Below are 72089 nucleotides of genomic sequence, written 5' to 3' on the forward strand. Positions count from 1 at the left end.
CCAGTTTTATAAAAAGTTAAATGATTAAAGGCAAACAGTGTCGAGGCCATCTACAGCACAAATGGTTGCTAAGACTCTCGTCAAAGTCAGATTTTACGGCTGCCTTCTCTCTTCCCTGCTCCCATGGTGGGCCCTCCTTACAATATGGTATACATCAGAAGTGAAATCGTTTTGCCATTTAAAATCTATCTTTTAATTAGTAGATCCATATTTATTTCTGGCTCTGGATAATGTGGTGGATAAGCATGAAAAGAAGAACTAACTGGGTACATGTTAAGACATCTTTGTCCATCCTGTGTGGCAAAGGAGCAAGGATCCTCTGGGAAAAGATATCGGGTGATTGGGTAATTAAAAATTATCATAAGCCATAGGCAGTAGGAAGGCAAATGAAGCCTGCAAAGGCAGCATGCGTTCTGAGAGCTCCTCAGCTACTGAGTGCTCAATATTGCAACTTTAACACTCATTTTAAGTTTGTTCGTAACCTAGATTTGTAATCAGTCAGATTTTATCCGAGATACTGTTTTTTCCGTATATTACCAAAAAAAGAAACTTGAGAGGGAAAACTAAAGAGCGGTTTGCTCACATGGAACAAAAAGTGGTTGGGCCCTTTGGGGGCTCACTCACTGGCTAACCTTAGATGTGCTCAGTCCATGCGAGGGAGTTAAGTCAAGTCAGGCATGTTCTAGGGAAAAAAAGTCCCTTTCCCATTCAACGGCCTTGGGCCAGAGCAGGCGCTGTGCAGACCGTGCCTTCAGAGAAATGAAGCAGCCAAATTTCAACAAACCTCTAAAGAACGTGCACACTACTGATAACTTGGCCAAACATGGGTGGATTTCAAGAAGGGCATGAAAAGCACTTTGTTCACAGGCAGCATATGGCCAATTTCCTTTCTACTCCCAAGTGTGATGATAAAAGCTCAGCAAATGGCTCTGAGATTTTTTTCTTTTTACAAGCAAATTTTATTCCAAGAAATCGTCATTGTTTTCTTTGAAATGTCCATTGTCAGCAGCAGGAGGAAAATGAGTGTGACGCAACGATCCAACCCACACAAGCCTGAACGGCTGGCAGGAAAATAACATTGGTCTTCTAGTAGGACACATTAAAGATGCCCTGCTATAGACTGAACTGGCAGGTCTACCTACACCCAGAGCGATTCTGATTTCAAACACATTTGTATTTGCTGGGATTGATGGCCTTAACTATTTAATAGCAACCATTCTGGGTCAGGCAACTGACAGTCAGACCGACTTTGGCCACTATTTAGAACAAGAAGAGAATAAATATGTAATTGTGCTTCCGGAGCATAAGCCTCCAGCCTCTGGCAATCTGTGCCTTTGGGATTTATGGGCATACTGTCCGTAAACAAATAGGACTGAAGGGGACTGACCCCTTGTGAGGCATAAATGTGTCTAGAGCATCCCTGGGAGATGCTGCACAGAACCTCTGGTGAAAGAGGAATCCATGAGCCTTTGGGGGTGGCTCAGGGTTTCAACACCTTCACAAGCAGAAAGTATTTCCCAATATCATCTTTAAGAAACTCCCATTTTAGAGGATGCAGATTGCCCACAAAATTCCCTTTTTGGTTTTGCCCTCAGTTTCCCAACTGTCCCCACGCCGGTGAGTAGCTGGGCCCTGATGCTGCAGCCTGGTGGTGCACGTCTCCTCTCCATGGTGTGTGAGCACACACTCCCCACTGCCAGCCCCGAAACTCCCCCCTCGTTAAGGCAGGCCGGGAGGAACACAAAGCCCTCTGTTTTGCTTGAGTCTCTCCTGTGAATAGGCGGAACAAACGATAAGCACAGAAAGCAAGAAGAACAGTTGTCCAAACGGGGCATCAGTTTCCCTCATGGGAAAGGCTTTCCAAGCCTTCCCTTTCCCCTCTGCCCTGCTCAGATGGGAGTGAGCCTTCTGCTGAGCAACCTGGACATCGGCTCCCTCCATCTCTCCACTCGCGTCAGCTTTCTTTCCCCCTTCCATTACACGTATGTCCTCCCTTGCAGCCTTGCAACACGCGCAGGCTGTGTCAGGCCACGAGCAATGACAAGGCGGTTGGGCTGGCTTCCAAAACTCCTCCGTTAGCAGATCAGTGGCAGAAGCGTTCCTTGGAAGAAAAGCACCGGCAGGAGATCCTCAGATTCTTTTCTGAGAAATGCTCGTGAGTTGTGATGTCTTTTCTGTGCTAGAAACCACCCTTTCAAAACAGCAGAGCAGGGAAGAAAAGGAGGGCAGTATCTGCCACCAAGCTGCTGGCTGTGCTGGAGAACAAGTTCCAGTTGCAGGTCGAGGGAGTAAAAGACTTCCTTTGCTGGAAATGAGGTGGCAAAATGGATCCCCTGCAATGAAATGACTTTGCTGTCCTCCCTTAGGGAAGTGAATCACCTGGTGCTGCTGCTGGTTTCCAGTGACAGTTGGCTGCATTTGCCGTCAGTAACACATGGAAGATCACTCCTAAGGACACTCAAAGCTTCGGGGTGCAAAGGGGTCCCTGACACAAGAGCGGAGCTGATGCTAAATGCAAAGTGGGGCAGAGGCTGTCTGATCCTGCAGTGGCTGCCAACAACGCGTCCCTTGGCTGAGCTGTGTGCTTGGGGTGTGGAGCATCCTTTTTGTTCCCAAGAGCGTACTTATTTGTTAACGTGCAGGGGAAAAATACCTTTGTACAGGTTCTCGGAGAGGGTTTCACCATTTCAGAGATACGTTCAACCCCGAGTTTTCATTGCATACAGACAGCAGCGCCATTTCAAAGGTCAGTTCCACTTTGTTCAAGTCTTCAGTGCGCTGCAACTGCATCTACTTGAGCATCTGCTGGTTTTACAGGTATGCTGAGAACTGCTCAAACCAAGCCCACGGGTACAGAGGAGTTCCTCCTGAGTCCTCCTCTTCGACAAACCTATTAACAACCAAGCAGCATCTGGAAACTGAATGCTTACACAGTGCTCACTGGTCCAGAAGGTCTGCTCAGGTAGTAGTAGTATAATGTGTGATTTAAGTGCCCAGCATTGACTGATGCATTATTTCTTCTACTGATGGCTGTGTGTGCAACAGACTGATTTTACAGGTATCTATCTAAAGAACAGGGAAACCAGTTCAGAAAGAAATCTTTCAGGCTCAGGGTATATATGTGTCTGTATATAGTACACTGTAGGATATAAGCCTCTGGGAAAGCCCAGAGTCTTTTGGAAGCAAAAGATCTGCAAGATCCTGCAAGTGAGTGGCTTAGGAGGAGCTAAGAAGCTGACAGGCATAGGAAAAAAGAACGAGTATCTTCCTACAAGCCTGCAGCAGAAAATGAGCATCACGCAGGGGGGGATCTTTTTGAGTTATCAAATCCGAACTCCTGTTTGCAGTCATGTCATATTGTCCCTTATTCAAACCAAGTGCCAAGATGCCAGTTTGTATTACAGAAAGTAGAACAGGCAGCCATTGGACTGGCTACTTCAAATACAAGATTTGAAATGCTGGAAGTGCTAAAATGGTCTTTTGCAATGTATGTGACGTTACATTAGACACCACAGTTCAAGGAAGGGGCCCAAATGAATGATTGCCAGTTTCGTGTCTGTCAAGGATAGGAAAGCAGCGCAGACCACCGAGAGGTCAAGATAGAACATTTGATTATACCAAAACCACAGGCTTTCATCTCACAAGCAGAGTATGACAACACTTGCAGGGCACACACCTCAGCCAGGGCGCACACACTTCATCCATGTTTGCCAGAATACGCTAAAAGCCTGAAAAGTGGTGCAAATTGCCATGGTCATCAAAACATGACAGCAGCTCCAGGACTTTCTGGGAAGCACCTCCAGCACCAAACAGGAAACTAAAACGTCCTAAAACCCATTTGAGGACAAGAAGGGCCCCCTTTAATCACCAAGTCCTTCCCGTCACATTCCCCGGCAACCAAGTCATACAATCCCATTTCACAGGCTGAACAAGCATCAGCTTCAAATGAGCTGGAGCATTTGCCCCAAGGCCATTCCCAAATCTCTGTTGTCTGAGAGTCTCAAACTCTCTTCTAATATCCAGCCTGAATATATTCTTCATCAGTTCATGCCTCTCTGTATTTGCAGCAGCACGGTCCATTAAAGCTAGGCAGCCTCACCCCTCTCACAGTCAGTCTATGCACAACCAGCAGCCACATCCCCTTCAGCACGCATCAAGCCAGCATAAATCATCCTGGCTGTGCCCATCTCCTCTCTTCATTCCTGCCCTAAGTTCAAAACAGTCCCCTCTTTCTGTTCCCATCTAATGTCCCCAGTCTCAAACCCAGACAGTGCACCAAAGGAGCTCATTGAAAGATCTATCTCAAAAAGCAGAGTGCGCTGCAAAAAGGAGATTGTGTCTTTCACTGCAGAGATGAAGTTGGGGTGGACAGATGTCCGCAAAGCCTCCAGACGTTGGGACAGTTATACCAGCCGAATGCAACCTTGAAGATGTTCATTCTTTGCAGAATGTTTCTGCTTCACACAGTGCTAGTAATTTTGGGAAACTCTCTCAAGCTGGGCCAGGTGATTGCTGCTCTCATTGCAAATGTTTTGGAAATGAGTTTCACAAGCAGTCTGGATCTGGGTTGCTCGCCTGGTAATTGGGGCACACATTTTTTTTCCGTTTGGTACAAAGCCCCAAATACACCAGCTGTGCAGGTCAGCAGGAATTCGTGTTTCTTCTTTTTTTTTTTTTTTCCTCCTCCTCTTTTGTTGTAGTATTGGAGGCACTGGTTAAAAATAACTATGCAAACCCACGGCACGAAGTGAATGTCTCTCACTCAGCACTTCCAGGCAAGCCTCTAGCATGCTCCATCCAAAAGCGTTCACCAAGGCTGCATGTACTTTGGGGTCAGGCTGCTGGCCGGGCCACCCCGTGGCACCATTCAGCACTGGGTGTAGCTAGGGCAGCACACAGGCAGGCAGAGCAGTGCTGTGCACCCCTCGGTGGCTTAGGAGCGAGGCACCCCTGGGACTAGGGGACTCGAGGTGGGAACCTGCCATCAGGACCCATGTCTCTCCCACCCAGCAATCCCATTCCTCACTGTCCTTTGACTAACAGCAGTCCTAGGGTAATTAGTCGCCTTAGGTAGATGCTAATCCTCGTGAACACCCTGAGCCCCCCAGATGAGTTCCCAAGGTTGGAGAGGAATTTGGGATAGAGTGTAGAAATCAAGATGGGCTTTCCAAGACCTAGAAGGCTACCCAAGCACCTTCCTCCTCTGTGACAGATGTGCCAGTGGTCAATTAGCCAAACATCTCAGCAGGAGGGAGCTGGTCCTCAGGACTTCATCCTTGGGACAATTCACACAGGAGAAAAACAGGACCCCTAGAAATGCAGGGCTTCAATTTAAGAAGGTGACCAAGAATCACCAAATTCCTTCCTAGCCATTGGCTTTATTTCACTGCTGCTTGAAGCACATTTTGGTGGAATTTCAAACCCATTTCAGTATTCGTGTCAGTTTTCGATCACACTCGTTGCAATCCGTATTTGTTTGAATTTGAACTAAGATTGTTGTGAATGGTGGTAAGGAAAGATCGCATCTACCGGTTGTCATCTTGCTCAGAGAAAAATAAGTTTAAAAAAACTACAATCAGCATCAAGTGGATTGCTTGGGAAATAATTTTCATTCCAAAATGTAATCATCTATATTGGATATGACGTGTATTTGTTAAAAAGAAAATAAAAATGGAGTTTGGGAGCTCTCATGTCTATAAAAAGACTACTTTTCCTTGCATTTATAAATATTAATACGGAATGCTAGTGAAGAACAATACATAACAATAATGAGAATCACCAAATCCCATCATTTTTGACATTGTCATATCAACAGCTTAAGGATTAGCAGGTGAACTTTAAACATATTGCTTCCAAATAATAATAATAACAGTAACGATAATAACATCAGAATGAGAAAAAAACCTTATTGCATTATATATTCTTGATGGCTTTCTTCTTCTAATAGCGTTTACAGGATCATTGCTTTGAACGTTTGGATGACATGCTTAAAAAATTAACCTGAAGAAGGGGGAGGTCTTATCTCTTTCCATTCTTGCAAAGCTTTGCTTAGCCTCGTCTTTGTTTCCCACTAACCCCTGACATTGACAGAGTCAAAGGCCTATCAATTAATACCCTAATTTCAGGAGGATTTTATATATACATATATCTATGTGTGTCTGCAAATGTTTTGTGCACGTGTGTACGTATATGCATAAAATGAAGCAGTATTTTAAAAGATAAAGTTGCACCAGGTGTCAATTTTCACACCTCTTTCTTACTAAATACGCATGGTAAAAAACGATGCCACAATTTCATTGAAAATCCAAGCTATTGAGATCTAATCGCTGCTTAAGCTGTGGCTTTATTCAAATCTGGATCACCAGTAGGGCTCAGGATGTAAATGAAGTGCAAAGAGAAATAAAGGAAAGGGAAAAAAAAAAAAAAAAATCTATGATAGCCCTTTCCTTCAGCCATTTGATTCCCAAGTCCTTATCAGTCAATTAATGCATACTAAAACTTTAGTGGCAGCCTCAGTTTAACAGACCTAATAGCTACAGCAAGTCCCAAGCATTAGCCAAACAAAACACACTTTCAGCAGCCTTAATATGAGACTGAAAAAAGGTCAAAATAGACAGGCTTTACAGAATAAATCCTGAAGATCCATTCTAATTTCCACTCAAGGATCTTTTAAGCAGTTCTTGGATGCTCTTTATGGTACTTTGATCCAGGCATAGTTTCATTAAAACTTTGTGGCTTGGTATTTTTAAACCTGATAGCTTCACTAAACTAGTTCTCAAAATGTTAGCTAAGCCGCTATGCATAAAACTACTTTACTGTCATGGTGTCTTCTAATATCACCTAAGTACAGGCTGTTGCAATTTTAAAAATGAACCTTTTCTACATTCACTAGATCTCAGCTTGGGAATTTTTGCTTTTGCACTTGAAGGCTGTCTCGCAGTATAAAGGGAAGGTGCTGCCTTACCCCCTGCCTCTCCCCCTCCTTGAAACCTAAAACTAAAATTAGCTGCTGTACCTTATTTGTTCTGGAAGCAAGTTACACAATACTTTTATCCACTCTGGTTTCCAATTGCAGGATTAACACTGGATGCTAAAAAAAACACCCTAGAAAAATAACAAAACATTAAATGGTGGTTTAAAATCCAGTTTAATGATGGCAGGATAAATTCCCTAAAGACCCAGGAAAACAAATGTTACTTCCCACCTTCATAATGTGGCATGTTAATAAATCTGATTTAACTGCCACAGATAAAAACCCTGTGTCTCCAGAGATTGTCCTTTGCTCCCCCGAAAATGAGGATGGCTGAAAGGTTAGGCGACAATTTTCTTCCTTTCGCCTGGTGGTCACAAAAGCCTTGATTTCTCGAGGAGCTTTTGTGGTGAGTTTGCATTACAGTAGTTAAGAGAATTACAGAAAGATGGCTTCAGAAGAGGCTGGGCTGAGTTTTCGAGAGAAAATATAAACAAAGGATTATTTTTAAAAGTAATAATAAAACCGAGGAGATGGGATTCACACAGGCACCCTGTCCAGCCCTGCTCCGATCTAAGCCAAGGGCCAAACTCCCACTGACTTTCATGGGAGCAATTTGGCCAGTGTTGGGAAAAAAAACTAGCAAAACTTGCAAGAGAGCCCAAAAAACTTCTCTGGGCTGTCAGGTGGGAGACTATTTCCATGCATGGTGGACATTTAAGGCCAAGATGGACATTTAAGTCCAAAACAGGAGTTTATTTGTATAATCATACATGGAAGTGCAACTTCTGTTATCTGCATAGTCACTCCCTGTCCTGCACGGGTACAAAACATCATGCTGAAATGGGCCTGATGTTGGTTTTAACCACAACCCAGTGGCTCTCTAGGGCTGCCCCATCCAGAGTCTGAGCCCAGAATCCCATCCTCCAACCTCACCTCTGGCCCCAACACCACCAACAAAGGAGGCAGAAGTGAGCATGAAACCCTTTGGCATCCAAAAACTCATGAGATATTCATGGGTTTGGGAAAAAAACTGTCCCATTGACCACTTCTTGGTTGCTTTTGACTATGTTATGGGAAAGGCCACCAAATCTTTGCTCTTTAATTCCCTCAGATGCTCTCTCAAAAAAACCCCCTGTGAATTACCAACTTTGCGAGCAGCCGCTGCCCGGTGGGTTGGGATGAGACTGTCCCACTCGTCCCTGGGTCCCCATCACCTGGCAGAAACGGTTTGGTTGTTTTCACTGCTTCACACACCTCCGACGGGTCAGCAGAAAATCCTGTCAACTGAACGTCTGACAAAAGCGCCCTGATGTCAGGTATAAAGAATGCCACCTACAGCTTAATGTCTGCAAAAAAACCCCTCCGACTTTGGGCAAACAATGAACGTTTTTGTCTTCTTAATGCCCAGTATGCAATCGAGTGGAAATGCTACTTCCATCCTTAATCTACAAATGAAATTAAAGTTGTTGAAAGACACATGATAAACCAGGATCCTTTGTTTCTTACAGAAGAGGGGAAAAAATTGAAACCACTAAATATTTTAGCAGATTTACTAAATTTCCAATTAAATCTGGAATTATGGCAGAGCCTGTATCTCCCTCTCACTCCACCACACACATTTTCTATTTGAATAACGTAGGTTAGACGCAGCGCTCCCTCCACCCACCCACCAGAGCAGGAATATTAATGAAGCAGATCCTTTGCCGGCGCGCTGGGCTAGCGGGGATGCTCGGGCATCCCTGGGCCCGAGTGTGCGGGAAGGGCTGGTTTATAGGGGAACAGCCTCGGCTATCCGGAGGGAGAGGGATATGCTAGGCAAGAGCACCCTCTGCCCGCTGGCAGTAGGGTCTGGCTTTATTAACATGCCCCCCATCCCTCCCCCTTCTTCCCTTTGCCGAGGAAAGGTCACGGGAAGCAGCTTACACAAGCCAGATGAGGTGGAGACCAAATCAGGACCAAGATTATATGTCAGGGACTTAAAGGCAGGAGCGGAAGAACAGTGCGCAGTGCTGATGCATGCTTTCTGCCCGTTTCCAGCCCTTCCTGTCATCCTGCAGAGTGTTGGTCATGTCCAAGTAAGGATAACAGGCGTCCCCTCGCTCCAGGGTTTCCAGTGCTTGTGGCCAAGTTGGCTCGGACTTGGCCAAAAAGGTTTAAGAGACATAAATGTGCTTACGGCTCTTCCAATCTGGTCCAGTCCCGTTTGAAATTGAAGGGAAAAGGGATGCGGTGGTTGGCCCTCGTGGGAGACGCAACCTCACTGTCCCCTCGTCTGCTTGGGGGAAAGGTGGGGATTTCTCCCCTGCCACGGGTCAAACAACAAGGGACAGGCAGACCTGCAGGGAATCGCTGACCCTGAAGCCTAGGCCAAAAAAAGGTAATGCCGGCTGTAAGAACAGGGTCGGGTCTGTACTGGGTCAGGTCTTGGGGCCAGCTGGTGTGTCATCCCACCTCCAACACCAGCCACACTTCAGAAATGAGGTAAGGGAAGAAGCAGAGAGCAATCTTCCCCAGCCACGTCCCTCAGCTTCCAGCAAGTAGTGCTTTAGAGATGCCTTGAGCCGGGCTTTTGCATTTAAGACCATCCCCTCTACCTTTTGGCTCCATGTCGTTTCTGACATCTGTGGGGATGTCAACTCAGAGACTACGAACACGGAAGAGGCCAGGGAGACTCTCACCACGAGCGCTGCCTGCAGTGAGTGAGACCAGCCACAGGAGCGTGCTGTACGGGCGGCTGCACGAGCAATGCGTGGGCAAGGATGCCCACCTGCACAAAGGCAAAGTGCAGCTTATCCTTGCACACCTATCCTCACCCATGGGTGACACCTACTGCATGGGTACCACTCGCAGGCACAAAGCTCTGCTCCATCCCTGCATCCTTGGACATGCCTTCGCATCTGCAGGGATAGCTGATGAATTTCCTCCGGGCTAATGCTACGGCAACATGCCTCAGTGGAAAGCAACATGAGATTTTGGAAAATGTTTCCTGTCACCTGGTGAAACCTGAGCTCCAGAGGAGACCAGAGGAGCATTTACACACCCACTCCTGAGTTTCTCCTCTGTTTCTCAGCCACCAGGATGAGTCAGGACACGCCACTCCCTTCTCCCAGATATTCTGAGCTGGGCTGTGCAGCTGCCTGCTCAGCGCACACCTTCACCGTAACCCTGGGCAGCTCTCAGCACACCCAGCCTTCCTCAGAGGGACTGGGAGGCAGTCGTGTGGGACAGGAGGGACTCACAAAAATTGCCTTTGCCTCATCACTGACCACAGATCACTTACTTTTCTTATGCATTAGCTAAGACTTTCCCTCCCTGGATTCTCTGTGCATCGCTCCCTCCCGCTCGGTCTCTGCTCTGGCTGCTTGTCACAGCGCGCAGGGCAGGCACTCTCCACTTTCTTCTACTCTTGGGCACCATCTTGCACAGGAGAAGGTAGTTTCTTGGTGCCACTAAAACAAAATAACAGAGAGGAAGATTCTTTTTTTGCCTTGCGTAGCAGCTAAGCCCATGCAAATTTAGTACAAGGCTTTGCCATGGCACAGAGCAGTTGAGAATGAGGCCAAAGAAATCAGGAATTGCGCTTATTTTCTCAGCTTAAATACAGCTCAGTTGGTCCACTGCAACTTATTCCTGCTGTCTCTATTCATATCTTTTCTTCTAGGCAGCTGCCAATTGATGCTGCACGTTTGCTTTGAGTGGAATACACCAGCAGGCCTGAGCTCTAAAATGTTGTTTCAGTCATATTTCAATATTTAGCTTATACACATGTCGGTACAAGGCCTGGTTTTTCACAACCTTGTAAGCCAAGAGAGCTAAACAGCGTTATTTGCTTGTGGTCAGAAAATGCAAATTGCAGCTGCAGAAGGGTTTGCCACCTTGTGTGGGATTTCCCACACTGCAGATGCCCACGCCTGAGCTGGCAACCTGGGCTCCCTCCAGCGCTGACCGAGAGAAGGAGACTCCCGACTACGCGATCTCCCGCCTCGATCTCCCTGGGATCGCTGCCTTGGGATGGGATGAATAACCCCGCGCTGTGCCGGCTGGGATGCAGCCTGGTCCCCTTCCAGGAGAGGCTTCCCTGGGTGGCTGGGAAGAAAGAAGGCTGAGCTGCAAAGAGGATCCTGCGAGGGGGGAATTCGGAGAGGTGCCTTCATGCCCCGCTGCTCCCCACCCTGGAGACCCGGTCAGGAGGTGGGTCAGGATATGTCCCATTTTCCACGAGACATCAGTAAAGCTGAGGAAACAGAGGCAACCGTAGGAGATTCAAGGGAAACCTGCAGAGATGTGAAGTTACTATTGCAGGGATGTGCTGACCTTCCAGAGTCACCTTCCAACCCGAGCTGGACCTGACTGGAAACCATGGAAGGGTTTCCATCCTGTACCTCAGGGTCAGGCAGGAGTGGGAGAGCAGCGACATGGCGGGGTTCCCAGCAGACAGGAGCGGTAAGGCAGTTTGGGGGAGCGTGGGCCAGCAATGACAGCTCGGAGACAAGCCATGTTAGCAAAATCCTCATCCTCTCCACCATCTCCCAGCATGATGCTCGTGACCCTGGAGAAGACCATGAGGCAAGTAAACTCATTTTTATTCTTCCTCTATTTTTGTATTTCTCTGCTCTAGTAATAAAGGACTGGGAAATATATCTACCTGCCCCCCAAAGGACCTCTAATCTTGTTTGCAGTGGTAGGTAAAGGTACATAAGACATTTTGAATAGCCACTAGCTAAATCAAAAATAGTCCTGAGACACCAAAACCATTGCTGTATTCACGTTGATTTCAGAACATTTCAGCCACAAGAAATGCATTAGAAATGTACAAAAAAAAAGCAAGCAAACATGTAATTATTATGATTTTACATTTTCAGAATTTAGGTCTGAAAATTCAGGGGTGGGGTTTTTTTTAAACAAAATGTATGACTTCTCATTTTGAACACAGACAGTTTCCATTTTAAAATGGACCTATAAGGAAGAAGGCTGTGAAACCAAAAGGCTCAAATAATCTTCCAAATGAAGCAAACCATTTCACTGCTGGCTGAATGGAGCATCACAAGGAAATGTTTCAACAACAGAGAAAATGACCTAGTCTAATCTAAACTGACTGCCCTCCAAACTCAAAAATTTCCAGAATTTCCAGTGGGAATTCCTCCTTGCCATTGCCGTGTGAGTGGTAGAAATACTCACTACCATCAACCTGACCTGGATACCTTGGTGGGAGATGGACAGCCCCAGACACCGGGACATCCACCTTGGCTAATGCTGGAGGAAGAGCTGCAGAGGGAAGGTCTCTGATGAAGGACGTGGACAGGCTAATGGAGATGCTTTGCCAGAGCAAAGGCCCCGGTGCCATGAGCTTGTGGAGAGCAAACAGCCTCATCTTACCGAGGGAAGTGGACACAAAACCTCCTTGTAATGGGTTCAGTCAATCTCCACAGCTTTTACTCCCTCTAAGGGGAAAAGGAACTACCTGCCAGCGGGCTCACAGGGAAGGCACTGCTGCAAATTTCCAACATATTGAATGAAACTTCACCAAAGGGAAGGGCAAGAGCAGCCTTCCCTCCTCCTCGGACTCTGTACCTCCAATTTTGGGGGTCTCGGGTCAGTCACAACAGAATAGCAGCACCCATTGCTCTCCCGCCTCATTAGAGCTGTGGGTTTCCGCTTCTTGCCAGTCTCAAGCTTGGTAGAAGGTGTGGGAGGCATTTGGGGTCTGAGGGACAACCTGGCCAACCCAACAACGATTGCACAACGGCTTGGGATTGCAAGAGTTCTTGGCTGCTTTCTCCTTGTAGAGATCTACAAGTAGATCTCGGACCCTACCAGCCTGGATTGGGGGACTCAGTGATCTCTGCCCCTAAAAACAGAGTCAACAGAGGTGCAGGACAACCTGCTCCTGCAGGTCTTGTAGGCACTACCACGGGTTATGTGATTAAACAGCAGCACTGAGTTTGCAAAGCTGTCAATCCCATACCTTTCCTCAGCACTTAATTCACAAAAAAAAAAAAAAAAAAAAAGCCATACCAGCCCTTAAAAGCTTTGGAGCTGCATTTCTCATGGCTGCAATAATACTTACTTACAATATGGACTCTAGCTGCTTTTTATGTAACCGCTGCTCTTAATCAGCTCAGTATTACCAGCTCTAACCTGCTCTTGCTTGATTTATTTTATTTTATTTCTAAAACAAACATAGATTTACAATCTCTCTGATTTCCCAGCTTTTATGCCACTCCACTGAGGCGCTTTAAACATCTCATTTATCTCCCATACGTTGGGAAATTACAACCCCCTCCTCTCCAAAACAAACAAGCAAGCAAAAAAACCTCCAGCTAAAATCTACACAGTTGGAAAGTGTTGATTTAAACAATAACCCTGAAACAAGATAGGGAGAGACTAGAACATGAAAACAGACTTCTTTTTTTCCTTGCACAGATTGAGCTCTGAGGTTGTTTGCATCAAATGTTGACTTGTTCCAAGGCAGCATCTATTTATATGTTGTGAAACTGGAAGGAAGCAGCGTGAAATATATTTTTCAGTCGTTTGAGAGAGACTGCACTGTTGCATTTGTTCTAGCACAGGTTTCCCTCTCCTTCCCTTCCTGCCCACTTCATCTGTACTTGTGCAAAGGGGGCTGGAAGCAGTGGGAATAATTTGAAGTATCGGGCTTTCCGAACGAGGTTTGGGTGGGAAGCACATGTTAACATTTTTTTCTGATCTGTATCGTTTCTGACAAAAATTCCTCCCTAATCAGACAGATGATTTAAGGGTTATGTTTGTTCCTGGCTGATGCGTTTGCCGAATACAAAGGACTGTACTTAAGAAGAATATCTACCCATTTTGCACTAGCGAAAGCACTTCTGTGCCCCAACGTCCTAGTCTGTTTTGCTAATTGCATAATTCATTGAATGCAAATAATAGCGGATTTTTTTAGTTTTTTGTTGTTTTAGACTTCTCTTACATCTTTTCCCCATCTATCTCCTGCCTAATGCGATCGTAGATTCTTTATGCTATAGTATGTGAAACTAATGGGAAACTTTCTCTTCCCAATTACTATTTTGTTACATATAAATAAGAAACTCACATTTTTCCATAAATAAAAGGGACAATATTCCCCTCCTTACAATTACCTTCAACCTTATTTTTTTTTTAACTTTGTAACGACATTTTTATTTACCCACAGAAACCGCTGTAAAAATACCGCTGGAAGAACACAATACTACAAGATGCATCGCCTCTCTACGAGCAGTCAAGGTTTGAATTTTTAATTCAAGATATCATCCAAACACTGCACCAGTTCACTGTACTTTAACGAGCAAACCCAGCGATTTAACAAAACATAAAGCGGGCAAAACATGAAAGTCTCCTACGTATTGATGGGGGGGCGGGGAGGCATAGTTATAAATCTAAACCCTCCATTCCAGACCACATCCCCAAATGTAAATAAGCACGCAAGCATGTTGCTACATATTTTTACAGAAATAATTACAAACAGCCTTATCAGCGGCGGCAAATTCGGCAACGCATGCATCATTTATCCGTTGTGCCCTCTGCTGGATAGAGCACACAAGGCAAGCAATATTATTTCCAATTAATTTTTGGCATCATCACTTGGCATCTGCTTTAGGAATGCAAAGCGTGAAATTTGTAGTAGCAGGTTTAATATTTGATCCAGCCAAAAATATTTTTGCTACAAGGACTTACCTTTGGTAGTGTTTTCCTCCCCACTCCCCCCTCCTCTGCTCCGCGTTGTTTCGTTGCCACCAAGCCTTGTTTACGGTCCAAACGAAAAAATCTGCCACCGAACGCCATACGTGGCAGGAATAATTTCATGCTGTGCAAAATTTGTTTCATTTCACATCCTGTAAGAATAATTACTTAGCATAATGCCACTTAAGCTGTATTTCTAGCTGCAAACATTAAGGAAATGGTAAAAAGCTAGATCCCGGTTGGGAGAAAAAAAGGGTATTTAGGGGTCCCCGGGGTTTCTTAAAACTAGTCGCTTTTAACACCAGGGACAACAAGAAGAATTAAAATGTTATAAGTGATGTCACTGAATTTAAAAACACAATAAAACCCAATATTTTCAATGATATTTGAGGTCACCCATGTGCTGGGGATCTCGATAGGACACCGCCTTCAGAAATAGAGAACAAAACACCTGGCCCATATTGCCCACGTTTCTCATGTTTTCTGTAATTAAGTTTATTTGAAGGTGACAGTTACCCAAACGGTCCTAAATAAAACAACAAGTGAAGAAGCTGAATCCTCCTCATGTCATTTCATCGACTCTAATTTTCACGTGACGGAAAATAGGACTCAGTAGGTTTGGAGGAGAGTCCATGCGATGGGTTAGCAGGGTGTATTGGCCAAATATCAGCAGAAGTTGCGCAAAAAATACCTTAGCACTTCGGGGCAGTGTGATACACCGTGCCAAAGGAGGCTCCGACCTCCCTCCTGGGCTCCCACAACAGAGAAAAACCCTCTTTCATATCTAGTCAGAATTATTCATGGTTCACTCTTACCTTCTAGCAAAACCAAACTGCAGTCTTCAATCAAATGAGAGACTGGCACAGTCTAATTGAATTAGTTCAATTAAGTTTAAGGAGCAAAATTATGATTGTGGATTTTTAAGAAAATCCAGTTTTCTCGATGCCAAACCACAGCTTGCAATCAAGTAGCAAACCCTTACTTGTTCTTTCCCAAATGTTGGCAGGAAATAATCACTTACAGAGAACTTCTCTTGAGAAGTACCTTATCCCCCTCGTTTTTTAACCAGCAACGACAACGCTCGCGTACACCAAGTATCCAGGCTGCCCTTCATCTTCCTTGAGGCCATTGTGTCTCTTCCTCACTCACCAGCAAAACCCACTTTTGCTGTAGCTTAACCAACAAGGATTTACTGATAAAATTCACTGATAGCCAGTATTTTTGCCTTGGGTTTGTTCAACCCGACAAAAGGCAAAATCTCAGATTTGTTAGCAGCAGGCTGTGAAGGATCGCTGGATGGATGGAGGCTGTCAATCACAGCGCACCATCTCCAACCAGCCCTCCGCTGGCACAAATTCCCCCAGCTCCCCTCATCTGAATAAAGTTATTCCAATTTATACTCATTCCTTGTTTTCACTCTGTTTTGAAAAAGCCTTTATTGAAATGTCAAGTTTGAATATAACGGGAGTGTCAAGAGGCAGCAAGGGAGAAATAATAAATTTTAGGAAAAAAATGGCAACGATTTGGGCACGCAAGTCCTTCTTCTGGCCTGAAACAGGCAGCAGATCCTCCCTGGGGAGGCTTTATGAGCAGTGGAGTTCTTCAGATGCCATTTTTTTAAGTGGCTTTACTGCTAAATCAAAGGACATGACAAAAAAGGCCCCCAAAACCATACGGAATGCTCCTCTTAAGTGTTTTTCCCCCACAGTTCAGCGAACTTCTGCTGTATCTGACCAGCAGCGACGTGTTACAACTCTAAAATACCCGAGAGCACTCAAATGCTCCCGTAGAAGGGACAACGTGTGGAGGACACGGTGCCACCAGCGCCCTCCATCCTCGTTGCATGGCCCTTCGTGGCCGTGGAGTCGGGCAGCATCTCGCAGTCACCTGGCAGGGGCAACGCCACGAGCGCTCCCTCCGGCTTCGCCGGGCAGATCCAAACCGAACAGCCTTTCGGAGGGTACCGACAATGATGTCTTCATTCCCTACTGCGAGCAGTGCAGGAGCTTTAGCTGCCTGTTTGCTCACGTAGCACCGTGCCAAGCTCCCGGTCCTGGAAGTCCCTGGAAAGGTGGTGAGGGCTCCGGCATGGGTGGGCTTCACTGGGGTACACACATTGGCATCCCAGTGGGAGATGCTATCCTTAATGTGGGCGCCTTGTTTCATGAGTCCCCCAAATGCAGAGGCTGGGGAACACATCAATAGGATTTTGAGCTCTAAATTCCCCAGCTTGATGTCTTCCTGCCTGAGGTGGCCCATGACGTTGTCACTTATCATGTATAAGATGCTTTCACGACCTGGCAAAAGTTTTATTCTTTATTTAAAATATGCAATGGGGGACATGGGGAGAGAGGGCAGTAAGTATGTTCAAATTAATGCAGTGTTTACCAAAATCAACATTAAAAAACAATTCACATGAGAACACCCAAGTGCCTCCACGCTGAAATATTTCCCTTCTATAAATCCCATCACCAAAGCCAGGGATGTCTCGAGGGCAGCCAGAATTGTCCCTGGGCATACGGAAACCTCAGCACCGCTCTGCTCGACCCTTGAGTCATTGCAAACTGTCCAGAACGATGGTGCCACCTTACAGGTCATCTCCCAGGCTGCTTTTGGGAAGCCTGGCCCGCGAGCAGGTTTTGGTAACGCACGCGTACAGATGTAAGACACGTGGATTTCAACTGCATTTCAGGATGGATCACCCTGTGCCACGTCTGGCTCCGTGACTCTCTTTTAAAAAGCAAATATAAGTTGCCAACATCCTCATGAAGGACAAGCCCAACAATTTAGCAGTTGCCTCTTTTTTTTTTTTCCCCCCTAATTTTTTTTAAACACCGCATTGAATCCCAACGGGATTTGGGGGTTTTGTTTTAATGGCGAGGCAAGAATTTGCTGATCCTCCCCGTGGCGAAGTTACTTTCAAGTCAGTGAAAGTTCTTGGCCCGCGATGAAAAGTCTTTGCCAATTAGCGCTCAACAACTTCAATTCATCCCTCCTGGTTCAAGATGAGTAGGAACCTAATAAGGCTGCGATAAAAGGGCAAAAGGCACCGAGTACCCAAAGGGGATTAATGGGCTCTTCCATTTATTTGTCTTCCTAACAGCTGAACTGTTACAAGTATTGATGGTCTTCAAACGGCCCGGGCGCCGGGGTCTCCAATGGCCATCTCCAGCTCCCCCGGCCCCGAGGGGCGAGGGCTTCCCCCTGGGCGATGCCAAAACCAACAAAGCCCCGGGGATCAGGTAATGAAACTTCAGCTTTCCCCCCTCCCCTCCTCCTTCTTTGAGATTTATTTACTGGCAGCTGACAAGGGGCAAATTCAGCTGGAATTGTGTAGTCAAGGCCCTGTCAAGCCTTCAGAGGCACCCTTATGTCGAATCACCTTCCTGACTGGCATGTCGCTGAAAAGCCCTCGGCGCTGGTCCTTAACAGCTCCCGACAGCACAAAGGACACTCCAGACAGATGCCTACATGGCATCCTGCAGCATTTTAAAAGAGAATTAGTGGTTTTAATTATGGTCGTCGTATGAAAGGAAACCATGCAAGCTCGGCAGGAGACCTTTGATCAAACCCTTTTGCTAGCACAATGCCGCGGAACTGTGACTATTCCTAGCAAGGGGCCTTTTCTCGCTGAATGACTCACCAGTGATCTTTGAATGCAGACAAGTTCCTCGCCCTCCCTCTTCATTAGCGAGCATTTCTATACAGGCCCTATATAGTCAGCGGAGTCTCGGAGCTATACAATGGGGGGGAAAAAAGAATCCCTACAGATTCTGGCCTCTACTTAGGAAGTGCTGAAGGACTCTGAGTGACTTTATTCATTAAAACAGGTTGCTATTAATTAACTGTCATAATAAAATAAAGAACTATTATTTGCATTTCTTAGTGCGCTCTCTTTAGTAATATGTATAAAAGATGCTTGTAACAAAAATGAATTTATAAGGGAGAAAAAACCCTCAGAAGTCTTTTTTCCTTCCCCCCCCCCCTTTATTTTTTTTTTTAAGGTCTAGGCAGCAGGAGCCTGACTAATTATTAGGACCAGTTTTGCAAGAGAACAAATAGAGGTAAAACACAAATATGAAAGTAATTAGGAAAATGCAAAATCCTGTTTACTTGGCAACCGATTCATGCAACTGAGACTAACGAAGAGCAAATCAGCTTTGCTTGTTTGATAAACTTAAGGGTGCCACCTAAGAGGAGCTGATAAAAATTAAACTTCTGCCAGCATCCCTCAGCACCGCCTTTTAGTGAACAGGCTCAGAAACATCCACGCAACGGCTTCGTCTACAAGCACCAGCAAATCTCATCTGAACAGATTCAGAAGGAGGAATTTTGTAACTTCCATCGCTGTTAGTGTTTTTCCCTTCGCCATCGGCCATCAGGGATATCTTCGAGCTGAACACCCAGCACGGACACCCGTTATCACACGTGCACACGATTCATACGGACACGGCGCACGTGAACGGCACGGTTGCAACAGTTCTGCTTTGCTCCCTAAAAAAGCATCACGTTTCCACTCCTCTTCATACCTGGGACGGCTTTTGCCGGTGGGAAAGTTCTCCTCGTAGTTTTCATTGCTGCTTACTACAATATATGACGATACGTTACTCGACGTGGGCTGCAGGCTGGGATACCTTTGTCCAGCCCCTCTTTTCTCCCGAGTAGATAGTGGAATCCACAAAAGCTTCCAATTATTTCAAGACTATGCAGCTAAGGAGGGGCATCTAATCAAGATAAAGAAAACCCTCGGCTCAGTATATTTGCTTGAATGGATTCTCAATAATGCAGGTAACAAAAGCATTCAAAAATTGGATTCCTAATGCTTTTCTGCTAGGCTGAAGGACTGAGTTTGAGAAGGGAGAAGAAAGCCCGCCCTGAGAAAGCTGCACGGAGGAATGTATGATATTCCCCCGCTCTGTACAAACACTTCTGCGGGGATTGAGAAAAAGGAAGAGATTTAAGTGAGGCACGGTCGACCTGAAATGTAGTCAATTACAACACAAAGGGTTAAAATGACACCCCTGAACCGCTCCTCTTCCTTCTCTCCCCTCTGCTTTGTGGCTTTGCAACCCATAAGCTGTAGTTTTCCTTCTTTTTATTGCTCATTTCCCATCTGCTGTTTCTACGGGAATCATTTATAGAAGTAACAGGGGGGAATTGCTATGGAAATCATACTATGAAAATAAACCAGAATGAGAGGGAGAAAAATAAAGGATGGTATTTTGCAACCGGAGTTAGAGATTCCTAGACGGCAGCTTGATTTTTATACAGGCAGCATTCAATGAAAGTCAACCTGGGAAAATCAGCACTTGGAGAGAACAGCAGAAGTACTCTACTTTTAAAAGGATCTATTAGGATTAGTAGCCACGCGAGCCTAAATCTGCACCTACACGCACCTCAAACTGGTCTGTACCAACCGAGCATCCACGCGCAACACCCCTCGCTCCTGCACGCATCCTGATCTGCTCTTCCAAGCCTCTGGGAAGCTTCCAGAGGTGCCGCTTGATAACATGACCTTTACAGAAGTACTTCTTTCCTCTCTGAAAATTTTACTAGTCCAAACGAAATCCTGGCCTGGCAGCAATTTGTCTCCTATAAAACACTGGGCTGAGATCTCACAGAACCACCGAACGAAGTACGAAAATTTAGACGAACACAACTTTCCAGTAACAATACCAGAGTTTTGGGTCTGTTTTAAGCATTTGAAGTACATGTTAACTGACAACATTTTGAAAAACATGCTATTTTATGTCTTTTTTTTTGAAAACAAGTAGCTGAGCTCTTGTTAACCAACTTGCTTGGCTTTTGGGGTAGACTGAAAAGCAGGATGGATTCACACTCTTATTCTTTCGGTTAAAGCCCCCGACATCTCTAAAATGGCAGTTCCGGCATCCCCGAGTCCCTGCGAGGATGTGGCAGAGTAGGAGAGCGTTACGGGCTCGCGCAGAAAGAGGCCACAGCACAGATGCCACGAGCCACGGGGAGAGCAGTGTCCCAGGGGAGCTGCTCTCGGGTCCCTGGTGCAGGGTCTCAGCACCACGGTCCCTCTGCCCCAGGGCGGAGGCAGCGCAGGAGATGCCACGCTGCTGCCTACAGAGTCACGGTGCTCCGCAAGGGAAAACACACAAGTTGCTCGCTCGCTATTGGAAAACTAGAGCAATAAAGTCTATCCCAACATAAAATCCCAGTGTAATGAAAATAAGTATGCCTGCAAAGCAAGGGAGGCAGAAGGAGCTGGGCTGGTCTCTACCCACCATCCCATGGCAGGAGGACAGCGTGTCTGCAGCACCCCTGGGCACAGGCACGGCCAGGGGACAGAGAGCATCCAAAACAGCAAACGATCAGGTTCCTGCGAAGAGCACTGTCCCACGTGCTTGTCCTGATGGAAACCTACCCTACCATGCTGCCCCGTGACCATAAAAACACACAGATACAGCACAGCTAAAGAAAAATGGCTGTAGAAAACCTCTTGGCTCAGTAACAGAAGAAACATTTAAAGGCTAAATACATTTTTTGGATCTATAAAGGATGCTGCATTCATTAAAAAAAAGATCTTCACAGTACAACAGATTCACAGGTTTCTTTTAAAAGAAAACTCTCCTTTTTGAAACCCAGTATTTTATTTAGTGATGCGCTTTTTTCCCCCCACACAAAACAACACAAACAGTTCATTTGGCAACAGCAATCAAAGACCAAACAACAGTACGTTCCTGCGGAGGCAATCACGCTTGATTTCCTCTCCGCTGCTGCCATTTCAGTCGCCTTTTAAAACCATTCTCACGTTGTCAAGGACTAATTCAGATTTTAAGTCCTGACTTCAAAATTTCAGCCCTTCAGCAGGCGAGCGGAGGACCAGGCGCTACCCGGCTCCCTGCCTCAGATCTTCTTTCATTTTCCTCAGCCCCTGCAGCTCTTTCTTCAGGTGCTTCACAGCCTGCAGAATATCCTGCCGCTGGGGATCGTCCTCCGCTTTCTCAGCGTACAGAAGGAAATGTTTCACGGTTTCGGAGAGCAGTGCTTCGGGATCCACATCCACCCGATGGAGACGCAACATCCTCTCGCAGGCGATGGCGTAGTTTTTGTGCCAGTTCACCGGGTGATTTGGATGAGAGTTGACAATTTCTTTGTACAACTGTTAAAAGGACAAAAAAAAAAAAGGGGGGGACAAATTAATTGAACGAAGGGGACCAACAGCTCTTAACAGTGCTTCAAAACTGCCCGTAAAGGAACAGATGCTATTTAGATGTCCAAGTCCAGAGTCGGAGCATTTCTGTAACTCACTCCGTGTTTGCCATGCGATGTGCAATAGCGTGAACCAGAAATCCAAGGGGGGCTGAAATGTTTCCCTTCCTACAGCAGCTGTTTGTTTAGAAACGTTACAGATGATCGTGATAACCCCACCGCACATTATGCGCTTCCCCAAGAGAGGTGTTACACCAGGCTGGGGGAAAAAAGAGGTTTAACTGCCGCGCCTGGAAAGACATTTACTCAATATTTCAGGAGATCAGGACGTCTTCCACAGGACTTAAGCAGTCTGTTGACTTGAGTGGGAATATTCAGAAGCTCAACAGCAGGCACGTGCCCTAGAACTTTGCAGAACAGCAAAAAGCCCAGCAAAACGGGCAAGAGTTGAAAGGAAACTATTTGTTGACTCTTTGCTGGGGTATGAAACACTCCTCCTCTCTGCTGACTCACACTGATCGTTTTGTGCATCTGTTGGCATCTCGGGCAGTCCAGTATTTCCAGAGATACCGACCCCAGCTTATGGGTGTTATTCTTTGGTGTGAAATGCAGCAGAATTAATTTGCAGCGAGAATACTGTCAGATTTTACACTTGCTGGCTCAGATGCATGACTGTGTAATGACAGAGGGGACAAGTGCATAGAGGGGACTTCAGGACAAGCAATCTCTTGGCATGGGTTTGGAGCCCAGCACAGACAACACAATTATAGCAAAAGCAGGGTGTCGACTGGTTAGCTTTTGGCATCCTCCGTGACCGAGGGGGCAAGTAGGAACGGATAAAATCCCTGAACAGATCTCTTTGAATCTGCTACGCTCCCAGTTTGGATGAACGAAGGAGAATGCAGATTACAGGACTGCCGACCTATATGGGAACACCATATTTCTACGGAATCGAGAAATTAAAAGGAAAAAAAGAAAAAGAAAAAAAGGATGGAGGCTGCAGGGATCACTCATAGCCAAAATACATGACTTACGGTGTACGCAAAGGTGTAAAGTTGTGATTTCGTTTCTGCAGTCACACTGGCAGTTTCTGCAAGGTCAAATATAAAGAAAGCTGTTCTCATCCTAGGAAAACAAGAAAAACTTCCATATAATAACTGCTTAACATAACCAGCTCACATCACATGGTTATATACATCTTCAACATATCCATGTATGGGACAGCACACCAACATCTCCATTTAAGTCGTCAGTGATAAAAATTTCTCTCCATGATGTATTTTCTCACCCTATGTCCCAACTACCCTCTGCTCCTTTGAGATACTTTGAGCAGAACCTTTCGGTGAACAAAACGACCACTTTCCTGAAGGATTTGCCGGAGGCCATGCATGCTTCATCTCATTCGGCCAACCTTTTCCTTCCAAAGCTTGGCACATTTAGATCCAATAAGGCCATGCACCATCAAGCTGCCCGCTTTGGTGTGTATTTCCACGCCAGTGAGCTGGCATCGCCCACCGGCTGTTGGAAGGGAGCAAAGGAGCATCACCTGGCTTGCCACATCTCCTCGTTGGCAACAGCTTCCCAGGAAGAGGGCTTGAAACTAAATGGGAATGAGAATAAAATTCAGCCATCAGATCCATGTCACTGTGTTTCACCTACCACGCAATCAACCCTTCTAACCCAGGCAGCTACAGACCTCCCAGGCAGAAGAAAACCCGTCATGAAGCCTGCGGCTCTGACAGCAGGGAATTCAGCTGATCCTCAGTCATTCATAAAACTTTATTCCTCTCTCTCCATAGAAGGAGCCTGTGGTATATCAGGTGTTTCACAGCATCCTAGCTATCCTCAAAGCAAGAGATGCTTTTTACCATCCATCACAGTTCAGTCTATGACATTTAAAGCTTTGGATGTCCCAAGTCCTCAATGTTTTTTGGCTCCTGATCAAGTTTTAAGATCGGAATTGGACCTGATATTTGACTAGAAACGTCCTCTCTATTTTTAACACTAATAAAAATACCACATGCAGATTTATTATATGTTACAGAACACAAAACATCATGATTATGGCTCATGTTTAATTTCTCTAACACTGCAATGGATGTGGTTATGCTGCTGGCAGAATGATGAGCAGGAAGGAGCAGAGTCACCTCTGCCTCATACCTGCCGTAGTCTTCAGTCCAGTTATAGAGATTTCTTGTAAGATGAATCCACTCTCCTGGGTCAAACACAACATCGGAAGGAACCAACTTTTCACACGTACCCCATGGCCAGAGCGAATAGCTCCTTCTCCACGTCGAGTCACCTTCATGAAGACCTATGCAGACAAACACTTCCTTACTGCCAAAAAAACCAGAGAGAGCAATCGTGAAGCCACGCCAGAGACCGTGGGCCACCCCGCGTGCTTGAGCAAAGCACACACCCCACACCAGTGCAGCAGACAGGTCTTAAGCAGCACAACGTTTTCTGTGGCACGGATACCCGTCCAGACCATTTCACGTCGGAAAGGGCACGTCTTTGGGTCAGGCTGCAAAACAGCTCTCCTGCCTGCTGCAAGTGAATACCCCATCTGGCATTGCACATCTTGTGCGGCCAGCACAGGAGACACATCCTCTCCCCTACGGTGGACCTCACAAACATGCCAGGAGCCGTAGGAGAAGCCTGTTTCTTCCCGACAGCACCTGGCAATGCTCTTCTGCCTACCCACACTCGCAAAGCTCACCCTGGCTAGTCTAAATGCAGATGCTATTCTTATTCATGTGAGTATCTAATCCTTTCTCCACTCTTACTAAGCTATTTTTATATGATGATTATTCCTGGAATACATTCATTCTATGCTAATCAGTTGGCCACAATGTTCATGAAGGAGAAGCAGCAGCAATTTGCTCTCCAACCATCGTCATTTTGAGTACACGGGAACATTCCTTTTTTTGTGATGAATTGTATCAGCAACAACAACAAAAATAATCAGTAAATACTCTCTGCCGATCACCTTGTTATTTTTCCTTCCTAAAAACGAAACCAACCTCTAAACAACAAGCAACATTATATCTGGATGGAGTTACTTCTGCATAGATATTTGCTTTAATTGCAAAAATAATCTCACCACCGGGGAAGAAATCAGTGGAGAAAATGGGTCTTTTGGACGCAGTACCAAGCTATTCCATAAAAAATTCCAAGAAAAAAAAGGTCAAAGATTTTAGGAAAGCTGTTACATATGAAAGAAATGCTTACTGTTTATTTACTTTGAGGAAACGATGGAGATTAAAAGCAAGTGTCCCATCGGGTAACACTCCTTCCACAGGATTCCACCGGTTCCCAGGAAAATAAACGCCAGGTAAATGCTTTGCCAGCTTGGGTAAATACCATTCATAAGTCATCATCTATCACCAAAAATATTATCATAATTAAAACAAGCAACAAAGTTTTCATCCATTTTACATCCAGAAGAAATGGTTTTCTGCAGGAGTAATGACTCTGCTCAGCAAAATCACCTCCCATTTCAGCAATGGCCCAGGACCACACCACCAGACCAGGTCACCAGTGGTTTCTGATCAGAGGCACGTGGTCCTCACCGGTGAGCAGGCAAAACTCTAAGGAAACACAAAATAGCTACCGCTGGTAAGAGACACAGCACGGCTTTGGTTTGGTTAAATATGAGGCGTTGGGTTTTGGGTTTCCCAACAAGTCACAAACTCTTGTTGCAAAGCCAAGTGCAAGGACTGATGTGGCAGGGGAAGTGTAGGTGTCCCCTTCTGTAAGGGGGGGTTTTCTTCTCCTACTTCTCAGGAAAAAAGGAAAGAGTGCAAACGCCACCCAGGAACACATAGCACCTCCATTTTAATATAAAAAATAGAGGCAGAAGTCTGCAAAACCACCTTTGGCGGACCAAGATAACAGAGGGGCTGCAGGGAATGAGTCTCAGCATGGTAAAGCCCTTGGGAGAAACCCCAAAGCCACATCGCCCACGGGGCAACTGCTGACCTGCTGCCATCCAGGCTGCTCCCAGAAGCCTTGTGCTGCCCCAACATCTGTGTTTCAGGGCAACCGCAGAAAACAGCAGGGACAAAGCTTCCTCAGCAAGGCAAACATCAGCCCTGTGCCACATCTGGATATCTGCCAGGGTCAAGGACTTGGGTTTCCCCTTCTCTCTACCCGCTATTGCCTCCCTGTTGGCTTTTTGGGCTGAATGGGACTTGCACACCACGCTCCAACCCAGAGCTACCCACAACCCTTTAAAAAAAAAAAATAAATCAATTTTATTTCTGCATCATGAGTTTTATTTGAACAAAGAGACCTCCTCGAGGAGAGAAAGGAACAACTGAACTTTTGCTTCCTATTTTTAAATCTGACTGTTGCCTCTTTTAATATACTTTCTGAACCTACCTCCTGGTCCACTAAGGTGATATCTGGCCTCATCCCTTCGCAATAATGAACGTAACGTAGAGCATTCCCGGGTAAGTCTCCTCTTAGCAAGATCACTGCACCCGTCGGCATAGAGGACAGCAGATTCCTTGCAAACTTATCAACAACATAGTTGTTGCTCTGATCACAAGTGCTTAAGAGAACAGATAAAAACCAGTATCTTAAAAACAGATATTTGCATGGCTTTGCATATTTTCAGAACAATTTTATGCAATAGGCATCCACAGGGGAAGTCCACCCCGGTTGGATCTTGCTGAAAAGCATCATCTCCATTTGCAGAGAAACCGAGATACAGAAATGAAGCATTTAGACTACAGTCCCCCAGAAACCAGCACCAGAGACATGAGCCACTACAGTTTTGTCAAAATACACACTCATTGCACACCTTCACCTTAATTCTGATTTTTTCTTGGGCTAAACCTAAAGACTTACTAGTTAGTGCTGGAAGTGCCAGTACAACGATGGTTCCATAAAATATTTGAAATCCTCCCCATCTTTTTAATGCTTTTAATTAAGCATTAAAAAGCCAAGTTTCTGTAGCACCAGGCAGAAGTAGTTTTACATTACCTGAGATCAGATCCTTTTCGTTACACAGTGGTGTGTGCACACACTCCAGGTACGGACTCAAGAAGAGGACGCTCCATGACATGGCTCAGGACATGAGCTATGACTGGCTCACCTATGGACCAGCCTTTGGGAAAAGATGTGTGCAAAGGAAGGATTCCTAAGTATGAAGTTCTGCGTGTTCTACACTTCACCAGTTGGTCAACCTCTACCTGAGCATCCCTGCTACTACACTGATTCCTACCCAAGCCACTGCAGAGTCTTTGGTGCGGTTATGGGATAAGGAAACCCTACACTACAGATGTAACTCTTCAAAAAGGAAAAAAAAAAAACAAGAAAAACCCCAGGGCACAAGGAAACTTGAAGCAAAGCAAGAGAAGGAGAAGGTGACTGTTCAGGTCAAATGAATTCTGCAAACCTTCTTAGAAAATAAAGCACAGATTTATGAGTTTCTTTCATTAGAAGTTTACGTATCTACAGTTTTCTTCCTTCAACCTACACGACACCCCCATTTACCGCCTGGAGTTGTGCCTGGCGATTTTAAAGGAGATCAAACACGGGAGCCCTGCAGGCTGTGACCATGCAAGCTCAGGTGGGATGTGAAAACTGCCTTTCTCACTTCAAGACAAGGACAGAAACCCCAGCAGCAGGGTGGGGGGGTTTACAGCAGCACCCCAACCGCACAGCACCCCGCAGCCCCGCGAGGCTGCACCAAGACACGCGCCCGGGGGATTTGTTACCTGTAATTTGCCCAAACTTGAGAAGCGACAAGAGCGAGAGCGGAAAGCCACTCCAGCCACGGCAGCACCCGGCTGCCCTCCAGCACGGCGCTTCCGACCGAGACGAGCGTGGCCAGCCCCAGCCCCGCCAGCACAGCCACCACGGCACTGCTCTGCAGCCAGAATCGCTCCACCTAGGAAACAAAATCCCAAAGACCCTACTTCTGTTTCCCCAGCTATAAGGAAACAGAATAAGTAGCTGTATTTTTGCACCTTACGCAGCTTCAAGACAACCACCTGCTCCTGATGAGGTGGTTTTAAGGCTTCTTCCAAAACTTAACACGCCAGAGCAGTTTTTGGAGTGCAACTTACCACGCCTAGAAACAGAGGTTTTGTAATATCCAAATTTGCTCTCCAAGCGAAGAAAAGGGAATAAAGACAGAGCATTCCAGCAAAGAGCCAGATCACAGGGGATTTCTGCTGCTTTGTCCTACAAAAAAAATAATGTAGCACTCTAGTGGCATGATGAAAAAGGAGACCAAAGTTATATGTGCTTGAAAACCACTACCTCTCTGCATACCTAAATGCATTTAACACAAGGAGCTGATGAGCCTTTCTTTACCTTTGCAATTTATGAAACTTCTGTTTTCAAAGCACAAAACCATCAGGATTTCAAGATTTTTAAGCTTGCCATCTCCAAAGCCACAGGGTTACCAGGAGCAGGGATATTTTGCTCTTAATTAATAGATGACCACAGCCAATTGCTGAAATTTTTGCACCAGCAAGCAGAAGGCAAAGAAAGCTGTCCATGCAGCCCGTAAGAAAGTGCACATTGGAGCAAATATTCTCCTCCAACTTACGGCAGTGCTGTGCTCACACAGGCCACGAGTGCCAGGGCGAGGACGGGAAGGGAGAGCTCCGACTTCATCTGCGCCAGTTGAAAACTGCGGAGAAATTAGTGCATGGATGCGTCATCCTCAAATCACCCCTTGCACTCAATTAAAGTGTCAAGAGAAGCAGGGAATAAGCACAACATAACATATTCCCGTTCTGCTGTGATTAAGTCTACCAGAAATGGGAACAAGCTCAGTTTACATGTCAGGATTTTGAATGAAAAATCACTGGGGAAGGGGATCCAGCATTTTTCCTTCAATGGGGAAGACAGACGGACATGCACACTGTCCCTGCGCTGGACACACACGGCCCCAGCGCTGGACCAAGCCGAGGAAAGGCAGGACAGGAGCCACTTTGGCCAAAATGACAGCAGCAGCAACAAGTTTCTCTCCACTAAAAGCCACAGTCAAGATTTTACTCACACCAGCATCTCTCTCATACTGGATCCTGTCTCAGACTTGGCCTAGATTAAAAAGAAAGAAAACCCATGAGAAAGCCCCACGCTGCTTGCCATATCACTGGCACGAGGAAAAGTCTTTTCGTTTCCTGTCTGCAGAGCCCTGAGCACACAGGGCTCCTCAAAACCCCTTCAGGTGGTACCCCAAGGTGGTCACAGGGAACAGGAATTGCTTAAACAACAAAAAGACAGCAAACGCTACTCAAACCTTCATTGTAACATTTTCTCCCACATTCTTGTTTTACATTATGCCACTGTGCAGAGCTTACCACCTGGATAAGCATTTTTTCAAGGTGCTACCAACCCATTACCCTGTGACTCAAGCACATCATATGGGTTAACTACGATCTCCGCTATATCACAGAATCATAGAATTATTTACATTGGAAAAGACCTTTAAGATCACCGAGTCCAACTGTAAATCTAACACAGCCAACTCCACCACTAAACCATGTCCCTAAGTGCCACATCTACATGTCTTTTAAATACCTCCAGGCATGGTGCCTCCACCACTTCCCTGGGCAGCCTGTTCCCGTGCTTGATAACCCTTTCAGTGATGAAGTTTTTCCTAATATCCAATCTAAACCTCCCCTGGCGCGACTTGAGGCCGTTTCCTCTCATCCTATATCTGCACGGTGCAATTATTTTCTGGGACATCTCCCCACAGCCTGAGACAAGCACGTGGGCCTCAATTCCTACTTCCTTACCAGACTCACCCCTGTCCCCTCTGCCCTGACAGAGGCAGAGCTGTATGAGATTTATATGACATATATGAGAATTTTTATTGCAGAGACTTGCAATTCATGGCACAAGTCTGGGAAAGAAGATATGCTCGGTGGCGGTGAGGAATTACCTTCATAGGTGCTTGTTGGAAAAGTGGTGGCTACCAGATAAAAGATAAGGTAAACGGATCCAGGAGGTCTGGAAGGAATACTTAATCTCAATAAAAATGGAACAGTTAATTGCATTCAAGATTTAATTAAAAAATAAGTGTTAGAGGATGGAGAGCCAGCCCACAGCTCCTGAAGCACCACTGCTACCTGTCTGTTTCTTGCAAAGCCCCACGTTGCTGGCAGCTGACGGCTTCTGGCCCCAGACACATCCCTCGCAGATGACATCTCTGATCCTTGGCTTACAGGTGGAACGCTCTCCCGAGTCTTTTTCTCTGGGTTTTTTTGACCTTGCCTGCCCTTAAAATAGAGCTGTGGGACGCAAGGGCTGTCTGTCCATCCAGGCAGGGCTCTGGCATTAGCTCAACTGGCGTCGGGACCAAACGCTTGGATTTTGCTGCATTTATTGCTCCTGCTTCAGACAGATTCATCGTAAATATGATTTGTGCTGTAGGATTACACACAGTCCATCCCTAAGCCTCCTGAACATCACCTTGAATTCATCGCATTTGATGGAGAACGGAGTTAAGGGATTTGCATGCCTTGGTATTTCTCTGCCCAATGGAGTCTCATTCTCAGGAGACGGCTGGGAATAGGACAACAAGGGAAATCTCAGAAGTCCTTCAGAGGGTGGATCTTATCTCTGTAGGAGTTTTGGAAGGATTAAGGGGCAGCAGCAGGAATTATCAAGTCTTTTGCCTCACATCCTACAGCCACGTGGCTCTGAGAAGGCTGTAATGGAACAGCAATGGTGCTCGCTGCATCACGTTGGCTGGATGCAGGGGCTTAATTTCTGAGGATGCGGGGCTTCAGGACCCCAAGGAGGGACACAACATGTAAACTATACCTTTTTCTCTTTTTTCCCCCCGTGGTGCAATTTCCCAGCCCTCTGCACTGCAATCTCTGAAGCAGGAAGGACAGAAGGGGTGCTGGGCGCTTGCTTTCCTTGGGTGGCCAGAGTCAAACATCTAAGTCGGGGCTGGAGGAGGCAGATGCAAACCCTACGCTCTGCAAGCAACCATGCAATACCTCCCTCCCTTGGTAAGAGCACAGACCTGTCAATAACTCAAATCAGAGGTTTCTGAGATCCCTCAAACCTACCATTCATTTAAATTCAATATTAGTAAGAAGTCAGTTAAGAGGAATCTTTTTTAAAGGTACAGCAAAGAAAACTGCTTGTGACCTCTTTAAATAGCTGAGAGTAAAATTAAAAAATAAGAATTATTTGTCTTAAAACAAGAAAACCACAAAATTGATGTCACCATCTCCCTCCAACACAGTTTGCTCTTTGGGCTCTTACAAATACGAGACCCCTGTACAGCTCCCAGTAAATAATACTGCTCACCCCGGAAAGGCAAAGAGAATTATTTCTTTGCTTTCCCAGCCACGTGGTCCACTCCCAGAAAACCTGACAGATCAGAAGGTCAAAATCAGAAATAAATTTTTAAAAAAGAAAACGTTTTCAATTTCTTCCCCTGCAAGCATTAATCATCACAAATAGAAAGGTTCTGCTATTCCATAAGTTAAAAGAAAGTAATTTAGAAAATGATCCTTATTTACCAGATTGAATGTCCCATATTCTTCCCTCAGAAAGTGGGTCAAAAATCCTTGAAAAGTCGTCTGGTCTCCCCATGTCCAACGGGCTCGATTGAGGTAGGACGAAGCCGGCAGATAGAGATAAGGCAGCAAACCAGCCAAGAAGCATAAACCCAACTTCAGCAAATGGCCTAGGGACAATTCCTGCACCAAAATATGTCATATTGCATAACAATGTTTATTTTAGTTTAATCACGCTGGAACTTCAAGAACAGATAAAGAAAAAACATCAAATATATTTACACAGAGCTGATCTCTCAATTTATAGTAAGTCCCTACAAAATGCTATGTTAAACCTTACGATTTTGTGGATTACTAGGAAACTGCATCAAACTGATCTCCTTTGCATGGCAGGGTGAAATTTAAGTGAAGCAAATAATATTAGCTAGGACTCATGAGTATCATACTCATTGCATCTTTCACATTTAAATCATGGCATGACATGCATAGATGGCTGAAGCACTGCAAGGCTGAGATAACCCACTTTGCAGCGATTAAGAGTTGGCTGGTATTCCATCTGGCAAAAAAAAAAAAAACAAAACAAAACCGCTGCTCTAGTACAACTACACACATCATCACCATCATCAGGAGTCAGTTTTGCCATTCACTTTATCGCGATTACACTGGCTAAATTGGATAGGCCAACTTTTGGGGTGGGATTTTCAAGATTGCCTAAGGGGTCAGGAAGACAAGACTTTCAAAGGGACTTCTGTGCCTAACTCCTTTAAGTGCTTTGGAAAATCCCACCCTAGAATATTGCACGCTTGCTTTATCGTTAGCCACTGCCCTGTCAATCAAAGCACTTCCTTCAGCAGTTGGGGTTATGGGGAAGAGGCACCATTCAGAGTGATGATCTACAGAGCAGAAAAAGTAGCTTGATAACGGTGGTGGCCAGAGTTCCTTCAGAAGAAAGCTGGCTCTTTTTTACTTAAAAAGGCACTGTTTTCCATCAACTGTCCTTCTTATTAGGTGGTTTCTGCAGCAGGCACTACTGGGCTGTCTAAAGTATGTCCCAGGAATATTATATTGGCACAGGATTGTCCTTGCTGGAAATCACAGAGGTCTCTCTGGACCTTCCCAGTTAAAAAAAAAGCGCTCTGTTTAAAGAACACAAATATATGGCAGAAGTGAGTCTTCATTGTGTTAACGGAAATATACAGTCTGAAAGGGTTTTGCTGGAGACGCTGAACAGTTTTTGGATCAAGCTTGTCTGAGTTGCATCTTATCTCTCGCAGCTCGCGTGCTTCACTCCAGGCTTAGTTATACCCTGTGCCATTACTCAGAACCACACCTGATTTATCAGGTTGAGGGTGGAAAAATACAGGCAGGAGTGGCCCAGCAGAAACCTGCCCAACTGTCACCTTCAGGGGGGCGAAAGAGAGAGGAGGGGGAGCCCTGTTTTCAGAGCAAAGTAGAATTTCTATAACACATCTACATCGAGCCTGATGCATTGACTCACAGAAGATCACCTACAGAAGACAAGGGCATTGCAGGGCCCCGGAACGTCACCCAGGAGCCTCACCAGACGGATGCGTATCACCTTCATAAGCGAGGCATGCAAAAAGGTGTTTTCACCTTCTCACACAACTAGCAAGCTTACTGAAAGAGATGTAGAAGGAGGGACATCTTGAGAATGGGATCTCTGGTAGGAGATGAAAGGGACATATTTGACCAGATCAGGGACTTGCTGTTTCACCGAAGGTCAGCCTTCCTTTGGTCTTTTCCAGCTGGTACGAGCCAGGCGCTCTTCACCTGAGAGCTGATCTCTTGTAGGACTCACAAGTCCTGGCTGCGTCAGAGCTGGCAGCACATCCCAAGGAGATGCTGAAGAAGACTTCCCCCTAGAGACAAGCATCTGCACCCTTATCGCTGTGCTGCTTATCCTGGCTGCGCCTTCAACTATCAACAGCAGTTGCAAGATGCTCTGCAATGAGCGGACACAGCTTTCGTTTGCTGCCACCAGGGAATCAACATACAGAAACTCATCTCCAGCTGAGTTGATGGCATGAGAAAGCCAGTGCCATCAGCCAGGAGAAGCAGTGCCCTGACTGCACATGCCTGTGGCTTCTCACCAACAGATACTTATCTGCTCTCCTGTTTGGTAGGTCATTGAACATGCTCTTATTTTCTACACGCTGAGCAGTTTTTAGCTCTGAGTATCGGTCTCGTGGCTGCTCACAGGGTATTTGCAAGCAGGTGGGGCAGAGCGCTCCTGTGCCAGGAGACACGGGCAGGTCGCAGATTGCTGGCGTGAGCAAAGCCCCTAAATTGTGATCGGTGGCTCTGGTGTCAGACGGATGGACTGCAACTTCAGTGGGTTACGACCAACTAGTTTAGACAGACCATTGACTGTCCCTGTTTGTACATCAACATAGAAGTGGCACACAAGTGCTTGGAAAGAAGAATTACTCACTGCCTTACAAAAACAGAGGTATGGGTCAGCAAAATACGTACCATCTTTCTGAAAAGTCGGGAGAGAACCCAAGGCACAATACAAGCGATATAAAGCACTATCGTGTGCTGATTGCACAAACTGAGACCACAGCAAAAGGCACCAAGTTTAGAGATCTGAAAGGTGAAAAAACCCAAACACATTCACAATTACACTTTACAGTTTGCAAAAACATCCAGAGACCAAAAAAGATTCAGTGCAGCCCACAGCACGCTCACAGGAGAAAGGCAAATATATCGGTGAGCACCGGTCAATCGTAATACAAGTAACGCAGGCCATTTTTGATGATTTACAGGGAGATTTAATTTGTTTAACTGAAAACGTTATTTAAGAAGCGTCCAGCGCAACGGCTCTGTCTCCATGTATACAGAGATCACCTGTAGCACCATCATGTCATACTGATGTGACGGGGTCCAATTCCTGAACCTCTGCTGCGCAGGGGAGACTGCCCTGCAGCTAACTCCGAATGATGCAAAGTTTTCAGAAGCCATACCCTAAAATAATGCCATTATGTACAGAGACCTCATTTTATGCAACAGGAATGACTTTTTTCCTCTTCTTCAGGCACACAGGGCTAAAGTCAGGGCTACACAAACTTCCTAAGCAAGGGGATTAAATGTGATATCCCTCGTTAGTCTAAAAGCTCATTTTCAAGCATCTTTTAGAGTTTTCTGATAAAACGGGTAACGTATCCAGACTATGCAGCATGGTGCAGGGTATTTCTGGTACTCATTGAGGCTTATTCACAGGTTCGTTACTGCTACCATGGCCATCCCTGGCTGATGCTAAGGAAAGCCTCTCTCTGCCCCATCCTGCCCTATGCTCTGCTCTGTCCCACCACCACCAGACCAGTGCCGAGTCCTCTTCATTCAGGGAGGGAGGACGAGGCTACAAGAGCAACTCCATATAGAACCCTTGGGTCAGTGCCATGTACACCACTGGCCACTGCCCCTCCTCTGAATCTGCCTCCTCCTCCATCACTGGCCACTTGGTCCACGTTACAACCTGAAGCCATGCCCCCAGGGCAGCTCCTTGGTGGGCAAAAAGCCACCAGAGTCCCACAGACATTGTTGGACAGGAGCTGACAAGCCATCCTCACCTCCCCAGCCATCCCCAAGGAGGACGGCACTTCCATCTATCATCAGAGCATCGCCCCTGCTTATTTCAGTCACCGGTGAGGATGGCGTGTGAGATGCAAACACTTGCCTTGGCGTGGTGATGGGATCAACTGGTAATTTTTAATTGACTGCCCAGCATACAACGCTGAACGCTGCCTTGCCATGGAAACACCCGCCATAACTTCTGAAAAACATTTGTGGGCTTCAGAGCTGCCCTGTGGGACTCAGAACAACCTCAGTAATTTTTCAAGGATATTGATGAACTCCAAGCACACCCCTGAAGACGTCTGCACGACCATCTGATTTATGAAAAGCACTGTGAGTTTGCTGGCTTGGCAGTCTGGCTTCTTCAAGGCATGGGATGCCAGACACTCAAAAACCATTGAAACAAGCTCCTTAACTGCTTCTGAAAATCTCATCTGAAAATCCCATTGGAAATTGGGCACGTGAAATATGGAAGCAGGTTGGAAAATGCCCAACTCCATCTTTGAGGAGTTTAGGTTGTAGGGATCAGTTGGGACAGTACTCATTAGAAAAGAAAAAAAAAAAAAAACAATGGTGAAACAAGGTCTCTATAACCACTGATAAAACATGTTATTTGAGAACTCACGAAGCTGAGTAAACTACCACTGCGGACTCCTGAAATTCTAGCCTAGCCTGACAAAAATCCTTTTATTCACACAATTTACAGGAGTCACAGCAGGCAAGTCTGTGAGAGCAGAAGAGATCAGATGTTCAGGCAAATAGAAGCAGAAAGAACAAGACTGCTGAGTAAAAATATCATTTGGCTGCCTAGTCTGTTTATAAAGTAGAGAATATAGTATGAAATTTAAAGTCTCTGTATTTAACAATGCCATTATTTTAGGGGCATATTTAATTTCAAAAGAAGAACTGATTGAAAATTTGGTCATTTCTGTTTTTCAGTAGAAACCTGGGTTTCTGACTAGATGAAGTTTTCTGTAAAATATATCTATTTACCTCAAGGAAAAGTATCCATTCTGAAAATGAAAACTTGAACACCCACAGCCTAGTTTGAGTCTTTGATGCAGGAAACCAAACTTTGCACTAAAACATTTAGACGAAAATGATTTTGCTTTTCCTCTTTCCACCCTGTGTGTATTAAAACAAACCAACGCCAAACCCATCCAACAGGTCCCAACTCAACCCTTAAGCCAAGTGGACAGGTTTTTCAATGTTCGGCATTTTTGAACAGCCAGGTAGGTCAGGGATGGACACCAGCCAGCACAGGTGCTGAACCAAGTCCCAAAATTTGGCTTTCTTTATTTAAACAAAACTAAATCAGCACTAAATGAATAGGAAATTAAACAGACTCGTGATAACTAATTGAAAAAAAATAAAGAACTATTCACTTTGCTTGAGATGTTTTACCTTTGATCTCTCTTTTGCAGTGGATGCCTCCTCCAAATGTGCGGTGAGAGCCATCAGCAGCCCCACAAACAGATTGTTTAAGCTAAAAACCTCCGCCGCGATGGACCACTGCCATGTTAGACGAGAAAATGAAAACACCCCCGCAGCAAGGATTCCTCCAGCATATGAGCCAGAAAGCCTGCAAACACAGATAACATGAAATCTTCTTTTCCAACAAAAAAGCCTACTTTATTGTCCTTCTTTTTTTAATTTTTTTTTTTAAACATACTGTAGCAGCAGAAATGATGACTGCCACCCAGCACCCTGCCAAAACATTATATGGTTAATATCTTCCTAATAACTTCTTTGCAAAGAATTGCAATTAGGAAGAGCAGGCGTTAGCCAGCCCGTCTATTTGCAAGCCACCCAACACCAAAGAGCCGGCTTCTTCTCGCAAGCGCCATGAAAACTTCCAGTTTTGAATTTGATTCAGAAATCCCGATGAGTGATGGCCCAACGGGTCATGGTACGCCAAGCCAGGGAGTCACGCCTCTAACGGGATACTCTCTGCTGGAGGAGACGCCAGTAAGGGTGCAGCCTTAAATTCATCAAGGCGCTGAATAAAGACTGGATTAGAGCTATTCATGACGGACAGCATTAGCAGAGCTTTCCTGGGGGGGTGTTTAGTGTCTGGGAGTGGGTGAGGATTGCAGCGCCCGTGGTCCCAGCACCGAGAGGTGCCCGCTGGGGTCAGGAGCGGGGAAAATGGGTGTCAGCTCCAGCAAGCGGGAGGGAGCGGAGGAAGCGGGTGAAGCACTCGCTGTTGGGATGGCTGCGAGCCCAAAAGCCAGGCATCTCTGCGACTCCCGGATGGGATTACGGCACATGCTCCTTATGGAGCCGCTTGCCCAACTCGGCTGGATGCTGCAGCCGGCGCGGGGAGCCCACAAGGTAGGATTTAGCCTAGGAAACCTATTACGCCTGTTCTGCAATAGTGGCTCTTCCCACTCAGTCGCATCGGGGGCAGCTCCGGCTCTGCCTGTTCGGAAGGTCTCCCCTTCGGGAAGTCACCCTGAAAAGATGCTGTGTAGGGCATCACAACCAGCTCAATCAAGCCTTATCCAAAGACAGAAATAGCTGTGACTATGGTCAAAGCTCCTCTCCAGAAAATCACCATCCTGCTGTAAGACTAAGCCAGGCTCTACCTCTACCACAAATTGGGTATTTTTCTAGTCCCGCCCCAGGTATGCACACTTCCACTTAGTCCTAACATTTCCAGCAGGTTTAAACCAAAAATTATAAGCTAGCCAACTTCTTCATCAAGCTGCATGTGTAATTTTGCTCCTAAACACTGGCCATATCCTCTAGCACAGCCAAAGTCCATAGGTGGCTTGTTCTGCCCATCAGGGATCGGAGAGTGGATGTCCACGTAGGACCTGCTTATGGGGTTCCTCACGTAACTCTGAGATAAATGGCAACCAAGGAAACAAAACCTACAGCCCCTGCGGACAGAGATGAGGGAGCTGCTGGCAGAGCACTCTCTAGCAAGGGCTCCTCTCCTCGGTTGTGCTTTCTTTCCACCTTCCCGAAATGACCTCAGTACAGCTAACCTGTTTCTGCAGATGTCAAAGAAGGACTGATGCAGTTAGAACAGGAATTTTTAATCCATTAAAAATGGGAAGCAGGGTTCATGGTGGGGAGAGGACTGGGATGAGGGCTTGGGAAGACCAGGTCTCTGTTCCTTCTCCTGCCACCGACATCGGACATCCTGGGTGGTCTGGGACAAGCCACTCCGCTGCTGTTGCCCCAGGTATCTGCCAAATAGGACTAATGATTTTTATCTCCTTTGTAAAGCATTTTGAGATCTGCAGCTGCAGGAGGTAGCTGGAGGGCAAGAAGTAAGGCAGTTCAGTTAACGCTGGGGAAAAAGAAACCAACTCTCAGGTGTCCGAGGTCAGAGCGAGACAAGCACAGGGTGACACAGAGCTTCAGCATCAAGATTGTAGGAAGGGGTCTTGAAAAATCAATGGAAGTGGGAAAAAAAAGTCTGAAAATTCCCAACTGACAGCAGGTGGGACTGTTTCAGACCAAATCTGTATCTCCAAAGTACCCTATAAGCCTTTAAAGAAAGGTGACGTGGAACCTCCTCTTCTGTAGGAAATCAGACAAACTACTAGTATCTACTGTTGTGCTCACTAATGCATGCCACCATGGTGGACTCTTCTAACGTCTAAACTTCACTGCAGTTCAGCACAGGTCCAGGTATTTGGCATGAAATTCTCCAAGGCAAGACCTGTCACTCACTGCATTAATGTAACGTTTCAGAATCACACAACTGCATATAGAAAAGGCGTTCGCAAGCATGAACGCTGCTCCGTCCGTTTTGCTACCAAGCCCTCAGTCCATCTTCTCCAAGGGAGAGGTGGGACACACACGACCTGTCCGGCAAGGTTCTCAGCCTCAAGGGCTCTGGTTGTGCTCTCCTCCTCCCTGTTACTAGAAAGATGTGGCACCTGAATAGAAAAAAGAAAGATGCGATGGAGCTTGCAGGAATTGAGTCAGGAGCGGTTTCTGCTCCTAAAGAAAAATACTAGGAAAAGGCAGCAGGGCCATGTGTACTTAAAAATAGAGAGATCTCCCAATACACAAACCCCGCTATAAAATGTCCCTAAGTTTTGACTAAACCCTTTAAACAGCGCAAACTTTTAGTTATAAAGAAACAACTTTGTAAATCCCTTTGAAATTCTTGCAGGGAAATAAGGTAAAAAAAGGTAAAACAACCTTCCCAAAAACCTTCCGATGAAAAGCAGCATTTTAGGCGAACCTCCCAATCATTTACCAATTCTCCTTGTCTTTCCCAGAAAAGACTCGAGCGTATCATCAGAGTTCAAATGAAATGAAAGAAATCCCGTCCTCTTGATAAAAAGTCTCAAACCTGCAATTCAAGTTTTATGAAATAAGGCTTAAGCAAAAGCTACTCAACCCAAAGCTTAAAGACTTATCCCAGCTATGTGGGACAGAGGACACCTCTGCTCGCCGAGCAGTGCAGGGCCAGGACCCAGCACTAAGCACAGTCCACAGATCTGTTTGTCAACAGAGCCAGCGTGGCCTTTAGTTTCCCGTGAAACTCATGGGAAAGCCAGGCTGCTAAGCTTCCTTTGTGAAAGCACGTTGCATGCACGGAGCACTAAGCTCCTGCAAGTATACTAGACACTAAAAAAACAAATGGAAATGTGTTGCATTCTTGAGGAACATCAAGCCAGTAGCTTTGGGAAATGCAAGCAGGAGACCAAGAGTTTTTTGCAGACTCTGTTACCAGCAACGGAAATGCTGGATTTACGAGTTTGCTGATTCAGAAGGAAACGCTCTTGGAAGTGGAAGCGATCAGAGCAGGTATCTCCAGATGAGGATGAAGACCACCTGGCAGAAAAAAACCCACGTCCAGCAGGTCCACCCAATGCAACAGTTCACAGTGCAAAGCAGCACCAGCATGACAAGCAGAAATGAACCCCATGCAACCATGTCAGCATGATGCTGAGGCCAAATTAAATCAACCCTGCCTTGCGGCTGGGCTAACATGGGCTCATTTTGATTGACATGAGGATCTCCATGCACCACCGCACTTTGCCATCTGGTAGCCTCCTGGACTTCTCCAGCACAGAGTGACACTGTGCTGCATCTCTCTTGCCTTAGCGCCAAGATGGCCCCCAAACCCACACACTGTCCAAGGAGGTGACAAAGCAACTCAGGCACGGACAACACAGGTCAGCCACCTACAACACTTTGGACCAAAGAACAATTTCAAGGTGGGAAAGACGCTGGTGGATGTTTAGTCAGGTAAGGCAGAAAGAGATGAAAGAACAGAAAAGGCACAAAGATGAGAGTAAAATAGAGACGGGAAGAATTGAAAGAGCAAAGGGATGGGGCAGAGCTCTGGACCTGAGGTCAAGAAGCTTGAAGCCAAGAAAGAGGATGAAAAGATTTGCAAATGAGGACAGTGCAATCTACAACTGAAGATGCTGTTGGTGACATATTGCATGAGGAAGCAGGACATTGGAAGCCAGAAGATCATGGCTGCTTTAATTACAGGCATAGACAGCATTTTTGTGGTTAAGACAGAGTATGGTGTGGAAGAAGGTTAACACAAGAGGTAAAGGAGACTTCCCATAACTGCAGCAAAAGCTCAACAACCCAATTACCAATGTCGAGACAGAGAAGGAACAAGGCCCAGAAGCCATTTGTTGTGTAGAAGGTAAGAAGGGGTTTTCTCATGGTGCATAGACACATGCTTCACCAAAATCAAACACCAGGTCTGAACCAGACATTGCAAATAATTCCTGCAGTGAAGCCTTGCTGGACAAGAAGCAAGCACACAGCCTCCGGTCTCTGCCACCCAGCTTGGAGACCCACAATCTTCCATCTACATTGGCTGGAGGCTTGCAGGTGCACTGTGGTCAGGAGAAGGAAACAGTTGGGTTTTTTTCTGAAAACACCTTTTAGTTGCTTAACACTATCTCTCCTTTTGACAGCACATCAGGGCTCAAGAGCAGACAGCAGCAGAGATTTATCCTCACTTGACTTCTACTCATGCTTCTGTCTTCGAACCCATTTTTCAAATACAGTTGAGGTGCTACAAAAAACATGGCAAAGACCCATGACAGCTGGATCCTTGACTGGTCTCCTGTAAAAGCAACATCCTGGAGGGCTTTATCCCAGTGCTTCTGGGGAGCAGGGAAGGTAGCTTCCTGCTCCCCCAAAGCCAGCATGTTTCCCCCAGTCTTTGGAACCGGTATGAGAAAGAACAGATGACTGGAACAAGAGGATCAAGGGGTTGCCAACAATGAAGCCATGGCAATGGTAATAACCATCCAGTGTTCATCTGTCAACACAGTGTAGGCATAAAGCTACCTTGCAGTGACTCCCTCAAGAAGAGAGGCTTTACAAAGAGCAAAAGGTGGGCAACCCCCCCCATAAGGCTCTGTCCAGTGGAGGGGGGATCCTGGGCTTGGGCTAGGTAGGGTCTATCTCTTGGAGAAGAAGGCTGGGTCACCTAGAAGAAAGCATTCAGTGTAGTAATACCCTGCCATTGGAACAGCCTCAGCACACAGAAATCAGCTCATGAAAGAAGAAAAGATTTGCAGCCAACGCAACAGTGGGAAAGTCTTCATAACTTCTCCCAGGGGTACTACAGCTACCACCGCGAGGCACACTTCGAGAAGGATTGAAGCACCAAGCTTGAATAAAAGCTGTCTTCTAGGCTTGTTTATCTTACATGGAGGAAAAGCCAAGGGAACAGCTTGTATTTTTGATTTTGCAAAATAACTAGTTTGGGGCAAGACCTGCTCAAAGCACATGGAGCACTTCATCAAGACAAAACAAGTGGGAAGAAGGTCCCTTCCTATCGGTCGACCAACTATAATCTTCTGAACATGGGCAGAAATTCCCATCATCTGAAAACGCACTCAGAAGGGACAGACACAGCGAGCAAAGGAGAGGTCACACAGTCCTTTGTGAGAAATATTTTCCCATGGCATCCCTAAACATAAAAGGAAAAGACTAAAAAAAATAATTATTATTTCGTTTTCCTTTTCAGGCACCCAAGTGAAAGAATGTGTGGCTGGGCCTCAGCTCCAAGGACACAGGCAGTAGAAACTTGCTTTAATCAGGAATATTTTAGCTGCAGGTTTTTATTAAGAGTTTGCAGGAACAACTGGGAAAACTGAAATTATGTATTTTAATCTGGTTTTGCAATTATAGTTCTTAGCTTTTCATTTGTTAGCAATCACTAAAATATGTCAGTTTATGATTTAAAATTTAGCCTCTCCTCTAAGTTTGGTAAAACTTTCTGTTAGCCAAGAGCACAGGTTACATCTATATGCATTTAACAAAGAACTCGATCAGCGTTTTTACTTTTTATTTAGAAAATAATGGCAGACTTTTTATATTTAATAATTTGCAAAAACTTATGAAATGATTGGTATAAAGCTATATACGGATGGGAATTGGAATTTAACTAAAATGTTTTCGTTAAATGCAATCTTCAGTGCACTGGATTCATAAAGAAGAAAAGTAAGATAATCAGAATGTTTTATATTTGAAGCTGATGTATTAAACACTGGAAAAACCTATCTGTACCTAGTGAAATAAGCTAATTATTTCTGCCTTCTGTTCTCTCCAAAACTTTACAGGTAGCAGATCTCAGCCTCGCATCTTTTTTTTTTTAGTCAGTGGAATAACAAAAAACTCTCCCACTTTTGAAAATCTCCACTAATAAACTAATTAACGGATTTTTTTTTAATTTCAGTCTCTCCCTGCACCTGCAGATGATGACCCTGATGTCGGCGGTTCCCTGTACACTTGCACAGGCTCCAGGTACATCACCAGCAACTTCTGCCTCTGCAATGCCGTGACTTCACTTTGCAGTAGCAAAGATATATCCCTTCAATGTATTTTTATTTCATGGTATAACAGACTAATGCATTAAAGATTTAACATTTTGAATTTAACTTAAGAGGTTTCACTTGTCTGATTTATAAAAAAACCCAAATTTTTTTGATGTAGGCTAAAAAGAATGGGACTTAGAAGAGTCAACAACCAAGCTTTCCACAGATAAATTTTAAGTGTGCAGGTGCATTGGTGCTGAAATAGAAAAACTATTTAAAAATAAAACACAAATAAAAATCCAAACGTGAGTTTAGGACCTAAGTAATAATTATCCCCCCAAAACCCCAATCCCTCTGGGTTTGCCTGCCTCTTAGTCACAAACACTCAATGGACAAAAGGCGGTTTCTCTTGCTCTCAGCGCTGAAGAGCCAGTGCAGGTACTACAGGGAATAGCAAACCAGATTTTATTCTTCCTCAAGGACCTGGAGCTGAATAGCCACTTAAGCCCTGCCTGCAGCCTGCGCTCCTAGCGCTGGAGGAGGAGGTAGGAGAGCATGGCTTGGCTCGCCTATCCTGGTTGAGTCTTCATGGCCACAAGGAGAGAACAGAAACCAAGCAAATGGGCAGGACCACCATAAAAAAACCCCCAACCCCCCCAAATGGGCACTTTGGTTATAACTGACTGCTGTCCTTTGTGTCAAACGGGACTTCAGCATCACGCGACTTCAGCGTTCCTGCGGACCCGTGCTGCGTCAGGGTCAGGGTGAGCAGGCAGCATCCTCACCACCCACCACATGCATTGAATGTCACTTCTGCTCGATACACCCTCACATCCAGCTAGGGACTGCCACCGCTTATTTACCTTTTTTTTTTCTTTTAATTATTTTATTGAAACACCACAAGTTGAAGAGGGGATTGTCCAGCCTGGTTAAGGAGTACTGAGCTAGTGAGGATTTTGGCTAAGGGGAGCTGGTCCTTGCACCCTCCTGCATACGTCCTCCTGGACTGGACGTGTCCAGTAAGGACACCACCTCTGTAGGATAATATTGAGTCTCTGCCTGTCCCCTTGGTACATACGGGCCCGTGAATGTCACCAGCATGTGCAAGAGGCATCTTGCACGCCAACCCTTGTGTCCTGGGGTCATCCCACCTTGGCTCCTCTTGCTGGGAGGATCAAGCTGCCCCCGCGGCGAGGTGCCCCAGGATGGCAGCAGGGACCTCGGTGGGTCTGGACACCGGGGATGGGAACAGCCCCCTGCAAGGGCTTGGCAGGGGAGGAAGGAACGGGACTTCCCGACCTCAAACCTCGCACGCTCCCAGATGCCCACCACCACGCCGGAGCGGAGCCTGCCTGCAGCAGCCCCTTCCCATGAAAGTTTGGTAATGAAATTCAATGCCTCCATGCCAAGCTATTCCGGAGCAGTTCAATGGGTGGAACAACTCACGACAGATCGATAAAATGCATATACGGCTGCGCTGCTTTAATAAATATCCCCCCGTACTCACACCTTTCTAAATAGTGAGTTGTAAAAACTGTGTTTCCAGCCATTAAAAATGAGAACTTCTCTCCCGGTGCCTTTGCAAGCAGAAAGGGTATATTAGTTAGACCCATTATTTGATTCACAATCCTCAGAAAATAGGTACGCCTTTATCCCGGCCGCCCGTAATAACCGATGCCTACTTCCCGCAGCCAAAAAACCCCAACCCTCGGCAGGAACCGACTTTAGCTATTTAAATGTTTCATAAGTTGGGGTTGGTTTTTTTTTTTTTTTTGGTAATTGCAGAAACTTTTCCTAATCTGACATTTGTTAAAACCCCTTATTAGAAATTATGCAGCTGCAGAAAAAAAAAAAAAAAAAAAAGGAGGAAAAAAAAAAAGAATAAAATATAAAATAAAATAAAAATGAGCTGGCTTCACAATTACCAAGTCAGCCCATGCAGCCCTTCGCTATTGTACGGAGTGGCATAAACCCCCCGGCGGCCTATCAGCTCCCTGGCAGGCAGGGGGCTGCGCTATTCAAAGCGAGAGATACAAGCTGCAGGGCAAAAACCTGGCAGCTCCCATCTGACCCCCCAATCCCCGGCTGGTGACAGCTCCAAGCTCCATGGCAAATTAGCCCTTCTCACATTACAATTGCAGGAGACAGATTCCATTAGCGGTATCTGAAATTGAGTGGAGAGCTGCTCCGTTATCAGACTTGACTCATAAGCGCCGCTATTAATCAGAGCTATGATAGCATTTATATATTTCAAGCTATCTGCCGCCGCTGTGATATTCTGCTACAAAGGGTTGATGGGACTTAGGGAAGGGAACAATGGAGCTTTCTGGGAAAAGCAGAGTAAATCAAGAAAGTCTGTGACTTCCGCACATTCTGAAGGGATTGCGGTTTACATAAATTTTCTCCCAATTGGAGATTGAGCTCTTCCTCATCTTACACATGGGATTTAGTTGTCACTCAATGGTAACAGCTGTGAAAAGGTGAAGCGGCCCACCGCTCAGAATATTGCCTCCGCTTTTAAAGCAATTAACCCATGAACAGGAGGATACCTGGTGATATCAAAGGGATTAAGCCAGGCAGTGCATTATTAACATTTCCTTGAACTAATTCTAACTCTGACTAGCTGTCAGAAAAGACTCTTCAGTCTTTAAAAAAAAAAAAAAAAAAAAGAGTTTTTTGCCCTGCTTTTTTTCCCCCTCCCTTCAAAACGAAGCAAAGTTATTGCAGCCTGATGTGCCTACTTCAGAGCAAAATGCAAATGAACAGATTTGGTAATGTCTTCAAACAGACTGAACTTAGTGCCGGTTTATTATGCGGACAAGGGGAAAAAAAAAAAAATATATATATGATCAATTAGCCAGAGGTCATGCTAGATATTCTTCTAAAAGCAAATTAATACTTGAGTATCTTCCTTTCTTCTCTCCCTCCTAAAACTTCGTAACTACTTGTTACTAACCGTAGCTGCTTTTGAAACAGCCAAGATCTTCGCGCTGTGCTACAGCGGCGATAATCTACGATAATCTGTAATCTGGAAAAATCCAAATATGTCCTGTAAGGAGATTTCGCCTTCCCCAAAGCTGAATATTTTAATTTCCCACGATGGTCGAGGGGGCACCGACATGCCAGGTGGGAGCACTCCTCTCTCATCCCTCCATCCTCCCCAAACCATGCCCCCAAAAAAGGAGTCAAACTATCTGGGGACAACTCCTGCTCCAGCAAAGCTGCATGCCCGAGGAACACAGAGTATTTCCCCACTCGTCACAGGCAGCAGACAACTTTTCCCAGCACCAGTTAGTTTTAGGGGAGCATCAACCATGAGACCCCCTCTGGGAAGGACCACGAAGGTGACCCATCCTCCTGGTGCTCCAAGGACGCTTGGTCCTTCTCAGGGACCTTCCCACGAGAGCTCCAGGACGCACATCACAGGAGCAAGAAAACTCAGAGCTGTCAGATGGTCAAGTGCCATTTCCAAATCATTTTGATGATTTCATTATAAAACATGCCTAACGCTCCTTTTTGGTGGTGGTGGGAGAAGAGTTGGCTCCAGTTTTCATATACATCCACAGTGTGTTGCTTGGAAGGTTTGGGGGGCAGGGAAAAAACCAAACCAAACAAACAAAAAAACCATATATAAAAAAAAAGTCCAAAACTTAACATGATACCCAGAACAGCAAACCGAAGAGACGTGAACTGCTTAATTTAATGCAACGTTTTCCCCCTTTTCAAAAACCTGTGTGCAACTCAGCCAGAATAAAGCTGGCAAAAACTTACTAGAAGTAGTTGGGCAATGACACAGTCTACTTTGCTACTGCCCCTGCAATAAATTAGCTTTGTGTATTTAGATACAGCAAAACAGCCGAGCTATGAAAGGTATACACTGAAAAAAAAATGCACTTAAAGCAGGGGAAAGCATCCTATTTCTCTTTGCAACAGAGAATGCGAAGAATGCATCATCTGTGCAGAAAATAACACTTTGGCAATCATATTATAAGAAGATAATTGGTTTACTTTGTAAACTTGCTATGCTTTGCCTCCCACAGTAAAACAAATAAATAGTTGTTTAAAGAAACAATCCTATAGCCGCACTTGCTGCGTCCTAAAAACATAAAGGAGCTCCCCCCTCTTTCAAAGCAAAGATGAATTATTTGCCTCAGTTACAAGCAGTCCGAGAAAACTCTTTGTAAATGCCATTTTACGATAATTACAAGCAATTTATTAAGACTGTGCAGAGGGGGGAAAAACCGTATTTGAGAACTAAATCAAAGGAGTAAACTGCTCGTTTGGTGATAGTCTGGATTACTGACAAAAGGGCTTTTTGCATCAATGCGGTTCGACGTAACTTTGTTTTAAGAAGTACAATCTGGGCTTAAAAAAAAATAACATAATGAAATGAAGAATAGAATAGAATATAATGAATAAACAAACAAGATGTTGGGGTTGCTTCCTATCGACCCCGGCAGTGTCTGCACAGAGCATCCCGCCAGCCATCACCTGGCAGAGGAGAAATCTGTTTAAGGAATAAATTCGATCCTAATCCCGCACATGCCGTAACATTCCAAACACCACCCAGCCACAGAGGGAACCGCGACTCTTTCCTTAAGCAGTAAAAGAAATTGTCCCGACCTGCCGAGGAATAAACTCGGGGAATGCCTCTTAAACAAAAAGAGTCAACGGGGAAAAAAAAAAGGGAGAGATTTACTGTACGGGGATGCTGGGAGGCACAGAAAAACCCTGCGAGGGTAAACAGCAACCCTGCCCGGCTGGTGGGGAGAAAAGAAAGGTTTTAGAGGTTAAGTTCAGGTCAGACAACAAATGAAATTGTAACAACCCAACTGACATTGTATAATGTCTTCTTCCACTCAATCAATAGGGCAGCATCAGCCCCATTACCATAGAGATGGCTTCCTCCCCGCTGAAGGGTGGCTATTGTTTGAGGAGAGAGATTTGCCACTTGAACCGTGTTGCTCCCAAAGGATGTGTACTTCATCAATTATTTGTATTCCTAACATCTACATATTTTCATATTAACATCCACATTTCGTGCGGCAAGAGGAGCAGGTGCTTATTTTTCCTCTGGTACCTCGCGGGGGTCACCCCATCAGCTAAATTTTAATTCAAACACAAAAATGCGGGGGGATTTGATAGACCGGTTTAGATCCTTTGTGAGTACGGACAAGCCCGGTTAAAACCAAAACACGTCACCTTCAGATAGTTACGGCTTTCATGCAGACGGTGCCAGTAAATGCTTTCTGAAAGATTTTTTTTTTTAAAAGTAGATGGCAATAGAAAGAAGAAACTTTTTTTGCTAACTGAATGTTGTAAAAAATAAATCAGTTTTAAGGTGCTTAAAAGGAAAAATATAACATTGTAATTTGGAAATAAAACAGACCCACAATACCTTACCATTAATTTCAAAAAAATCAATCACTGCTAGGCTGAATAATTGATCCTGTCAGTGCCTTGTATCTATGAAATAATTTTCTGTAAGTCCTAATAGTTTCTATCATCTCTCAGTTCCAGATTTTCCATTCTTTCGTGCAAGTTTTAAATTTGACAGAAGCAACATCTTCCAAATCCAACTAAACAACAAAAAAAATTAAACCTCTAGAAGTATAAAAATAATTCCCAAATTTAGCCTGTCATTTCTCTCCTGTATTCTTACTTCTCTAAAGCGACGATCGCATCATTTCATGTGCACAAAATGGGCATGTAAGGAACTGTCACATTGGAGTTCAAACTAAAAAGCGGGGCAGATCTTCACAGCAACTGTAATAACGGGAATAACCATAATTAAAAAAAAAAAAAAATCAGAACCCAATATTCAAAACCTTTAGCAACTTCTTGCCGGAGTTTTTAATATAATCAAAACGAGTTGTGCTCTGACGCTGCGCCTGGCACTGTGCATGGGAGGGCAGCGCCACTTCCAGCTCCCCAAATATGCTGTAAAATACAGGATATTAAATTAAATAACACCGACTTAATTACATGTATTACCCAACAGTAAAAGCAATCACTTTAAATGCCTATAGAAATATTTAGGAATTACTTAAGCAATTCCAGTTGGTGTGCTTTGGAGGTGATGCACTGCTACGTGAAAGGTGAAGTGCAAAAAGCAACCCCTCTTCAGCAGAGGACACCTGGACAGACAGACCCCATGGATCGAAGTTTAAGTGAGCTCAGGGCTCTTGGGTTGTGCAGGATCTGGCCCCCCCCCATTTATTCCTGCTTTTATTTCTAGGTTGCACTCGCTCTCTAGGAAGCTTTCCCCGAGGGGCGACGCGGCTCTGGAAACGGGTGGGAGGAAAGGGCTTTTGTCAAAATAATCTCAGTAAGGAAGCGCCCCGTCTCATCCCGAAGCGCCCCGATATCATTTCAGATTTCGCTGTTTGCAGCCTCAAAACGTGCCCTATTTTCCCTGCAAAAGAACATCAGAAATTGTTTGTACGGGTTGCGATAATCCTCTCAAATATGGGTCAGGCTGAGGTTAAGAGCAGCCAGAACTTGCACATCAAAGACGAGCGGGGTTAACAAAACCCCCGACCACGTGCGCATCCCGATTGTTCCCGTTTCTCCCAAGGTTAGAGGTCTGGAGAAAACGGATAGGCTCCGGTCGGTCCCCCGCCGCAGACGGCAGCACCTACGCCGGGAGAAGGCGGCCAGCACCGATGCTCGCCCTGGTCCTCGGGTACCAGCGGCAGGCAACTGCCCATCCGCCTCCGCCGGGAGCTGCAATTAAACCAAGTTCACGGTTTCCCGATAGGTGAAGCTCATCCTGTTAATTTAAACAGACCATCTGCATCTTTCGAGAACGACAAACTTCATTAGTTCTGGTTAGTTAAACCGAGCGGTGATTTGTGATAATGAGCCTGAACAACCTGTCATGTCTGTGTAAGGGAAAGGGCGCACTTTTTATTATTACTATTATTATTATTTAACAGAAAGAAAAAAAAAAATAAAAGAGGGACCTTTTGTGCAGGAAAGAAGGTCAAATTCAGATTAAACCGCTGTTAGGTTAATCAGAGGAACTAATTACAGCTGGAAAGGGAAGGGGGAAACGCTAGTCCGAAGGCCAGAGGGGACAGAGGGAGCCTTCGGAAACGTCCCGAGCCGCCGGGGAAGCACCCTGCCAGCATCACGCCAACGAGAAAACACCCCCAATGACTTTACCTGAAAACCGTGTAAAAAAGCAAAGAGGCGGCAGCTGCTCCCAACAAGCCGCAGAGGAGATTGACTCGGTAGGCGGGGGAGCCGACGGGCAGCAGCCCCGTCGCCAGTTTGGCCAGCAGCGTGAACAGGGGGTAGCCGGGAGGGTGGGCGACCTACGGACAGATTGATACGGGGTTGAAAAGGGGTGAAATTCTATGAAATGGAAAGGAGAGCAGCACGCCGGGGTCCGGCAGCAGGAGCCGGGGGATCTCCGAGCAGTGCCTCTCCCCGACCCATCCTTTCGTACCGATTTTAACTCCGCAAATATTTTTCCTTAGTGGATTTGGCTCCACGCCTCGCCCATAATAATGAGGCAGCAAGAAAAGGAGGTGCCACGTTTCATTAGCGTGCCTTAAAGGGCTCCTTGTTTGGGTTCACAGTATATTAGGGTCATTCAAAAGGCTGTTGTTTTTTTTTTTTTTTTTAAAAAGCAGCTTCTCAACTATTTTATTGGTTAGCAAGTTGAAAGACCACACTGCTATCGGATTACCACCGCGCTGACAGTCCTAAGGTCTTGCCTAAAGGGATCATGCACCATAATAAAGTTTATTAAATAATAAAACTTATTAAAATTGTTAACCCGATTTATTTTATTCTCCCCAGCTTATACAAAATTTGGGTTGATAATAAGCCAGCTACTGTATATACAGTAAAGCCTTTGCTTTATAATTTAGTTTAATTGGATTTAAAACTTGAAGTAAATTGTCGCGTGCTGTACTTATAAGTTAGTAAAAACTGTGGTTTGAAAATAAATTAATCTACTTTACTCCATGCTTAATTAAACTTCCTTAATTCCTAAAACTGTTAATGAGAGCATTGATTAAACAATAAAACTAATACTTACTCCAAGCTCATATGCGGCTGTGATCAGCTCCCCTGTGAAAAAATAATGTAAAACCAATAATTACTATTAGGAAATGACACTCCTCCAAAGTTTTCAAAATCCAAATGCTTGCATTGGGGTTTTGCATTAATTTGACTGGATAAAACTGTAAATCTGTAGAGATTTAACAGCATGAAATTTTCTAAGAATATTTTCTCTCTCTGATGTCATTGCACAAAATATCTTTTGTATGTTTTCGCGAGACTTTTATGAACAGATAAGTGAAAGTATAGGTAGGCTCGGGTAAAGAATGGCCCGAGATATTCAAAACGCAGACATTTGTGTGTGTGTATTTTAAATTTAAAACCAATTGACTCAATAACTTTCAAGCACTACAGTTTGCAACGCTTAAGCTGCATTGTCTCTTAAACAACCCGGTTGCTTCTCATTAAAAACCCCCACAGCTTTATAAAGAGGGAAAATATAATCATTGATCGTGCAAATCTGCATCCACGTATTCGGGAACGCTGCTCTCCCTTGATGCTAAAGCAATTCTTGCAGCATCTGCTTCGCAAGTAACTCTTTTACCTGTCAGCGGACACTGCATCCAGCAGCCGCTCCCATTAGAAACACCATTTAGATTTTACATTTCATTTGTAGTTTACACCAGGACAAATAACTGCCACAAAAAGATCCACGTTAGCATAACAGTTAATAATACTTGACATTTTTAGAGCACTTGACACTGAAGCATTCTGCAACGCTTCTGAACGGCGCTTATTAAATATATTCAATAGGCACAACACATTCAGGGACGAAGGGCACAACCACGGGGTGACAAAATTAAAAATTATGGCTGGTTTTCCTTCTTTCCCTCAAATTTCGTGATCCAATTTTGCAGAGGCTGGTCTCACTGGTCCTGCTAATTTTGCAAGCGCCAAGGTCGCGGTAGCTTTGTCCCATCGTTAGACGGTAAAGACGCAACACGAAGGGCGCTGTTGGCTTTAAATGCTAAATTAACAATATTTTAAATTTCTGCGCATTATTACGTCCTTACCATCCAACGCAAAGGAGGAGGACTGTACAAATGGCACCTTTAAATCTTGACGTTACAGTAAACAACATATTTTAAAAGGAAGATGCAAGTCAACCCACTACTGCTGTTGGCAACTGCCGTAAAATTACAGCTATCACCCCGCGCGATGCCCAGGGGACAGCCCTGCGGCTTTCTGCACAAAAGCCTCTCAGATGTGGATTCTACCACACTTGCAAATGCCGGCTATTTTTATTGCTACTCTATTTTAGGGAAGTTTCAACCTACTGCAAGACAGCCCCAAAAAAGCAGATGCAATAGGAAAACCATCCATCCCAAGCTGAGCCCTTTCGTGTTCAGCAGCTCCGATGTTTCCAGGGCACGGTGAGGCTGGGAAGCAATCGACCCCCCTGCACGCGGCAAAAGATGATGCTAATAAAGGAAACCCTAAATTCAGCGTTGCAGGGATTCCCCAGCATGCTGGCACGTGCTGCGCTGCGCAGCGGCTAACGGCGGATGCCCATCGCATCGCGAGGATGCCGCTCCCGAGCCAGGCATGACTTCACCTTCATTAGTTCTTTTGGGATACAGCAATATGTCCATCTAAAATGGCTAAAGATTAAGTTCATGCACATTGCTATGATATTGGTTCATATCACGGGCAAGAATAACCCCAAAGCAATACAGACACAAACCAATCTGAAAGCTGGGAAAAAAAAAAAAATATTAAAAAAATACTGGTGGATGCCATTGCCAAGCTTTGAAAGCCAACAGCACAACTTTGCCTCGTAAGAATTAAGGAAAAAAAGAAAAGTAAGAAAACCTGCACAAATAAGCTCTCAGGCTGCAGGCCTGTTGAATTCCACTGGGAAAACCAAAAGGAGCGCAGAACACCCACCACTTCAGATAAGGTTAATTCTCCATCTCCCACCCACGTACCTGGGCATCGCTTACAGCCTCTACGGGCTATGTAAGTGCAGAGCACTATTATTAAATGACAAAACACACAGAGGAAGACTACAGCATCCACAGACTTGATTTGAATATATTTCTCGTGAGAGAAAACGACCTGCGGCATCTTCAGACGCCGGCGCAAATTGAAGAGTTTATTCCTGCATAATCTTGATGTAAATACATTTCTGACCATCCGGCTTGACTCCCCAATAAAGGTGTTCAGGCAATGGGCCCAACGCTGCCTGAAAACTCATTTATCCCCAGCAAGGCTGGGAGCTGATGTCTATCAGAGGGAAGGTTTGGGTTGGTTTATTTTCTTTTAACTTGACTTTATTTGATCCCTTTTTAAGCTGTTTTAACATCTGTGGATGTTTCCGAATTAGAATTCATTCTCTCATTTCTTTATTATAACGCTAAAGTAACAGGAGAAAGCTGCCAATGAAAATACCTATTGCCTTTTACATTTTCGGATTACTTCAAACTTCAAGAACAATTAAAAATATACAGATAGCTTAAAAAAAAAATAATAAAAAAATAATAGGCTCCCTGCCTGAAAGCAGATACAGGAAATCCTTAAGCAGCTCTTTACTCACACAAGTAGCTTCAGTGCTTTTGATGGCACAAGTTTGAGCTCCGTGCTCAGGCGCGGGCAAGTTAATCGCCTCAAGCGGGGCCGTGCAGAGACCTTCCAGGGGACTCCAGCCAGGCGGCAGCGCTGAAGCATCCCATGGGCTGCTCGGGCTGTGGGAAACCAGGGGAATAACCCAAAAAGTCTTAACAAAACACGTCGGGGTGGCTGCTGGCTGGGACAGGCATGAGAGGACAGCAGGGACGAGCCCGTTTCTGTTCAGCTCCAGTAAACATATGCAACTCAGGCAGCAGATTTAGAAGAAAATGCAAAAAAAAAAAAAAAGGGGGGGAGATGGGGACCAAGGTCACAGGCTAGCTGGGGGACACCGTGCCAACAGATTTCCTCTAATATAATTCCCTCTAATGAGGGTTGCTGGAAGCCTGTTAAAGCACCCAGTCCTCCAGTCCGGCCACTCCCAGGGCATCTCTCTGCTGCGCCCCTGTTTGCAGCACGCACCTAGCTAGTGTCCTTGATACCTCTGACAAAACTTATTAGCAGAGGAGTGATGCACGGTGCACGTATATACATGCATTTCTATACACACAGCTGCTGGGCTAGGAAGAACCAGGATGCCTTCAGAAATCAGGGAAAGAGCAATCTCCCTCCCGCCTCCAAAATGAGATAAAATAACCACGATAACCCAGTTAAAGTGGGGCAAACCCATGGCTGTGCTGTTTGGCCACTCACTGTATCTACCAGGATAATTCACGTCAAGAAAGGAACAAATCCCAGCATCACCTCGTCAGGAGAACCCGCATCCCACTTTGTAAAGGGTGCTAATGGTTATTTGCATCCCAGAGGCAAAACCCAAGCTCAAGGACAATTAAAAACCAGGTTCCCAAGGCTTCGCACAGCATGAGCGGCTCAGAGCACAGGCACCCTGCGCGTTCATAGACACGCGTTTCCCATCAGGGAGTACTTTAAAAGACAAAATGGTAATAACTGTAAACATATCGATCATCACGTATTAACTGATAGAACCAGAAGGAGCAAAGCCAGCCCTTTTACAAACTTGGGAGCAGAAGCAAAAGCCATCAGGGTGCACACCCGCCAGCCTAGCAAGGGTGCGCTTGCGCACCTCATCCGGAGTGTGGGATGCAAGCTCTACGGAGAAAGGATTTAGAAAGAAATTCTTTGAATACAGCTCTGACAACAGGGTCCCTCTGATCCAAACACGGGAACAGGGAAAATGGACAACATAAGGTTGCACCTCCGAGAGCCAGCTAACCAGGACGAGCTTGGTGTAATGAAAACACAGCTCCGTCCTGTTATCTTTAAATCAAATAAACCTCGCTTGAATCACTGCTCAACTTCACATTTGCATGAAGAGCTACGCTGAATACATGTTGCCTTAAACCCGGCTACACAAAACCATCCTGGTTTTACCAAGCAGCACTGTCTTTCCTGTAACTCCAAAACAAAAACTAACAGCAAATTTTAAAGAGATGTAGTTAAAACATGTATATCTCTCTCTCTCCACACATACTGAAGCTGTAAAATATAAGCATCCATTAAAAGCCCATTTATTTACAAGGAATTTTATGCACAGCTTGGATCCGAAACCAGCGATGGCCAAGAGGCACAGAGTTAAACAGACCCACTCAACGCTCTTCTGGGATACGAAAGAAGGAAAGTATGCTGGGTACCTACTCCATCAAAAAATAAAAAAATCAAAGCAACCCCTAGAAAATCCAAGCCCTCCTATCCCCAAATCACAGCTGTACACATGCTGCAAAAGCAAGGTATTTTTTAAGCAAGACCAGACTAAACCAGCAAAACCACAGAAGGACCGAACAGGAGAATTTTGTCCCGCCTGGTGGGACTGGCAGCGCGAAACACAAAACATCAGATAGTTTGTCACTGTCGGCAAGTTGCACTTCCAGACAGGCAGATCCAGAGGTTTCGCTGCACGGCTGCGCTGCCCAGGCCAGAGAAAGCAACGGCCGAGCAGTGATACCACATCTGGCAGGACAGCACATCTGCCTTCTGATGCCACCAGCCGTCCCCAGGACCTCCGACTAAATCCTTCGCTGAAAGGCTCAAATACAGGCAAACTATTCACTGCAAAGCAAACAGGCGGGTGGAGAGGATCAGGTCAACACGGGGTGGCCAGAGAGCTCCAGCCCCAAGGGGTGACCGTGCTGCACTGACCCCAAGGGGATGAGCCCCCCGAGGTGTGACTGCGACGCACCAGGCTCGGTGGGGCGAGCACCCCATGGGGGGACAGCAATGCCCCAGCCCCGAGGGGTGTGCGCTTCAGTACAGGGTGTCTGTGATGCACCAGCCTGCGGGGCAAGTGCCCCTATGGGGAGGTTCAAACGCAGCAACCCCAATGGGGCGAGCACCCCACAGAGTGACTGCAATGCACCAGTGCCTATGGGAGGGTGCAACCTCATGGGATGACAGCAATGCACCAGCCCCTATGGAGTGAGCAACCCTACGCGGTGACAGTGACGCACCAGCCCCTATGGGGGAGAAACCCTATGGGGTGACAGCAACCCTATGGGCTTACAGCAGTGCACCAGTCCCTATGGAGTGAGGAACCTTATGGGGTGACAGCAACCCTATGGGTGACAGCAACCCTATGGGCTTACAGCAGTGCACCAGTCCCTATGGAGTGAGGAACCTTATGGGGTGACAGCAACCCTATGGGCTACAGCAGTGCACCAGTCCCTATATGGAAAGGGTGAGCAACCCTATGGGGTGACAGCAACCCTATGGGCTTACAGCAGTGCACCAGTCCCTATGGAGTGAGGAACCTTATGGGGTGACAGCAACCCTATGGGGTGACAGCAACCCTATGGGCTTACAGCAGTGCACCAGTCCCTATGGAGTGAGGAACCTTATGGGGTGACAGCAACCCTATGGGGTGACAGCAACCCTATGGGCTTACAGCAGTGCACCAGTCCCTATGGAGTGAGGAACCTTATGGGGTGACAGCAACCCTATGGGGTGACAGCAACCCTATGGGCTTACAGCAGTGCACCAGTCCCTATGGAGTGAGGAACCTTATGGGGTGACAGCAACCCTATGGGGTGACAGCAACCCTATGGGCTTACAGCAGTGCACCAGTCCCTATGGAGTGAGGAACCTTATGGGGTGACAGCAACCCTATGGGTGACAGCAATGCACCAGCCCCTATACGATGAGCATCCCTATACGGTGACTGCGATGCACCAGCCCCTAAGGGCTCAGCCCCTCCCGCAGGGTGACCGCGATGCACCAGCCTCTACGAGGCGAGGGTCCCTAGGGTGCCACCCCCCCGGTGGGTGCCCCGCCGCCCCTCCCCCGCTCGCGGGCGGGCTGGCGGCGCTGGGTACGTTACCCGCATCCCCGCCGGGCAGGGCGGGCGGCAGCGTGGCCGTGTAGAGAGCCGCCACGGCAGCACCCAGCGCCCCGGCGGCGGCGGCGCACCGCCCGCCCCGGTCCCCGCACCCATGGGCGCCGCCGCGCCCGCGCCTTCCGGGTTCGGCCGCGCGGGGCGGGCGGGCCGTGCCACTCCACCACCCCGCGGGGGGAGCAGCCCCGCCCCGGCCGCCTCCCCGCTGCCCCTGGGCCGCCTCCCGGGAGCGCCCGTCATCAACGGCACTCGGATAGGGAACAGGTAGGGCCGCGGGCCCGGTGGGGCGATTCAGCGCGGTCTCTCGTCCTCTTCCCCCCGCCACCCCCCACCGAAAGGAGTTGGTACAGCCGGAGAGGGCGGGGCGGAGGAGCGCGCCCCTCGGTGAGGGCGGCCGTGCGGCAGGGCGGGACCACCGCGCTGAGGGAGCGGGGGGGGGGAGGCGGGACGAAACCACCGCGGAGCAGCGGGGCAGGGGGGGGACACCGGGCCGCGGCCTTCCCCGCCGGCCGGGGTCGTACCCTCAGCGGGACCTGCCTCCGCGGCCTCCCGATACCCCGGGGGTGTTCGTGGCCGAGCAGGACCCCGGCCCTGTCCTGGGCCGGGCGTGCTGAGGAGGGAGCACGGCAGGGTTTGCCGCAAAGGGAGGTGGCGGTGCCTTGGTGCCCATGGGCCATGGCCTGGGCCTGGGCCTGGCCCGAGGCCTCCTGAAACACCAACTTTTAAATGTATTTTAAATACCCAGCTCCCAGCCTGGCTCAGCGGCTTCTGCCCGCTCTCGGCCACCGCAGGCCCAGGCGAGCGGCTCTGCTGCTGCTGGGGGAGCTGGTGCCAGTGGGGTGGGTGCTGGGTGGGGTGCGAGGCCCAGCCCGAGGGCGCAGGCCGCGGCCCGCTTCGCCGTGCTTTAAGTGTCTCGCAGCTCCACGTACAAGTGTGGCAGTACTCGGATAATAAAGATTTATGCCCTGAACGGGGTTACGCGAGATGCTGGTGAAGAAAAGGATTGAAGGTGTCAGCGTATAGAATATTAAAAGCAGCGATTCCCGCTGCGGGAGTAGTTAATGAAGGCAAATAGCATCCTGAGACCTATTGATAGAAGACTAAAACACATCCATGGAAATCATTATGGGATTGTACAAAAGAGCGTCGAGGCCATACCTGGAGAATTGAGACAGATAAAAGGGAGGCTTTTGAATACAAATGAAAAAGGTATAGAAGAGGGTAACTAGGATAATAAACAGCCTTATGGATTAGATCTAAGTGGAGACGTTAGAAAATTAGGTTTGCATTTATTAAAAAAAAAGAGCAGGATTAAGGGTTGACACGACTGAAAAACCGCGTATCGTGTTCTGCGGACTGGAGAAGCTGGTGCTGAAGGGCCCTTTTGAAACAGCTGGCACAAAAACCCCAAAAGGGCAGAAGCCGAAACTGAGAAAGGTATTAAGGGAATCTAGGGAAGGTCTTTTTACACACTCCAGCCGGTATGTACAGAGACGGCAAAAGACGCTGAAGTTGCGACCCACTCAGAAGTTAATTGGGTTGCTTGAAGGAACTGGTATTTGAGGGTATAAACACCAGCTGAATAACGGCTGGGCCCACGTGGCTGCCTTCCATCCAGAAGGCAACCGCCTGGCTCTGTGGTGACCAAGTGAGCTTCAATATACTCAACTCCTTGGCAGGTTTCTGCCGTTATTGGCTGAGGTTCATTGGGGAGAAGAAAAAGATATGTTGCAATCCTCCGCCAGCCATTGTCACTATGGTAATGAGAGGGGTCATTGTTCCCGCACCCGTTGGGGCTGCTAAAATGTAATTTTAGCAGCAAAGTGCGCAGTCTGTGTGTGAAAGCAGGCTGGTGGCGAGGCTCTTTATCCGAAGCGTGGCTTTTTTCTTTGCGGTATTTTTCTTTCTTTGTATTTAACTTGGAAAAGGCATCCAAAGACAAATGTTAACCGTGACTGATTACAATTATATTGATGGGGGAGGTAGCAATTTAAAGGCGAATATCGAAATGTGGAAGAATGGCTGGTAATAATATGGTAAGGACAAACTATTCTTTAATTGTCCTGCAAGTTGTTTTATATCTTTGTCATGCAGAAACTGGAACTTTTAGGGTGCCAGTGACAAAGTACTTTGCTGTAATATGGTAGGGCAGGCTCACAACAGCCTTTATCTTATTGAATAACTACCTCCGTTTCAAAGGCCAGGATTACAGACACACTTTATGTCGGCACAAACGCTTTGGAGAGTGCATTTACATTTTTCTTCTGTAAGCAGAAATCTATTAATTCATGAGATTTGACTGCCCCTGTTTTGCCAGGCATGACCCAGGGGTCCAGCTGAGACAAGAAGGACATGCAGACCCCTTTTTTTGGTATTGTCATAGCCAGGCAGATATTTTTTGACTGTTTTCGTTCGTGCTCTGGAAGCTGAGAGTTGTCCAAACCCAAGTTAGATTCATCTCACCGCAGAGCAAGGCACAGTGACCCTCCGGGCTTTCTCAAAGCCTTGAGGATGGGCTCGACAGCAACCAAAAAAAAAAAAAGTATTGCTTAGAAAAAAAACCACACTGGGGCAAGTGGAAAGCATTTGAAAGATGGCCTTGTGCCACATATATTGATTTATTTAAAAAAAAATCCCTGGAACTTGTAGCACGAGAGCATACTCTAGTGGCAACTGAGCAAAGAAAGTGCTCATGGTTTGTGCAGTTGTCTTGATGGTGAGACGCCTCCCACCTTTCAACGAGAGGCTTATTCTCTCCTGTCTCCTCTGCCTTCATGCTCCGCGCTCAGCCCGACAGGAAATACCCAAGACAGGCAGAGAAAATAAACAGGAACTTCTAAAGTAATTTTAAAAACACAGCTTGCGAACATATCTCCCCCAAATGGCTGTGTACTTAGAGAGTTGTCTTTTTACCAGGTGCTATTGCAGATTTTCTCCTGAGAGACACAGTTTAGAGGAGGCAGGAGATAGGAAAAGGGAGAATAATACTTAAAGCAAATTCTGTTCACCCATGGCAGTGTCATTACAAACTTGAATGAGCACAGTTATTGCAAATAAATAAAAACAATGGACCAGAACCAGTTTTACATAAGAAAATACTGAAATACTGTTCAATTAGTCCTAAGCTTTTGTTAAACCTTTTCTTTTGCCCATCAGGTGATAAGGTTAATACAGAAAGCACTCAACTGCTGTACTTGTGTAACAACAGTCAGCATCCATTTAATGAACTTACATGTATACACATTTAGCAAAGCTTCAATATTGTCAGCACTGGGCTGGCGCGGAATTTTAATGGCAAAGTAGCCAGCCCGGCCTTCATCATTAACAATATCCCCGTGTAAGGAAAGCAGGTCCTCATGGGGACCATTAACAATACAAATAAGCACTGCTTCTATATTTTAACAAGAAGTTTGGCAGTATTTCCACTGACGATATATGCCTGCCTGCAAAGCACGAAAAGGAAGATTACGCTACTTTTATTTGTTCTTAAGTGGCTTGAATAAGCTGCATTTTATGACTTCTTGGGGGGTTTTCTGGGGGGGGAAGACCAGGCTCGTATCCCACGCTTCCAGCAAGATGACTGCAGTAGCTAGACATGGTGCAGAGGGAACTTCCAAGTGGAATAAAGCAGAATAAAAGCACACTTGGTCCAGCAAGCATCCCTCTGGCCCCGATCACGGGCTCTCACTGCCCTGTCCTGCAAGTGCACATGTTCAGCGTTGCTGAAGCGAGCGGCCTCCGGCTGCACCCAGCCGGGCTGTGAGCGTGGCCCAGGATGGGCCACCAAGGGCGGGTTTGGATATGGCTGGTCACCCAAAGCACGTGGGGACCTGTGTGCCTGGATACGCTGCAGAGGTGGCTCCTTGTATTTGCCCTGGCCATCTAAGGAACCGAGCTTCATGCGCTTGCACTGTACGTCCGCTGTGATACCCCTGGTGCCTTGTGAACCCATCAAAATTCAAAAGAAAGGCAAAGGTCTCCCAGATGTTATTATAGTCACGGCCATTTCATGCAAAGCTGGGCAGAGGTGAGAAACCCAAATCAGTGTGTGCAGTGGGAGGAAGGAGGAACGTGGCTGTAACCGGGGCTGCTGGCTGGGCTATCCGCACAGCCTGGCCGCTGGCATCATGCTGGCTGTCATCTGGTGTGGGCAAGGGGACCTAGGGGTGGTTGTGTTCGGAGGGCTGGGAGAATTTGGGGGCTCGGATGCACGGGAAAACAGGCTTGGTTCCACCACTCACAGGACAGTTTGTTCATTGTTTCAAAAATCAGTTTCATTTTCTTCCCCAAATAAGAAAATAGACTGAACTAATTTCCCCTTGCAGATCTTGTTTCCCACGATTTTGCAACTTTGTAAGACAGGCTTTATTGTCTTGCAGAAGACCTCCAGTCCCTGCCTCCACCGGTCTTAGCGGCCTTCCAGCTGATTTTCTGACACACTGAGCAGTCACACATCCCATTTGTCTCAGCTGGTTTTCCCAGAACTCTGACAATCAGCTCTATGTTTTCACACCTGATTTCCTCAAACTAATATTATTTATTTATCCACATGGCTTACTGGCAGACTCAGGCCTGCTCTCTGATCTGCACGGTGACTCCACAATCGTGTTAGAGACTATCTTCTCAGGAGCGCAGCTGATGCACCACATGAGGGCCCTGTTCCCTTCATCCCCCGACCGCCGAATTACTCTGTGATTAGTATTTGCAAGAAGGGAACACTTTTTACCACCGCAAAACACATTTAAATGCTTTTCATCCTTCTTTTAATTACAGGTGTAGGACATCAGTTGCCATCTTGTGCCTTGGTGGCCAAACTCACAGCCTGGCCCGAGAAGCGCCCAAACACAGCTTGCAGCTGAAGACCTGCGACAGCAGACAGTGCTTCAGGGGTCTCCAGTGATTCAAACTCTTTCTTCACCTGTGTTCGCAGTTCCAGTAAAACTTATCTGATGATAACTCATTTAGGTAAGAATTTTTCATGTTACATCCAGTCCTTTCTGTTTCATTCCCATTTATTAAGCTGTGATCAGACTGTATCAGCTGAGGGTCATGCTCAGGGAATTTGCACAAAGGATGAGTGTCAAGCAGGACAAGAGTTGCACCCTCCAAAATCGCTCTCTTTACCTGGGTTTACCGGTGTCTTCCTACCTGGCCCTGCCATATCTTCATTGTGTTCTTGCATTGAACAAATCCCCGGTGCTGCTACTCGTGGTTAAGCTACCACAGGTTGTCTTTCAATCTAGTTGGAAACTGATGGAGCTCCAGAGTCAATTCAAAAATCTGTGGTCTCCCATAAGATTGTTGTATTAGTCTCATTATGGTAAGGCTATAGTAGGAACCTTTTCTCCTCCAAGCTATTCTGCCAAGATGAGGTTACTGGCCAGGACTGTGATGTGTTGATATATGGCCAAAATTAACTTGTGAAGATGCTGAACAACAGCAGGTAGTGTAGAACAGCAGGAGAGAAGGTGATTTAAGATGCACTTCAGGCAGGACTTCCTTCTTTTCATCAATAGACTGCTCCACAAAGAAGATGTTCATGTCCCATCGCCAGGCACGTGCCTCCTAGGAGGAAGGCAGTGAGAAGCCTTATATATAGGCAGAGCTAGGACTGTGCTTATAACCGATCTCTGGAGGCATAATAGCCCTGCCTGCTCCTACAATTGCAAATTAGAGCTGCTGCAGCTTTGAACTCTGGGGAGACAATGCTGCTAAACCTTCAAGAGAAGGGACTTGCAAGGGACTCCCATTTTCCCCATATACAAGCAGCCCTGCTGATGTGAGGTCTGTTAGAGGTGTGTCAGCATGCAGGACATACCATTTCTGGGATAGTTCGTGTTACCTGGAGAGCTCTAATGTAATAAATCCAAATTTTAGAGGAGAGAGAGATGGAGGGTTAGCCCACGGGCAGGATTTTGAGTTTGTTAGGCTGGGTGGACTGGTTTGCTTTTCCTAGGCCAACTAGGGGCAGATCTCTGGCTCAGCCCTCTTAGTCCTTGCTCCAGTGGATGGCAGTTCTAGAGACAGTATTTTTATTACACAGGAGAAAACACAATAATTTTTCTCATACGTTCTCAGTAATGGCTGAACAATTAAGCATAAGTCTCCCATAAAATTCAGGCTGGGACAGTGAGATTCTCCATAGCTTCAACAAACAAGCCTTTGCCAAACCTCACCCACATTTCCTTCAGCATGCTGGTGGCTGAGAGGAGTATGTCCGAGCTCAGCAGCTACATGTCTGTGGGTGGCAGCAGCATCCTCAGAGCTCACACGGACCTCTAGCCTCTGTACGTGGTCTCCCAAGCAAAGCTCCTGAACGTGCTCCGTCCACTTGTTTCAAGGTCTGTACAGGTCCTGCAGTTGTTCTCCTTAGAGGTCAGGAAGCACAAAAACAGAATCAAGATATTTTGGCTCCATTTCCTGTAGAAGGCCAGGCTAGGAAACAGATTAAATGGATTACATTAAATCCAGATTAAAACCTGGCATATACCCAGACCTGACTTGCCCATTCACATCGCCAGTTGCTCAGTGCCCATGTGGCCCGAGCATTGCACGAGCCGTCCATGTTCAAGCTTGCTGCCTTGTGGAAGATATTGTAGGAGGGAGCCCAAATTCAATTTACCTGCTGGACCGACGCTGTGGGATGTCACCACAAGGAGCCGGGGCCCAACAGCAGAAAACCAGATGAAGGAAGCACACTCTGCCCAAGCTGTCTACATCACAAGGAAGGGCACAACTGAGCACACGTTCAAACGCAGCCCAGACCCAGGTATCTCCTGGCATGCCCCAAAGCTTGCTTCACGCTTGCATCTGAACATGAGCTGATAACCTGACAGGATGGCCATTAGGTGATCTGGTGTATGGGCCCAGGTTCAAATACAACCTAGATCACAGGTGCTGTCAGAGCTTTTCCTGCTGAGGCTGAAGCAGAGGGACACACCAATTTCTGTATGTCAGGCTCTCAAGAGTTAGAAAACACCAGCACAAAACTTCAATATGCCCCTCTAGGGCATGAGTGTTACAGCAACCTTTACCCAAATACCTATGGCTGGATTTTGGGGGTTTTTTTCCACAGGTCATGCCTCACTTGATGTCTAGGATGGATGGTGATTTGGAAATAAATCAGGGAACATTTTCATAATCAAAAAGAGCTGATGAAGATGCTGGAGGCTCTAAGGTGGCTGAGATGAGGGGCTGCAGACTATGCGAATGAAAGCGGGACTGAAGGCAAAGTCCCAGTAAATTGTCATGTGAATGAGGCCTTCCGGGGAGGGAAGTGGGACAGTTGGACCGGTCCCATTAAGACAGAAAACTTCCAGTCTGCCACTGCCTAATCTTGGATTTGAGGTAGAGTGATCTTGCCCTGAGCATCTTTTTAACACCAAATAGCTGTTGACAATCACATGAAAACAACATTTAACATAAAGCAAGAGACAAAGGTCTTTGCAGAATATAATGATGTTTCCTAAAACTGTTATTTCAAGGGTGGATAAAAAGAGACAATATGTATGTGGGGCAGTTCTTGAGACCTTCAAAACCTTCATGTTATGTTAACTGAAGGGGAACAGCTTCTACAGCCCCCTCCTCCCCTCTCTTGCATCTAAGAGCCCAGGAGAGGGTGACTGCGGTTTTACGTGGTCAGTAGTCACTACAAAGTCGCTTTTATGTTAATGCGCCTGATGTTGCCACTGCTTATAATTTAGAAGCCTCAGACTTCTCCTCCTCTGCTTTCTGTGGCCTGGTATTTTCAGGCTCCTCACAAGTCAGAAGGAGAAAAATGCATCTGATTTTTCAAAGGCCAGAACTGCTGGTGCAGAAAATAGCTAAGTGCTAGGGACTGAGCTCTGCTCCTGCCTTAGTTGGGATAAATCCAGCATCCCTCACTGCCTTCAGCTGATTTACTCCCCATTTGGTGTAACCGAAAGCAGAATTTGCCTCTTGCTGTTTTTCGATGGCATTAAGGCCTTTAAAGAAAATCCTACAAAAAGATTTAGGCGCCAGCAAAATCTCCTGCTTTCCACAAATCTGTCTGAACTTACGCTGCGAAAGGAAGCGCAGAGGAACTGAAGCCTCTTGCAGGGGACGGGGGACTCTCTAGCAGGGTCAGCTGTGCATATATTTACACATGATATTAGCAGGAAAAAAGACAAAATGGGTGCATCGTGACCCAAGGTGGTCCAAATGTTCTGCGCTATCATTACTGCTGGGGTCAAAGGCGCTGCGGTTGCTGACTTGATAAGCATGATGAGCTAACGAGCGACAGCTTAATCAGCACAGATAATTCTTCTGCAATATATGAGATAATTACACCCTTTTTTCTGATTTTTAGGAACCTTGTGGATTTTTTCACTCATAAATATGAGATAATGCCGTACAGCTTGACCTTCCCAAACAAAGCTTTTGCAGAAAGCAGTGTAATATCCACCGGTTGTTCATGAATATAGCTATCGGCTTATCTAGGCTGCGGTTTTTTTCCCTTCAGCTAATTGACTGGAAAGAACACCAGGAAAAGTGCAAGAAAAACCTTTAAAATTCATTTAATTTTTGTACACATGGATAAAACCCATCAGGTTCTGAGTTCAGGGAGTCGCTCCTGTTATTTTCTGGGAGACACCAAGGGCAGGATGGAGGCATCCGCGGGGTCTCATCTTTCGTCTTCCCAGAAAGGACCCAGCTCCGCAGCACTTCTGGGGAAGGAAGCTGTCCGCTTAACACTGTAAGCCTTGCATAACCCATCCCTTCACCTGGCACTTCTTTCCCCTGCCCTGGCCAAAATCACACCTCTGAGAGGCTGCCGGTAGGGCCCCCTGAAACAGCCGTTCTGCCTAGAGGCTGGAGACCTCTAGGTCTGCTGTTCAGACAGCCCCTCGGTGTTAAAAAAGGCCGTAGCAGAGCAGGAGGAAGGCAGGACAGTCTGCGGACTCCAGGGTGGCCGCCTTGAACTGCCGCGTTAGTCCTGCACTCCAGACAAGATGTGTCAGAAGTCCAGATTGGAGGGTGGGGGATATCCTGTCTCCCACCTCCTTTGGCTCACTTGAATTTCTCCCGTCATGAGCCGGCTGGAATTAAAATAAAAAGTCAGGACCGCGCGCTGCCAAATTCCCTCGGTTGCGGTCAAATAGGAACGGCTGCCCATCTCCGCCCCTCGCTCATTTGTTTGTGCCTGTAATAACTGGATTTCCCAGCTGGTCTCCCAGCCCAGGACCTGCTTAACTCCAGTGAGCAAACACGAGTAGGGGAATTCGGTCCAAGCAGGCAGGTGCAGTGGCTGGATAGCTTGTGGATTTCCCTTCTGCCACAAAACAACAGTTACTGCACATACGTTGCGAAGATAAGCGTTGTTTGCCATCGGTAGAGGAAAAGCCAGGGGCTCGCCGCAATTTGGGAGTCTTGCTGTCAAAGAGATGCGAGAGCGAAAGGTGCATGTGAAAATAAGGGAGGATGCTCGCTCAGCAGCCGAGGAATAAAAGATGAAGCATTTTGGCGTCGGCTTCTTGCAAACAGGGAGCGCATCTGCCCCGGAGATAGCGGGTGCGGAGTTACATCTGTGTCCAGCACTGGCGGGAGCATTTCTGGAGTGTTAGGCTCAGGTTAGGCTTCCCAAGGAGACTTGTTAAAACATAGAAGAGGTCTGAAAATTGCTGTAAGCACCAGTAGGGGTGCAAAAAACCCCTTCGCAGTTCCATTTAGCAATCTACAGCTTAGCAGAGAGGAGGGTAGGCGGTAACTTGACCGTGGTCTGTAAGTACCCCATGAGGAGAAGATTTCTGACACTGGAAGGCTGATTAATTGAGCGGACAAAGACGAAGTGAGCCTGAAGTGCTAAAAGCTGCAATTAGATAAACTACACCTCGAAGTAAGGTGAGTGGTCCTGAGTGAAGGGAATTAAACGCTGGAGAAGTATGCCTGGGGTGGCAGATCCTAGTTCACTCCTCTGCGTGGTGATGGCCACACACACCACTTTCTCCTCTTCATGTTCCCTGTTTCTTTTCTAGCTCCCTTTTGTCTTTTCCAGGGGATGCAGGGGACATTAGGGCTTGAGATGATTTAAATGTCCCTCAAACCACACGTGGAGACAGAGACAATAACAAAGAGCCCAACAGAAGGTCCAGGCCAGCGGGATTCAGTGTTTACCCACCGGAATACCCCAATTCCCAGACCAGCCGGGAAGACTTGGCTTTCCACTAAAGCATTTGCTTTAGAGATGGAGACTCCAGATTTCTCCCCGTCCCATGCAATGTTTCTGAGGGACTAAGACAGGGAGAGTGGTCCAGCCCTATATAGAACAGGTGATCCATACACATGACCAGTGCCACCAGCAACACTGGCCTTATTCCACCCCATAAAGCAACATCCACTCCTTGAAGTTCATGGAACTCCAGGAGGCCAAGGCTGGGAGGAGAATAAGACCTCCTGTTTCTAACAGCCTCTAATCCCTGCCCTCCATAATCAGTTTTAAAATGGCCATCAAATCTTCCCTCTGCCTCTAATTGAAAAAGTGATGTCAGCAGTAATCTGCTGCCCCGATTTATCCCCATATATTTGGGCAGTTTGGGCTAATGCATTGTTTCATAAACATATGTTTTAACGCGGCCGTGCACGCACACACACAAAGAGAAAGCTCTGAACGCGCTGCGCTAGTTATGGAGACTAATGCCTTAAATATTACTTTTAATACTAATGTCAGATTATTAAAAACATAATCCATTCTCCTGATTGGACCTAATGTAAGCAGGAGGATAAGAGGGCTTCTATCCATGCATTAACACATTTCATGGAGTGTAAAGCCACTTTCTTCCTCTTAAAACATAAGGTCAGGAACTAATAGAATCTGTACTTCAAGTGGGTTTTCAAAACATATTACATAGAAAGTTTAGTGAAAGTTAATCTGTCGATAAGTGTCAGCTGGAGCTGTGTGGGTAAACAAGAAATAAATGTAATTCACATGCAATTTTTTCCTGTTAAAAACCTATCTGTGCACTTTAAAACATTTATGTTTAAATAGAACAGAGACCAGCACTAAGAAGCACTCAGCCCAAAGCAGCTTTATGTAAATGTGTCGTAAGGGACTAAAATAAAGTAAGCTACCCAAATCTCCCAAAGATAAAGGGAGAAGGGCTCTGACCCTGCGTGAATTCTCCCCCCCGTCCCATCCACGTGCCGTTCCTGGGCTTCATTCCTGTTCCCCCTTCTTGCGCACCTCTCCGTGGCAGCATTCCCCGTCCCCCTCCGGGCTCCCCCACACATCTGCTTTGTGCCTGGGCAGCACCGGGCCTCGGGGATGGTTTGGCAGCAGTGGTGGTGGGACAGCATTCTTGGCACCCTGGTCCTGACCAGCGGGTCTGTCACCTCTCCATCGCGCTCAGCCTCTGCCAGCCTCCTCCTTGCCAACCGCAGGACCTCCTCAGCCACACATTCCCACTGTGGCAGGCTGGGTTGTTTCCAAAACCAGCCTCCTTTGCCCATTTCCTTTGCCCAACCTCTGGAGAGCCATTTGGGAAGCCCAAACCAGGTGCTGAAGCAAAGACAATATCCACAAAGGGCTGATTTTTGCAAAGGACCCACAAATTTGGCGAAACCATCATTTTGAAGCAGCCTCAGCTCTCCAGCGTTGGTGGAGGCCAGGCGGCTGACCCTGCTGCAACTCATTTAATTGCTTATCTGGGGGTTTGGGGGGCTGGCAGGCGATTCAGAAAGCAGGCTTTGGAGCACAGAGCTGGGGTGACGGTCCTCCCCGGGGGAAGGCACACAGCCAGCTGCCCAGCTCTGCCTCCTCCTTGCTCCAACAGTGCATCTTCTGGGCTGCTCCACCACCCCCCTCTTTAAAACAGGAACCGTCTGGTTCCCCTAAAATGGAACTAAGCGTCGCTGCGGGGGGTGCCGGCTGCCAAGGGAGGGAGACGAGAGGGCAGCGGGAGAAGCAGGAGGTGGAAGCTTGCGCTGGCAAGCGCCGGGACTTGGCCTCCGTGCTCCCAGCCACATGCCAGAGATTTAAGCTTCATAAACAGGCTCCAGCCACCAGAAAGAGATTGATGACATATGGATTTCATACATTCAGCAAATGAAAGAAAAGCTCTCTACGGCTGCATGGGATTAGCAGAATTTATGTGCTGTTCCTTATAGCAAGAGTCCTGGAGGAGGGCTGCATGGCTGAGATGCCGGCGAGGGCATGCGTTCAAATCTTTGCACCATCACTACAAGTCACTTACGGTCATACTTACCTCGATGGCATTGGAGAGGGCTGACACCCTCTGAGAGCCAGGCAGGAGGCGTAGGGAGGGCATTGTATGGCTGGGGCCACCCACAGGAAAGCAACAGGGATGGGAACCTGGAGGGAAGTCAGGTCCAAGTGGGTCCAGACCCTCCCTGTAATGGAGACAAGCAATTCCCCTCCTTCTCTGTCTTTCCATTGGCAAATGTTGCGACTTGTCTTTCAGGCAGGTGCCCGAAGCTAGCCGGTATGTGGCACAGGTCCCTGACTGCAGCGCAGGGATACTGGCAGCATGGGGGCTACGTGGTGCTACGTACGTGGCCGTGTGGCCTCTTCTCCATTGCCAAAATGGAGGTGGTGCCTTGTGAGGAAAGGCAAAGTGGTTGCTCCTGTGGTTGCAAGCTGTGCTGGGACTCAGGGGATTCGGGGTGTCTCCCTGGCTCTCTCTTTCTTAGGATCCCGCTGTCCCATCCCTACACAGCATCATGCAAAAGCACAGGGAGGTGGCTCTCCACGCACATGGATGGGGCCAGAAGCTGTATGGTTGCAGCAGAAGGGATGAAGGTCCACCCAGCCTGGCACAGCCTGCTTCATTCAGGGCTTAAATACGCTCCGTAAAGCCTAGAGAAGAAAGAGCAGTGCAGAGTGTTGGAGGAAGGGACAGATAGATAAGAATAAGTGTCAAAAGTTTGGCTTTCGTTCAGTTCCAGGGAAATGTGGAACAAAGTGATTTGGCATTTCCTATCCTGTCGTACAATTTAGGCAACTCTTGCCGGTATGGAAATAAGTTGCTGATGCTGCTTTCAACCCAGCAACCTGGGGCTGCTACAAGTCCTTTGGCCAACTAGTCTGGTACCACTAAAATCAAACCGCAGGAACTTTCGCTCAAAAGGTTCAGTTTCCAGGAAAAAACCTTTTACCTTCAGATATCCTCAGGGCATGACAGTTAACCCTGTCAAACATCATGCACCGGTTCATGAGCAAAGTCACTAAAGAAGGAAGAAAAAAAAGTAAAAGAAAAAGCTAGGATGCTGGATAGTGAGCCCCAGCCATCGCATGGTCATGTTATTTTGGTAAAACAGTAAGACAACGCTTTGAAACAAATGAAAATTGGTTTGTGAGTCTGATGGTGGTAGCGAGCAGGAGGGGGCTGCTATCTAAACCCCTTATGTGGCTTGTGTCCTTAGCAGAAGCTAGGCACGCCTCGGGGAATCAAAAATCCCTACAAATGGGAATTCCTTGGCTATCTATAAGACTATGATTTTGTCATGGCAGCCACAGGAGCCGTGAATTTGAATTAACTCCATGAAATCTTTCAAATGGATGGAGAAACACCTCTAATTCAGCAGATTCTTTCTCTCGTTTCCAAAAGATGGTGTTGTGCCATGAGCTGATGGCAATTCAAATCAGAGGAGATATCACTCAGCGGGGAATTAGCCCTTCTAGCTGTGCCTGCGTCCAAGACATGCAGCCGAGTGGAGATGTGGAAGGAGTGGGGGAACGCAACCAAGGTCAGAACGAGATGTGGAAAATTTGAGCAAGAGCTCGCCTTGGGCAGAGCAACGTTTCAGCAATAGTAGATCAGTGACGGTGCTAGCTCTTAGCACCAATTAAAGAGAAAACAGAAATCGGAGCCCACGAAGGGGCAGTGGCTGGTCTGGCATTGCCAGCTGGGCAATGTCACTGGTCACACCAGTGTGTGCTTTTCTGTATTTGAAAATTTACCACGTTTGGCCAAATTCAGAGGATTCATGGGCGCAATTTCCAATTAAATTCTTGAAACCCTCTTGAACCTTGGTGCCACTGAAGCAATGACATTCCCGCTGTGGCCACTGCCCTCCGAGATGTCAGTCGGTAACCATCAGCAGTGCTCTGGTGGGGCGGTGATGGGTATGAACTCACAGATGGCAACTCCAGCTCAGGGTCACACCTCCACCAGCTTCTCTGCGGAGTAAATTAGCACCTCCTCACTGTTAGTGAAAGGTGTAGCTGTCTGTCTGTGCGTGTGTATGTGGCTCAGGCAGGTGTTCATGACAGATATTTTACCATTTAAAAGCACCTATAAGCCAAGTGCCTCATTTGGTATCGTTCCAGGGACTTTCCCCCTCCATGGCATAAGCTAAAATTTACTGCTCTGAACCTGTAGTCACATCATCTGCTGGAAACTCCTTTTGTCTTTACATTTAAGTGTCTCTTAAGCAGCATCACCACTGTGGCAAGCAACTGTGGGTTGCATTTTCAGTTTGCCTCTCTTTTGGGATTCCCGGTACCAGAGACAACGTCACAACCTCTAAGTCCCCCTGATCCTTCAGCAAGATCTCCCCTATTCCCATACAGCCCAAATGGAGTGAAGATTTCCCTTAGGAGAGCAGGGTAAGGGCAGACAACAGCTTTACGCCTCATATTTATTTCAGCAAGAGCTTCACAGCAAAGGCATGAAGCAGGGGCATGGTAGGACTTGTCATCCTCGCAGTAGAGCATCCCATCCCTAGGCAGGCAGAGTGGAGCTAGGCTGGTGGTGAAATGCCCTGAGGGAACATATTGCCCATCTGAAGGGAAAGTAGGGTGTTAAATAATGATGGATAAAACCATGCCTGGGTCCTGGGCAGCCAAGGGCGCAGGAGTGGGTGTGCAGAAGGGAAAACTCAGCACTTGGGCCTTCTGGGAAGACTAGCAACACTTGGGCCGTGTTTGAGCCCTTTAATCCACGCCATTTTAATTTACAGGCCATAGAGAGGAGCTGATTAAAATATGTTTTCATTGCAGTGTAGGTAAGTGCATTGAAATATCACCCTCTTACTCAAGGACCAGCTCCTGAATTCCTCATTTAGTTTGTGTTTAGCCTTTCTTTGCTTGCCTCTGTTTCGGTTTGGCTTCCTGGCTGTTGCATCGATTAATGTGTATAATCCTGTAAAGACTTGGCTAAAGCATTAATCAGAGTAGCCTGATGGAAACCATGACTGATAGATGAATGACCTACAGGAGGCCAAGGTGGTGGCACAGGACAAACTGCCCCACAAATGGCCAAGAGGGATGGGGAGGAAGGAAGATCCCTCTGCCGAGGGCAGGGTGACCCCATGCCCTGTGCAATGAGGTGCGTGTAAGATAATATGTCTTTGTTTTGACCTCTATATAAAAGGAGAGTCAGGAACCGTGTAAGCTAGCCGTGTGCTGA

At 46.5% G+C, this 72089-nt stretch overlaps 1 protein-coding gene across 1 annotated transcript; it reads right to left on the minus strand.

Annotated features, from left to right (window-relative positions):
- Positions 1 to 21287: 21287 nt before the first annotated feature.
- On the minus strand, positions 21288 to 56802 carry TMEM260 (transmembrane protein 260). Its single transcript, XM_050897490.1, is given in 17 exon segments — positions 21288 to 21803; positions 22888 to 22978; positions 23400 to 23453; positions 24014 to 24190; positions 25085 to 25233; positions 26237 to 26408; positions 27580 to 27752; positions 27931 to 28048; positions 28419 to 28502; positions 28875 to 28915; positions 31360 to 31539; positions 33850 to 33963; positions 36355 to 36532; positions 49884 to 50035; positions 50767 to 50798; positions 56689 to 56772; positions 56775 to 56802. Coding segments are annotated over 17 exon segments (2100 nt in total). The 3' UTR covers positions 21288 to 21530.
- Positions 56803 to 72089: the final 15287 nt, after the last annotated feature.

This window comes from Gymnogyps californianus, chromosome 5 (genome assembly GCF_018139145.2).
Source record: "Gymnogyps californianus isolate 813 chromosome 5, ASM1813914v2, whole genome shotgun sequence".
Classification (NCBI taxonomy): Eukaryota; Metazoa; Chordata; class Aves; order Accipitriformes; family Cathartidae; genus Gymnogyps; species Gymnogyps californianus.